The sequence below is a fragment of the Leiobunum rupestre genome, chromosome 7, assembly GCF_980474605.1.
Source record: "Leiobunum rupestre chromosome 7, qqLeiRupe1.1.hap1, whole genome shotgun sequence".
Taxonomy (NCBI): domain Eukaryota; kingdom Metazoa; phylum Arthropoda; class Arachnida; order Opiliones; family Sclerosomatidae; genus Leiobunum; species Leiobunum rupestre.
Window position 1 is genome coordinate 57640923 of NC_143390.1, and position 72089 is coordinate 57713011.

Consider the following 72089-nt stretch of genomic DNA (forward strand, 5'->3'; position numbering starts at 1 on the left):
TTCCAGTCTGAATAACCGTTTGTCAAAGAATTCTTAGTAGTAAAAATGAGACAGCAAAAGCAATACACCTTGTTGTTTTCAACCGAATATTCTAGCATTGTAAATTTATCATACCAATTTAAATTGAAACTTCTTTATTGCCCATTAAAATCGGTTTGTGGAGATGTTTAAAATTTAGGCTGAACTGGGTCATCGTCTTTACTAATGCTAATATCTTTAACAGGTTTTATTGTTGGTATCTGTGCTTTGTCTATATTTTCATCTTTTGCTGGTTTGTCGTTACTCAATAAAACAGTAAATGCTAATCGACTGTCAAGCATTGAATTCGCCAAGTTAATCTCACCAATAGCATTTGCCCTTTTATTAATTATTTCTTCGTGTTTTGGTTCGGAGTCGTTTGAAATACATTGATCTTCAAGAAATTCTCCTTGCCCACTTGGTTCTGTAGATTTTTCTTGGGCTTCAATAATTTCATTGGTTTTAATTTTGAAAAACTTTCGAAGTGTATCCTTTTCAGAATCAATTTGTTTTTGTTCTAATTTTCTCTTCTTTCGCTTTTCGGCTCCTGAAGAGTGAGTGTTATTAAATCTTTTCATATTTAATCTCCACACTAAAACTAACCATTCAAATGAACTTTATAAGGGCGGGCTGAGCGGCTTTAAAAAATAATTTTTTTCCCCAACCACGAAAAATGATTAACCAGAGCAAATAGTTGAAAAGCCCGTAGAGGCCCTAGGAGAAGTCAGAGCTTAAACCCTATAAAGGATCGTCTTAAAAGGTAACTTTTAATAGCCTTGAAATGAGCTTTTTTTTAAAAGTAACTTCTAATAGCCTTGAAAAGGCCGTTTGAAAAAGTAAAAATAGCCTAAAAAGGCTGTTTGAAAAAAGTGCAAATACCTTTAAAAAGGCTGTTTCAAAATGAAACTGATCGCTACTAATAGCCTTGAAAAAGGCTGTTCTAAAAAGTAGCTAGTCGCTACTAATACCCTTGAAAAAAGCTTAGGCTGTTTCAAAAAGTAGCTACTAATAGTCTTCAAAAAGACTTTAAAATAATAACTAATTAGCCTTTAAAAAGGCTTTTGGTTTGAGATATATTATCTAAGTGTTTAAATTTTAGACAAGCGCATTAAGGCTTCTTTAAACCTCGAGGAGGTAGAAGTCCGCTCTTGCCAAAATTTTAAAGTCGACTGGAGAGACAAAAAATAAGACTCGTTCTGTAACACAAAACGAAATGGAATGAAAGCAGTGCTGTTCCAGCCAAAAATGAAAAGGTATTTTCCCCCCTTTCCAAAGCGTACTTTTGAAGGGTGAAACGTACTTTACGTATTTTATGGTGCGTTGAGAGCGCCATCTACTGGGGTACGTTCAGCAGAGCTCAGCGAAAAAAATTCGCTATTTCCAAAAATATTAACCGCTGAGATTTGTCGTCATAATGACGTCGTACTTCATTGAACGGTTTTAAATAAGTCATTGGTGTTTCCGAAAATGGCGGCCAGATATTATTCCGGGCCAGAAAATCGAAAAAAACGAAAACTATTGTATTTAATTGCTAATGAATTAACTAGTGATGATTTTATTGAAGAAAATGTTGGAAACGTTTGTGGTGCTTCAAACTTTTCAAAAAAAAATTAAGGAGGGAGTAGTAATTTCATCATTAATAATAAATAACTCTAAGCCTCGGTCTACTCCCATACGAATTTCAGATTATGTTGAAAAAATAGTGCCTTTTTACACTGATCGGGATTTTAAATCTCATTTTAGAATGAGTAGGACTGCTGTTGCAGTAAGTGTACTACTTATTTTCATTCATTCTTTATTTACATTCGTAGAAGCTGCATCAAAAGTATATGGATTTATTTCATACACATTTGCTTCTATGATGAATAAAAGTAAACAAAACTAATTTCAATTTGTGCATTAGGAATTAATCAATATTTATGGAGGAGCTGTTGCTAATGAAAAAATGTGCGTTGCCATACCAATAGAGAAACGGGTGTTAGGTTCGTTGTGGCTTCTGTCAACACCTGAGTCATTCAGGAGCATTGGAGATCGTTTCGATCTATCAAAGGGAAACGCACATTATGTGTTCATTGAATTCGTTCGAATAGTGTCAAAATTAACACAACAATACATTACATGGCCTACTACAGAAAAAATGAACCAAACAATGACAGTCTGTGAAACAAAATATGGTTTCCCTATGACAGTTGGTGCAGTTGATGGCTGTCACATCGACATAAAGGAGCCAAATGAAGATAAAAATGCGTACTATAATCGTAAGAAGAGAACATCGATATTATTACAAGGTAATTTAATTTGGATGTGAACTTTTGTTAAAAATATTATAAATATTTATTTTTCATAGGCATTTGTAATGAAACATTAATATTCATTGATTGTTGCTGTGGATGGCCTGGTTCTGTCCACGATGCGAGAATGTGGCGTTTGAGTGCGATTTACCAGTTCCTCAAAAATGGCTTAAGGAGTGATGATAATGGGCACATTCTGGGTGACAGCGCGTACCCGCTAGACAAATTCGTAATGACTCCTTTCAAAGAAAATGGACATCGTACAATTCAGGAAAGAGCGTACAATACTTGCCATAGTTCAGCTCGCCAGATGATAGAAAGGGCATTTGCGTTGTTAAAGGGCCGTTTCCGCAGACTAAAATACTTAGACATGTCTTTAGTAGCTGAAATTTCAGAAGTGATTATGACTGCATGCATTTTGCATAATTTTATTTTGAGGCACGATGGAGATGATGATGTGGGTGATTATATAGATGAAAATTTTGAACATGTAACAGCTGAAATAATGGAAGAGGCTGATAATACTAATTCAGAAGCTGCAAAGATGAAAAGAAATGATATTGCAAGAAATATAAGGCTTCCCAGACAATTGCAAGACATTTAAAGCTGTCTTAACACCTATGTAAAATTTGGTTATGCATTTGCGAAATAAATTTTATTATTTCTTGAAGTTATTTGAGCTTTGTTAAAAATTACTTAATAAAGATAGTTATCATTTCTACATTTTCATTAACGAATCAACCATTTTAGACAAAACTTCATTTTTTTTATCTAATCTTTTCAAAAGTTCATTTTGAAAAGTTTGGGTTTGTTCAAAATTTTTTTTCTCCGTTTCTTCGTTTTTTTTTGACCAATCAAAAAACCAGTCTGGCACATCTTGGGAGCGCTTAACTTTTCTCTTCTTTTTTACTTGCACTACAATTGATTTATCTCCCACTTCAGATACAGATGGTGTTGACGATGATGAGGAAGTTACAATTGAGTTTAATGATGATGATGATGAGTTTAAAGATAGAGATGAACTTGACGGTGAAATAGAAATACTTGTTGATTCTATATTTAATAACCAATATGTTATTAAAAATTCCTTCACAAATATTGCAAAATAATTACCAGATTCTCCAATGGAGTTAAGCAAATTGTTTGGAGAAATGGCATGATCAGCGGTGAAAATAAGGTCCATTTCTTCAAAATAGGCCCAAGTTTGTCTTCCCTGGCCTGTTTTACTGGACTTATCTTTAATTTTTTTATAGCTATAACAAATAAATAAAATATTTTAATGTAGTAAGTCTTGTTGAGACAAACAAATACAGGTTGCATGCAAAGGCTGGAATACCATAGGATGGACCAGTCGTGGGTTCGAAATGTCGTACGCTGGAACCAGCTTAGGATGGAAATAGCGCGGGATGAATACAGCGAAAGATGGAATTTGTCTAAAACAGACTCGCCATGGCATTGAAGCGTCACAAGAAGCTTCGGTTGGGAATGGCGTAAGATGGAAAATACTCAGGGTGAAAACGTTGTACGCTAGAATCGACACGTTGGTACTAAACAACTCAGTAAGGGAATTTCTACTATTTAAATGTAGTTGAGTACCAAAGTGTTGGTTGCGGCGTAGGCTGTTTCCATCCTACACCGTTCCTCACCTAAGCTGCCTCCATCTTATGACGCTTGCATGACATGCCAAGTCCATTTTAGGCAATTTCCATCCTATGCCGTATCCATTTCAAACTATTTCTATCCCATGCAGGTCACAACGAATGATGTTCCCATTATATGCAGGTCCAGCCTGTGAAATGCCCCCACAAATACATAGTCAACGTACGTTCCTTTCAAATTTCTAAATTTGATATCAAGATCATCTGCTGTCCAATAATATCCCTTTTCTTCCATTTCTTCTGCTATTTTTCTCCACACATTTTTTTTTCCTCGAATTATCCATCTCGTCTTTGTATTTTGAATACAAATCAATAAGTAGAAGGATTTGTTTAGCTTCCCATCTTGAAGAACCTGTGATAAAATAATTCTTGTTTCATAATTGTTAGGTTAAAAATAAAAAACAAACCCTTATCATTTTCTTGATCTTTTTCTAGTTCGAGCACATTTTCACTGAACGTTGGCTGTGGGTCTAACTCCGTTGGTTGTGGGTCTAACTCCGTAGTTGAAATATTTTGGGGTTGTATACCAATTGTTTTTGCTTGTTCTAAGCAAAATCTTGCAAAACTTTCGTCTAAAAAATAAAACAAAAAATTAATTATAACGTAGTTCCTTTCTACATCCATGATAAAATTAACCACGTGAAAGCATGCCCTATGACAGTAAACAATAACAAACGCCAAGGCTTAAAGATATACGATGGATTACATTAAAAAGACAAGTGTTATAATTAATATATCAAACAATAGAATACCTCTTAATATCCTTGCGTGATCTCCGGGTCTCACGGCAATCATATAACAATTTTTATCATTGTCAAGGAGCGCTACTTCAATTAACTGCTCTTCAGAAGAAGTCGCCATTTTCTTAGATTGGCTACGCGTTTTACGTCACACTAACTAAAAAACCGACTCTTCGAGCCGATGACTTGATGGCTCATCGATGAGCCATCGTGACGTCAAACTGGAAACGCAAAAAAGCGTACAGTGAAAAATCGATGTCAGCGCTTACTCATCGGTGTCAGCGCTGAGCTCTGCTGAACGTACCCCTGATTTCAAATTAAAAAGCGCGCGAATTTTAAAAAATATAGTAGCGCGAAAATTCAAAACATAAAAATGACGGACAATTAATATAGAAACACGCTACAATTTATGTTTAAAGCAAGAAATTTTATTTTCAGGTACACAGTGGTTATTTTCAGGTACATATAAACAGTAGTGTTATTTTCAGGTACATACAAAAGTTATTTTCAGGTTATTTATATTTACAAACGAATTATTTACACTACATTAAACAAGAGATATTTACAGGTACAAACAGTTGTTATAGGCAAAAAACATATCAGTTAAAAAACGTATTGTTAGGTCAGTTTAGACATCAATTAAGATCAAGGATAATTTTTGATTTCACTAGTTTTTCGCTCGGCTGCCACTTAAAACAAACTCCGTCATTTTTCTCTTTACTAATTAACTCTTTAGTTAAAAGGAGAGAATTACACGTTTTTGTGCTTAGTGAATTTCTGTGGTCGTTTTTTATAAGATTTAATTGAGAAAAAACTCTTTCAACGTTAGCGCTTGAATGTCGTAATGAAATCAGGGCGTTAGCAAAGAGAGAGAAAGTAGGAAACATTTGATTTCCGAAATAATTTTTTGTTTTAGTTACTTCATACCAAAATTTTTCTAATGTTACGTCTGAATTTCCCAAATTTTTAATCGGATCTAAGTCTGGTAGCATTCGCCATTCTTCATTTAAGGTTTCTAATTTATTTAATTCTACTATATTTGGAAAATGTCTAGCTAAAAGAGCGAGACTGGCTACATCGCCAGATAAGGCAATATTAGGCTCCAAACAAGAAATTTTGATTAACACTTCATCATCGAATGAAAATCTATCTTGAATCTGCGAACACAGCTCTTCATAAAAATCTGCGACCCTAATATAAAACATATCCAAATCATTCGAACAAATTTTGCCCTCTGAAATCATGATTTCTGCTTTACTTCCTACGTAAATATTTTTAGACGGAAGCCTTTGAAAACGATTTTTTGGGTCAATTTTAGGGACAGGAGTTTGATCAACATATTTTTTTTTTATAAATAGTTTCTCAGCATAGAAAAATAATGAACTTTAAGTTCAGTGTGTAACTTAGTTATACGTGGCGACTCGCTCTGAAATATTAGATTTATTTCGTTTATATGCCCTAAGGCGTAATCCAGGAAAGCATAAGCTCGATGACTTAGGCCTAGGGTGGTGCCTTGGGTATTAACCTAGCAAAAAAAAAAAGATAATTTATAGATTGGATTTCTAAGTGCGTTTAATATTTTCGCGGCCGAATCAATTTTGTCTTCTAAGACCGCCGATTGAAAAAAGTATAAGGGCGTTCCACTGCCTAACATTCTGGAGACAACCGCTCCCAATGACAACCAACGCGTTTGGCATGGTCTTAACAACTTATGAGGCTTAACCCTAACGTATTCTTGAAACCCTTTAAAGTCTGTGATTCGCTTAGCACTATGACTGAAATACGAATAAACATCGCGAGCTAAATCTTCCATAGTTTTAGGCAATTTTAAACACGCATACGACGAGCACGTATTAAAGGAGTGGCTTATGCACCCCATAACAAATAAATTTGGGCACTGTTTTTTTAAAAGGGCTTTAACCCCACCCACGTTTCCCATCATAACTGGAGCATTATCGGCGGCATAGACAATCATATTTCCTATGGGAATTTCTAATTTACCCAAAAAAGCTAACAATTTGGCCACCAAAGTTTCCGCATCGGCATGCGGTACTTCAATCATTCCTAAAAACCTATCTTGTACTTTCCCAATTTCATTATCAAAAAACCTCACGACAATAGCCATGCATTTAATAGAGCCTACATCAGTTGTTTCGTCAAGAATTATAGAATAGTAATGATTTAGTAGTTTAACCCTTAAAATATCAAGGGCCTCATCCCCTATAACACCAACAAGTTTGGTTGTTTTTTTTCTAGCGCATTTTAGACCTTGTGCTATTTTTGAATCGGGAAAAGCGCTTTGTAGTAACTGGGGTAAATGGTCCATAACCGTAAATGGAAGGTTGTGTTCCGCTATAAAGCCTGCCAATTTCAATTCAGCCGATCTGATCTGACTTTCTAATGGGTTTTGTTTACTTTGACTACAAAAAGCATCAGCTATGCCATTCTGCCCTACTTGGGCGCCACGTGCTGAGTTAAGATTTTTCACGTGTAAAACCGTACTTTTGTCTGTTTATATGGTTAATATTAAATGAACAATTGTTTTTTTCTACTAGCCATTCTTCATTTCCCTTAAGCCATTCTCTTCTGAACTTAGCAGAATTCAACTCACTTTTCTTCTTTGAAGATTTTTGAAATGATGGTTTGTGGGTCTGGTTTTCTATATCAGAGCTGGATTCAGCTGATTTTTCCCCTGGTCCCGGTAGAATTTCCTCTTGAAAATCATCTTTAGAATTCGACTTTAGTTCTGAGATATTTGACATTTCTGGTCCACTGTCGTTAGCGTTTCTCGAATCGACAATGCAAATTTCGTCACCAGATTTAAATTTGCGTTTCGGCGCTGGGTGTCCATCCACATCGTTGTCCTCTTTTCTTTTGCTATAACCGCTACTGGTCCTGGATACTGGTTTGGGACCTAGCACTTTGTCGTTGGGCTTACTTTTCCTAATCAAAAACTTATCCATAACTATACTTCTTAGCAAATTAAAGTTTTATTAGCACCTAAGATCTTCTAACTCTTTTCGAAAAGATGACTGATGTCTGATGAATATAATGAAACATAGCAGGCTGCTTATATGCTTATATAGGGTTGTAGGACATTTTACTTGGCCCCCGTGGGGGGGGGGGAACTCAAGGCAGGAAATTACTTGCTGGGTATTTGCTAGAATTCACTAGAATTACGATGGAGCGCGGTAGAATAATGGCCGAGGGGGGCAGGTGAGCCAGTTAAACTTCAATAAGAGATAACACTTTCTTTTGTATGATTTTTTTTCTGGTTTCCCCATTCCACTACCGGATATTAACTGACCTCCGACTGATAAGCTTTAAGCCCACTGCAAATATTACAGGTGTTAGTTTTTGCAATGGTACCACTTAAACCACGGTAACCACCTGCTGTTAAACTTTTTGAAAAAAAGGGGATATATTTAGGGAATTTCAATGGTTTATTCCTCTTTCCGAGAGTTTCATATTTCAATATTTTATTATTTATATACGAAAATTTTCAAAATGTATTAAAAACCATATATTTTTTTCAAAATTGTATTTTGGCGCTGAAAAAATGAAAACGTACTAAATACGTTAAAAAAATTCCAAAACGTATTTTCATACTTCACATTTCAAAACGTACTAAAAAAGTACAATTGTACCGTCCGGAACAGCACTGAATGAAAGATGGCCCGTATCGTCGACTCGTCGAGATAAAGAGTCACGAAATATCGCAAAAGTGTTGAAAACCAGGTAAAACCCGAAAATTATAAAGACACAAACCGTTCCCCCCTCTCCAGTTGGACAGGTTGGGCCCGGGCAGTTGCGATAAGCGCTTCTACAAACCTTGGGGCAGTTGCACTATTGTATGCGGCGCTATGCGCCTTTTGATCCTTATCTCCCCTTCTTCTATTCTATATCGGGGGAAACATTTCCAAGAATATTTCTCTTTCTTGTGCAAGCCGACCAAAAATATTTGTCCCTTCCACGTACCTGGCAGCAAAAGCCAAAGGCGAGAAAGGGGGTTAACACAAATAGTCCCGGCGCGTCGCGTTACACTCTGCCCCGCCCCCTTCCCCAGACTTTACGTTAAAAAACGTTCCGATAAATTGAATTTGATGTTTTTTTATAAGCTAAAATTTTGATTTCCATTTTAAAAATTTTTCATAAAACACTTAACCGTATTGTAGATGGAAATGATTTTGGGCGGCGGGGCCCCCTAGAAAATTACGGGTAGGCTGTAGCCTACCTTGCCTACCCCTAGATCCGCCACTGTCAATGTCCAGTATGATTTTATGGAAATGGTTACACTAGTTCAGTTCTTATCTAAGTAATAGTTTTAAGTAAAGTATCTTTCTAAAACCGCTTTAGCTGATAACAAGCTTGCGGTAATTCTGTATTTTGAGCTCCAATTTCGCCACGTTAATCTTTAGTTATCTATTCATACCGACCAATTGCCTTTCCAAATCAATCGTGGTTTGATTGCGCCGGAAATGGTGGACATCATCCAGGCGCTTTAAGCTGGTTTCACACTTGACGGAAAATTAGCCGCGTAAAGTTGAACGTTAGCGGTATATCCAATAGGAATCAATTATCAGCTCGGCGTTTATTATCGTCTTTCCGGCGAGTGGGAAACCAGCTTAACGCCATATATACTGTTCTATCAATGTTCCTATGGGTAGCGTTATTTTTCAAATCTCAATCGATACTAAGTCACCTTGTAACTATAGCTGTAGTATTTGTACAGGATGACAGCGGCAAAAAATCAAAATATGGGAAATATGGAATTTCGAGTCGATTTGTAGGAGACCAGAGTGTAATTGTTCTTCGGTGAAAGTATCGGGTGCCGGAAGGGAAAGAGCTAATGCAGGCGACGCGGGCATACAGTTATAAGTTTCCGTACCGCCAGTAAGTTAGTGCTAGCGGTTTTTAAGCGCCATCAAACTAAAAATTTTTCGCCTCGTGATCCAATGCCCAAGAACCACGCCCTGTAGCTCTTTAGAGCTATCGGGTGCAGACACTGCGCGCCCCTCAACCACACGCTCTCTCTCCGGGTAGGCGGAGAATATCGCCGTTACAACATAAAAGCGGGGACTACAGTTGCGCCTACATGTTGTCAGTTAACATTAATTCGCTCTTGGTAAAACTGGTTTCCCCCTTTTTCGACGCTCTCGGGATGCTGAATATTGCACTCTTACGGTTTTTCTAGGGTACGTTCAATAACGATTATCACGAAGAAATCGGTTTTTCTCTGATGCCTATTTGATGAGGTCGTGTCGTCATAATGACGTGTTTTTCTGTTGAACGGTATTTATTCAGTCATCGATGTTTTCAAAGATGGCGGCAGTAAATATAACAGCAGGGCCGGGAAATTTAAGGAAGCGAAAACTTTTATTTTCAATTATTAATGAATTAGCTAGTGACGAAGTTATTGACAATAATGTTTTAAATTGCTGTAATAGTCGAAGTTTCTTTAAAAAAATAAACCAGCTATCGAAGGAATTGCATTCTCTCAATTGAATTCTAAGCATTTGCAGAAACCGGTTACAATAACTGACTATGTGGAGGGTATAGTACCCAATTATACACATTCTGACTTAAAAAGTCATTTTCGAATGAGTCGAGCATCAGTTGAAGTAAGGAACATATTTTTCTGTCAAATACGATGACCCTTATATATTTGTGCCTGTTTTTTAGAAATTGATTCTATTGTTCGGAGCCAAATTGTCAGTAGCAGTAGACAAAAGAGTTCTATTATCGCTGTCCCCAGAGTCCTTCCGAAGCGTTGGGGATCGGTTTGATTTATCAAAAGACAATGTTCATTACATTTTTCTTTGATTTGTCCGCCTAATATCCAAACAACGGAAAAATTATATTGCTTGGCCAACGGAATCAACAAAAGAGAATATGGCTTCCCAAAAGTAGTAGGTGCAGTAGACGGTTGTCATATTGACATCAAAGAACCTGAAGAAAACAAAGCTTCATATTACAACCGTAAAAAAAGGACGTCCATTCTATTACAAGGTATATGAAAAGTAAATAATTGTACTGTAACATTAGTTAACAAAATATTTCAAACCTTAGTAGTATAGAAGTGGGGGTATGGCTTCAAACCCCCCCTATGTTAAGTCTACGGGACCCTACCTATTCACCCTGTTATAAAAAGGAACTGTGCCTACCCCTCCTTTTTGGTGTTGAAGTGAAACATATCTTATAACGCCTACCCATCTTGTTTTGAGATTTGAGATAATTCCATACCGCTACTTAAGATGCGATAAATTCATATCTATTAGATTTGATCATATTGATGTTCGAAGTTTAATATGGAACGCGTATCGTTTTCCGATGTTGTAAGATACATATCGTTGCTCAAGACACTAATCTTGAGAATTCTCGTTTTGTGATTAGATACACCCCAAGAGCGACATTCAAAACACTTGTGTTTAATATAAAATGGGGTTCCTGAAAATGTCGTAGTCATTAAAGGTTAGTCTATTCACTCTTAGCGTATCCATATTTTTAGTATGCCTAAAGCGAATCATTCATGTCCTATTTGTGAAAAAAATTTCAATATAAAAAGAAGTCTAACTCGCCACATTCAAGAACAACATGGGGACAAAAAATTTAAGTGTGAGGTGTGTGATAGGAGCTTTACTAGACTAGAGCATATAACACGACATAAGCGTGTGCATGATCTAGACAAACCGGGTCCCTCAACTCCCAATCCAACACATAGTTCTTCGAGACCGTCCACTCCAGATCCAATACAATCCACATCCACACGTTCACCAGCCCCAGAGCCGACTTCACCTACTCTTGATGAGACACCTCCAGGGTCCCCTAGTTTTGCTCGGGCCTTAAACAATACGTTAGCGTCTGTCCGCTTCAATGCGGAAGAATACGATATTGATGTTGCTATGTTTATTAACAATCATAGGTGCGCTTTTCGAGATTTTTTGATGGAACAGCTTCAAAATAGACGCGGTGTTAAATGGTTTTTAATAGTTAGAGCCGTGTATTCGCGACCATTAACTGGCGATGAACAATCAGCGGAAGTACGCCCATATTTTCGCAGCACTATGTATACCACTCTGATGTCTGACGTCATAGAGGATCAGATGGACGATTGCGTGCAGGCAATTCAAACCGCCGCTGAAAACTTTGAGGGATCAGGTATTTTAATTTTTTAGTCTGTTTACCGTTGAAACTAAATATATTATTTTCAATATAGGATCAGGTTGGGTAATCGATCATCTGCTGTATGCTGAACTAAATATCACATCGTATCAGCCCTTACGCGGTGGTCATACCTCGTCATTTCTAGAAATACCCCCAAAATTAGCTAAACGTCATGCAATTCTCAACGTAAAAAATACGGATGATGAAAAATGTTTTTTGTGGTCAATACTGGCAAAGCTGTACCCTATTAATAAGAAAGACAATCCTAATCGTGTTTCTAAATATCGCCCATACGAGAACGAACTGGATACGAGTGGCGTGGTTTTTCCCTTTGAATTAAGCTCTCGAGTTCTTAAAAAATTTGAGTTAAATAATAATTTATCAATAAACGTGTTTGGATTTGCGGGGGATCTATATCCACTTTTTGTCAGTACAAACAAATGCAATAAAGATAGGGAAGTTGACCTTTTACTAATTTCCCGGGGGGAGTACAAACATTACTGCTTAATACGCAGCCTCAGCAAACTTTTACAACACTTAAATAAGCATCGAGGTACGTCATATTATTGCAGGTAATTAATGTTCTAGACTAATATCTGTACGAGGTGGACTACTTTATTACTTTTAATGTCTTATAAGGCTATGCTTACACCGGTTCAGTGGAAATGGAGCTGAATTACGACGCAACTCTCATATCGAAGAGTGTACACCTCATGGTGCGCAGAAAACATTTTTCCCGAAAGATAAGGTTCTATCCTATGAGAAGATTGCTTGGGAAATTAAGGTTAGTTATAATATCCGAATAATAAGAGTTATTATTTATTTTATAATCAAATGCGTAGGTGGGGTACACTTTGTACGCCGACTTCGAGTCCATCCTCCCCAAATTTCAAGGTTGTAATCCAGACCCTAACATGTCAAACACCACAAAATTAAACCAGCACATCAGCTGCGGGTATTCTTGGGTTCTTGTAGGACCAGATGGTAAGAAGTTACCGATTACAAGCCGTATATATGAATTTTAATGGTGATATATATTAGGTGCACCTGTTCGAAACGACTGTTACCTAGGTTTGGACGCGACTTCGAAATTTATTGAAGCGTTACTGGAATTGGAGAAAGAACTAACTGTCCTTCTAAAGACCAACGTACCGATAATTATGACTTCTGAGGAAGAACAACAATTTCGCACCGCTCGAGATTGCTACATTTGTCGAATGCCACTTAACCAATCGGATTCGTCGCCAGTGCGAGATCATTGCCATTTTACGGGGAAATACAGAGGACCGAGCCACGCTATCTGTAATCTAAAATTAAAGGTTCCAGATTTCATCCCCATTTTCATTCATAATCTAAGCCGGTAAGTTAAATAGTTGAACACTAAAAAAATTATAATAAAATTTAAAAACAACGTAGATATGATCTCCACTTAATATGTAAAGATATTGGACGATATAAGAATCAAAAACTTAGCTGCATCCCCTCTACAGACGAAACTTATATTTCTCTCTCTTTGGGTAATACTGTTTATATTTTATTAAAAACATGACTAAAATAAAATTGTGTTTATAGGGTCTTTCAGATTCCTAGACAGTTTTCGTTTCCTCCCTGATTCGCTAGAACATTTAGTTTCGAATCTAGCGAAGGAAGGACCAAGTAAATTTCCTATCATTGGGAAATATTTTGACAACGAAAAAATTCAGTTGTTATTGAGGAAGGGAGTTTTCCCTTATGAATATCTGGATACCGAAACTAAGTTTCAGGATAAAACCTTACCGCCTCGAAAGGCGTTCTACAGTTCCCTTAAAGGAGAGCATATTTTGGAAGCTGATTATTTACACGCTCAAAATGTTTGGGAAATCTTCAATATTCCCACTTTAGGTGAAATTACCTTTAAATAATATATTTCAAATGCATTATGTTTAATTTTTGTGTTAGGTGAATACACTAAACTCTATGTAAAATGCGATGCGTTGCTGTTAGCGGACGTGTTTGAAAACTTTCGAACCCTTTCCATGACCAATTTTAAATTGGATCCCGCTCACGCGTACACGGCACCAGGTGTGGCTTTATTATCTTCCTATAAATATTATTAAAATTAATACGCTTTTAATTAGGTTTAGCTTGGCAAGCGGCGTTGAAGATGACTGAAGTTCGTCTTGATCTTTTAGATGATATAGATCAACACTTATTTATTGAGAAAGGTATTTTAATTATTAAATTTAACTATACAATTAACTAATTTTATAAATATATAATTTTATAGGTATAAGAGGTGGTGTGTCTATGATATCCACTAGATATTCAGAGGCTAATAACAAATATATGCCCGAATCTTTTGATAAAACTATTGATAGTAGCTATATATGTTATTTAGGTAACATAATTTATTTTATTTTTATATTAATGATTTGTTTAATTTTTATGCTAATAATTTGTTCTATTATTTTATCGACGTAAGATTGTAATAATCTATATGGCACTGCTATGTGTGAGGCACTACCTCTAGGTGATTTTCAATGGGTACACGACGAAGACTTACAGTTGGTTGGAGATAATATTCAAAATATTCCAGACGATTCTGTAACCGGATACATTTTAGAGGTATGAACTATTCAATTGAACTTGATATTTACAATTTTTATTATTGTTATCACTTTCAGGTTGATTTAACTTATCCAACACAATTACATGAATTACACAATGACCTTCCCTTAGCCGCTGAATCTAAGGTCATAACGCGCGATATGTTATCCCCGTACTCTAAAGCTCTTTTAAAACATTTAAATATTAAGGAGAAGTCTAGTCTACCAAAGCTTCTCCCTAATTTAAACAATAAAGAGAAATACGTAGTGCACTATCGTAACTTAAAATATTATGTAGAGTTGGGGATGAAAATATCCAAAGTACATCGAGTTTTGTCATTCACTCAAGGAAAATGGCTCGAAAAATATGTTAGATTTAATACCGAGCAAAGGAAAATGGCTAAAAATACCTTTGAAAAGAACTTCTGGAAGTTGATGGTTAACTCCGTTTTCGGGTAAGTGATCTAAAATTTAATTAATTAAAGTAAAACTAACCGACGTTTGATCATTTCAAAATATTTAACGAGGATTTAGCCGGAGTTCATAAAAAAAGAATAAAACTGAAGCTCAACCGACCAATTTATACTGGTTTCAGCATCCTTGATTTATCCAAGTTGTTTATGTACCAGTTCCATTACGGTTTTATAAAACAAAAATACGACAGTAAAGCCACTCTACTCTTCACAGATACAGGTACCACATAAAAAACGTACAAATTTATTTCAGGCGCTTTAATATAATTTTCTATTATAGATAGTCTAACCTACAACATACAAACCGAGGATTTGTACAGAGACCTCGAAAAATATGAGGAATATTTCGATTTTTCTGATTTCCCCTCAACCCACTTCCTCTATTCCATCAAAAATAAAAAAGAATTGGGGAAATTTAAAAGTGAAACGAATGAAAAACTAATTCAGAGCTTTGTTGGACTCCGTCCAAAATTATATTCCTTGAAACTGTATGGTGAATCGAAAGCTAAAAGCGAAATAGAAAAGGAGATGTTTTTGGGGAAATCGCTGGAGTCAATACTAAATCATAAAAAAGTCTGCAAGGGAATAGCTAAAAATGTTATAAGAAACGTCATTCGCCATGAGGATTATGAAAGATGTCTGTTTGATCAACAACTCACATTAGTCGACATGAAACGTATTGCCAGTTTCAAACATAACCTCTTCACACTCAACATACGAAAATTGTGTCTATCACCTAATGACGATAAAAGGTATATCTTACCTTGTGGAATCCGCACCCTGGCTCATGGACATAAAGATATCAAATAATTCCTTAAAGTTATCTATTAAATTTGTATTACGTACACTCCCTAAGTGTATTATATTAATTATCAAAGAAAAAGAAAAATAATTTCGTACATTATAGTACCATAGTCAAAAATGCATTTAATAAAGCATAAAAAATTACATTTTATTTTTTATTTTTTTTGGTACGGTGTAAAGCGTTTTGTAGAGGAATGTTTTTGTGCACCATCTTCAGCAACGTCCCCCCTATTTCCGGAAACGGAAGGTGATCCAAAAAGACGAGCGAAGCGAATTGCACGATCGGTTTCGTCTTTAGACATATTCGGGTCCAGCCTTACCACCTTAATGATAATAATATCATAGGATTTGCAATTTTTAATTGAAAATTTAAATATTTACCTCTATGAAATTGGATGCTGTCCCCAACATCTTCCGAGCGTTTTCCGTGCTCTTGGGGTACGGTAGAACTAAATCTAACGAATTTTGTTCTTCGTTTTCTATCACGTTGTCTTTCCAATTAAAAACAAAACTTATGAATTCCTTCATTTCCCTAAATTTAAAATCAAAAATTTCACATTTTTCCGGAAAAAAAGTAAAACGTAAAGACGTTTTTTCAACATTCTTATTTTCTCCCATTTTAAGACGGCTTTGAGGGGAACATTAATTTTCTTCACTTTGGTCCTCGATTTATATACTAAATCTTCGTGTATTTTTTAATCAAAACTATTAAGCCAAACGGATTGTGAAAATACTTGAAATAAGTGGTTTTACCGATAATTTCTAAAGGAATTTAACTTTAAAGGGCATCTTAGATTATTGTTTGTAATTTTACTAAAGTTCAAAACGTACGAAGAGTCCTTCAAAGTACTATAAGGAATTTAACTTTAAAGGGCATCTTAGATTATTGTTTGTAATTTTACTAAAGTTCAAAACGTACGAAGAGTCCTTCAAAGTACTATAAAAGGATTTTATTTGTGAGCTAAATTCATATTTCCCTTAAACTTAGAAGTTAATTTGTATAAAATATTTACTAATACCGGGGAAATGGACTCTAGAAACAAACTTCAATTTGTTAAACTTTCGGCAAACGCTTTTACGCCAACACGGGCGTCGGTGGAGTCGGCGGGTCTAGATTTACGTAGCGCGTATTGTTATGAATTACCCGCCGGAGAGAGAATTTTAGTTGAAACGGATATATGTATTGAGGTACCTGAGGGTACATATGGACGTATAGGTAATTATTTATGGTTGCTAAAATTATTTACCTTTAATTCATTCTATGAATTAAAAAATTAGCGCCGCGTTCCAGTCTGGCAATACGCAGCGGCATCGATGTTATGGCAGGTGTAATCGATAGGGATTACACTGGTCCTGTTGGAGTAATTTTGATTAATCACAGCCAACATGTGTTCAAAATATCGAGGGGTGACAAAGTGGCGCAGTTGATTTGTGAGCGGGTTCTATATCCGGAAGCCGTAGAGTGTACTGTAAGTCTGTTTATAACGTAATAATGCTTTTTTAAAGTATTATTTTATACAGGGACTAGGTGAAACTGCTAGAGGAAATAAAGGTTTCGGTTCAAGTGGCTTAAATTGAAAACCCAAGTTTCTGTATTTTCTACCAGATTAAAAAAATATTTCAAATTTTGTCTAAGTATGAAAAGTTTATTTAGATCTTCAAACTACTCTAAATATATTCCCAAATAAATCTTAGGCCAAAGTATGAATAGATAGGAGCTCCTGAAATTATAATAAAAGGGTTTTGCAGGGTAAAGTAAAATTCATTCTTTCTTTTACGGAACAATAAACGGCGCAAAATCAAATTATTGTAAAATGGCGTCGGCTTCTGTACCAGTCTATGCTCTCAGATATTCGTTAACATTTGCGGAGTCTGAACGACAAAACGAGGAGCATTGGACTGAATTTCTTTTACCTGACGTGCATGGACTTATATGCATAGCTTTGACAAATCACCCCGATGCAGTCATAGTTCATTCGGAACTCAGGGATAGATCCGTTCTAGTAATATTTGATTACGAAGTAAACCTAGAAGAAATCCGCTGGAAAATGCATTCTTTACAAGAATACATATGGGTGAGATATTTAAATAACTAAGTATCCAGTACCAAGGTCGTAACCAACAGAAATTGCATCCTGAGCGAGTGCTAGTTTGGTGCCCCTAACATAATTTAAATTGTTTATAGAAAATTATGTTTTGGTGCTCCTAGAACATAACACACCAGTGGCCTCCAGAGATCCGTGCTCTGCTTAGCTACGACCTTGTTCAGTGTGCCTTAATTTAAACATTATTCTCTTTAGGTGGAACGAGCATTAGTACCCCGAAATCTGCAATTTTAGAAATGAATAAATATTGTTTTAAAAGCATTTGTAAACAGAATAATAAAATTATATTTCACTTTATTGAATACTTTTTGTACATAAAATCTTTTATCATTTTTTCATTTACATTCTTATCATTCTTAAACCTCGAAACAATTTCATACATTTCAATTCCATTACACCTGTTTATAGCGAAATAGACACAAAATCCGCCGCATGTATTACTAGTACTACTCTGTAATTGCTTTGAACTGAAAGTTACAGTCTTACTATTTCGTTCAACAAAATCATTAAATTTAAAGTAGTCTGGTGGATTCCCGAAAGAGTCCCAAATCTCTGTACTGTAACTTTTTGAAAAGTATATTGCAATCCAGTGTTGACCCGGACCATTACTAGTATCAGTATTCACAATAAACAAAGAAGGATATGATTTAACATATTTAGGTAATTTATCTGAGGCAAACACACCTCGGAATAAACTTCTAGTATTCTTATCTACTTCGAGAATTTTAGATATTTGAAGTGAGTCCATCAATTACTGTAGTCAAAAATTACTGAACGGTTCTTATCTATTTCAATTAAATTTTGGAATTCGGCGTAAATTATTACCGACACCGTCTCAGGTAATGGTTTCGCGAATTTTAATTCTAATCTCAGATTACTGTTTTTCACGAGATGAAAGTGGTTTGCACTGCTGTTCAGATCGGATGTAAGATTATACGCAAATAAAGAATTTCCATTAGCGTAGTCTTCGCGACTTATCTGGTTCCCTTCATCAACATTCCATTGATTAGTTTGAATGAATAGATTGCAATAAGCTTGAATATATTGATTTTCCTCAAAATTTAAAGCCAATGCTTTGTGCGGTACGCTACCGCCATCCACATATAAACCAATGCATGACAAATCAAAATGTTGGAAGTTATATGGCGACTTTTTTAAGTCTCCCAAGAAGGCCCTCTGATCCACAAAACCGATAACGATTTTTTTCGGTACTTGCCCCGTGAATAAATGATCTTGCACACTAGCCATAAGTCCCTTCGGTATAGAAAATGAAGTACACTCGGAACGAGTTATTGGATATTTAGCGGTTCCGTATTGCAGAGCTTTGGCGTGAGCAAGCGACAACTCCGGTATCACTTTTATTTTTCTCAGATAAAGTGAAGCTGATGAAATCTCGACTTTACATTTGGAATCGGAGTGAACGCAAAATGCAGTTCTATTTTTATCGAATTTAAATTTTAAATCCACCATATTTAAAAGAAAACGCGGCTGTTGGCATATGTCTGTATGTACAATACCCATCATATCAATCACACCCTTTTGTGCGAAACTCGCACGCTTCGCGAACCCATCATTATCAAAATAAGAGTCTATTTTTCCAGGCGTGTCTCGATAGAACAGTGAACTCGTTAAATAACTTTGTTTAGCAGAATCTCCGAACGTTAAAAGCGTCTGTATAAAACTCTTAAAAGAGTAATTTTGACTGGAGGGTGTTATTGACCTTTCGTTTAGAAAAACGTGTACATCACTAAAAAGCGAGTGTAAGAACAAGTTCTCAGGCGCGATGTTATCAGCTGGAGTTCCAGCCACTTGTCCTGCACCAGCGACCGCTGCTTGAGGAAGGTCCCCATTATCTTTAGTAATTTTAACTTGAACGTGTAGTAGAGTTTGAGAGAGGTCAATGTAGGTTTCAGAATTACCGCTAATACAAAATGTAATTGAAGCGTTATCAGCGATATTTGATATTGGACTATACTGTACCCATTCACCGCCGATGATCGACGACTGGGTCATGGGCACTTGAAATAAATCTAACTCTGAATTCATACATTCAGTAGAATGTGGATGTAGAAGAGACATAATTATGAAAATATATCGGAACGTTTATGAAACCGTCTTTTCTTCGACTTGGCTGCTACTAAACTGGCACTTTTAGGCCGAGTACGTTTCTTTTTATAACCCGAACCTGTCATTCTCTTAACTTCATCGGCAGCGGAAGCTATGGTTTCTTTTCCGGCACTTAAAGAATGTGTTTTAAACGCCGTTTTAATGGGAATTCCGCTGACAACATCTGTAGCTACCTTAGCTCCGGTACTTAAAAGTTTTTTCCCTAGATACGAGGCACCTTTTTTTAGTAACGGTACCGCGAATCTAAATGCAGAAGCTAATATATTGCCCAATCCGTAACCTTTCTGAGTTGCTAACCCTCTATAGACGGGTATACCACCGAAGCCAACTTGGTTTAAATAGTAACTTTCGTAATCGGTTCTCGAAGGGGAATACGCTGGCTTCATGATGTTAACTCTCTGCTCTCCCTAGCTAGAATGATAAGATAGCGTGAGCGATAGCGCGGTTTATAATGAGTTCCACATTTTTCGAGGTCTAAAATGTAAGACGACATGAGCTTTTCCTCGCTGGAACTGTATTGGCTCGCCTAAGTCGTCCATAATATTAATTTCAATCATCTTGATATTATTAGACACGACTGAAAGATAATGAGGTTGTGAAAATATTTTCGTAACTGTTTTTCCGCTCGATTCGTTTTTCCCGTCCACACTTATGATTCTCAGTAAAGGTACTAATAAATCTCCTACAATACTTCTTGCAACTAGATCAGAGTAAACGAACAATGAATGTAAACCAGCATCCATGTCGACTGGGTAAGGGGCTAACATTGATTTATCAATGATGCATTCTTTATCTCTACTATCACTAAATCCTAACATAATCGCGAGTTCCGGATCTAATTCTACGGTAATTTTAGGTTTTGTTTTAACCTTTACACGACTGGAATAATTTATATATGCAAATGTTGCTTTATCATGTTCTAAATCGCCCATGGCTTGTATTAATTCTTCTGGAGTCTTGAAGTAACCGGTAGGTTTATCTTGACGTTCGTTAGCATTCATAACTTCTAGTAATTCTTGAGGAGTTTTATAATAACCCGCAGGGATCTCAACCTCTCTATCGGGGCTAAGAGGGTCCCTAATAGTCATTTTATTCCGTTTTCGTATGTTGTACCATGTTCGAGGATAGCTAATTTCCGCTAACCCAACTTCGTACGACTCCTCGAATCTCAACGGTTCAGGTAAATACGTTCGAAATTTACTAACCGTATTATCGGCATAATACATGGATGACGAATCGGAAGGTAGTGTAATGTAGAAACTCATTTTAAATCAACTTCCTGTATCCAAGAATTAAACGACGTGTCGTAATCTCTCCACTTTACGTAGAGTTCAGTTGCACCGCCTGATTTCTTTCTCTTTTTCAACACTTTCTCGATTTCGAAATAACAATCTTTCAAGTCTTTGCCAACAATCTGAACCTCCTCGCGGTAGAAAACACCGGAAATGGGAATTGAATTTAAATCTACCAGTTTATATACCGGTGGGTCACGTGGTAATCTTTCAGTTATTTTAAACAGTTCTGTTGTAAAATTTGGTTTATATTTTTTCTCAAACGTATTTAAATTTTTGCTTATCCGGCAAATGTCACCGATTTCGAAAGCGTAACTAAACGGTGGTGAAAAATTAACAGATTTGTATAGAGTTTTCCATATTTCAGCGGTTCTGTCAGGAGTAACTTCCACGGGCTTACATTTAATTGACCTGTGGTAACTGTGGTTATAAGCGTTTATTATGCGATCTAAAATATCTATGTATTTTAAAGTATTATATTGAGTAAAATAACGGTACAGTCGAGATTTTAATGTTCTTATAAAACGTTCCACTACCGACGCTTTCAATTCTGAATGAGTGGCGAAGAATTGTATTTTTCTTCTTTTTAATTCCAATTGAACTTCTTTACACACAAACTCATTACCGTGATCACTTTGTATTCTTTTAGGTAGACGTCCTAAATCAAGGATCTTATGTAATGCTTCTGCAATTGTTTTACCCTTTTTATCTTTAACTGTTACTACCATAGCTTGTTTACTAAACACATCGATTATACATAGCACGTAGCGAGACCCCGAATTATATCTCGATAGCTTTTGAAAATCGGCTAAGTCGGCTTGCCATTGATCATCGATTCCATAAACAATAGTACGATTTCGGGGGAACCGTCTTCTTGCGGGTTTATGTAACGTATAAGTGTTCTGCTTTGTTAAAAATTCCTTTACTTTTTTCAATGAAACTTTTAAGCCCTTATCTCGAGCGGAATTATAAAGTGCTCGAACGCTGGCGAAAGATCCGGAGTCTGATGGATCGGTGTAAATGTTTTTGAGTTCATCCATATCGAGTGATATTTTGGTGTAATGGTACGTAAAACCAAAATAGAAAATTAAATAACTGAAATATCATGAAAACTATAATAACTAATATCGCTGTAAGAAACTTTGGTGATTTTAAGTATGATTGAGTTAAATAGCTTAAAACTCCAACAGAGACGGTTTCAACGCAACCTTCCATGATAAGCTTATACTACGAAATGAAAATAAGTCATGAAATTTAATCAATTTTATTTAATGCCCAGCCAAGATCTGGGAGTTCTAGATGATGTCGAAGTTGGGATAGGGCTGCTTGAATGTGTGTGAAATACAGTAAGTGATTTTAATAATGACAAATTTTTCGGGTTTTTAATTAAGCGTTTTGGAATATTTGATTTATATATAGCATCGTAGAACTCAGTAGCTCCAATGGGATCACCCGCTATATTAGGTGTTTTTCTTACAGCGTCGTAGAGGAGATCAACTATATGAGATCCGCGTATTGTCTGCCCTCCAATAAAAAGTTCCCCCGAATCGGTCACTTCAATATATTTTGAATCTTCTATCGCTCTGTATAACGCAATCGCATCGTTAACGTATGTAGCCGGTACTGAATAAGATATTTGCGAAAACCAAGTTTTGGAACGGCGGGGGTTTTCAAGTTCAGGTGTTATCTGTTCTTTACGGATGAAAGTTAAACGTCGTTGGAGAGTTTGGTTGTATAACGCTAATTTCTCGGATTCATTTAGGTTCGGATTATCTAGAATTGATTTCATTTCCCCATCTAAATTCCTTGCTTTATCGACTTGAACAATTACTGTTTCTTTAGGTTCAGCCGTTGTTTCGCTCTTCAGTCTCTTCAATACATCTTCAGGTACAAGAAGCATTTTACGAGCCATTATCTACTTATAGCTCGGCTTATGGCACTTCCAGCGACGGAACTGACGATTGATAACAATGGAGCGAGTAAAAATGGTAGAAAACCGCCCTTTTGAACTAGAATCTTTCGTCGTTTAGAAACTGAAGGCTCTCGTGATATTTTCCGTATAACCGTACTATGCTTCTTCAACCGTTTCCGATGTTCATCTGGTAGTTTAACGGTTCCGTGTAAAACATTTATACAACATTCAACCAGAGCTAATACAGCTTCTTTGTTCGCGTATTTAATAGCTGTTTTTCTTTGACTGGGATTACATGAAGCGAGAAAGCGGAGAAAGTCTATATTCCCCCTAACTCGTTTTGAGATATCCATTGAACTAATTTTTTAGCTTTACGTAGTACGCAATGTGCGCTATTAGAATGAAATTTACAGTTAAAATCAATGTCTTCTAGATTAGATAATTTGGGGCAACTAAAATCCTCGATGTTTACCACTTCAACTCCTAAAAGCTTTGATAGTACAGCAGCCTTTTCTAAGCCTTTGGTGAAAAACGTTTCCGCTTTTCTCGATATTTGATTACCGATGTCTTGTCTCGTGTCGTAAGGACGTTCTCCGTCATCCCAACGCAAATCACAAATGTTATACGATATCCAACGGCATTGTCTTTTATCCTCGTAAGAAAGGTCCCTAAATGGGCAAGGTGGCTTGAACGTGTACACTTCAGACTCGCCGGTTCCTACTAGAACATAAGCTAACTCTTTCACAATCCATTGTTTATTTACCCGGAAAAAATTTCCTTCTATTACACATCTCATTTTGGAATAAAGACTGCAGCCTCCTCGTCCGGTAAAAGTCCGGTTCGAAGTAAATACTGATCTGGGGTATGAGGTTTCAAATCAACCATTAAATACCCAAATTGTCGTGACGTTGCTTGCTGAAACGCGTCAACAACGTATTTGCTATTGGTTGGAGATATTTGTTTCGCCAAATGAAAAATCGACGACTTGTCGCGAGGTGATTTAAAGATAAAGAGATAGTGCGCATTCAAATTTAAAGTTCTTATTTCTTTTCCAGGATAATACAGATTTTGCATTAGAATTAACACAGAACTGTTTCTGTGATGAGATCCTCGAATAAATAAATTGGTTACGTCTTTGTTATTAGATATCTCACATAATAAATCATCTAAAATAACTAAATTTTTGATTTGAGGATTTAATATATCAACATTGAGTAACCCTTCATGAAACTCTACTGTAGGGGTATGCTCTAATACTGTTTGAAATAGTTTCGACTGGTATTCTGTATAACACCAAATTATTCTTTCCGGAGAAGGAGTTATACAGGTCAGATTATGTTTAATAAGATTTGCCACAAAAAAACTTTTCCCGCATTGTGTGGCTCCGGCAATAAGTCCGTTCATAGGATGTTGTAAGCTTAAATCCATAATGATTAATGTGGAAAAGAGTAGAGTAACAACCTTTTTATTGTGTTTTTAACAAATTTTTAGCATTACACATAATTTGAGACACAATGCTATTTAAATATTCCTTTGATAAACCACATCGGAGGGTAAACATGTCAACCAAATTTTCACAATCGATAGACATAATTATATCATAAAAATGTAAATCAACGCGCTGATCTGCATTCATAGTCATACACTCGTGTTTGTTTTGAGACAGGTCATCCGTTTCACAAGCAAAACATGTTTTGCTTAGAGTCTTACGTAATTGTTTTAATACAATGTTAGATATAGCTCCCCTCGTTTCCTTAACGTGTTTTATACAGTTTCGAATCTGCTTATACTGGTTCAGAAAATTTATCCAAGATGAACTAGCGAGTGTTACCCCCACTTTAGTTGGGAATACTTTCCCGTAATTTGATCCAACACCATTGAATACTACTCGAATATCTAGAAGCTTCTGGTCAAAAAATCTATGAAGTTCCACTCGTCTAATCTCAGATTCCGAGAAGAACCACGTTGTGTTTGGGCGGTTTTCACCTTCGAAATATGAGGAGATGGTTTCCCTCTTGTCCCATAGCTCCTCCAGTTCCGTTTCCGTTAATTTAATGCCCTTAGAGAGGTCGAGCAGGCCGCAGTAGATCGATTCATCTGCGGTCACGACAAATCCTTTGTCGCTGGATACTTGGAATATGCAATTCCTATAAAATATAAGAAAATTTAATTTTAAATTTAAGCATACAAAAATTTATACTTACATAGCTTAATTCTGTAGTTACAACTTCAAGGTGAAACTCCAAATACCAATTCGCTATTGGGCTTACGTCCTTTTATAGTTTAAATTTCAAATACTTGACCTTACAACTTTTTTCTTAACCTTTTCGAGAATTGCGATAAGTATTGGCCCTAATATTAATTCTAATCTACATATACGCATTTTAAAGTGTAACGCGTTATTTATATGGAAATTTACACGGTTCTCATACGGGGTGAAGTTTATGATTACAACATCAGAAAATGATACATGCTTCATATTTAAGTTCAAGTAGTGATATGAAATTATCTCATCTTAAGTAGCGATATGATATATCTTAAGTAGCGGTATGGAATTATCTCAAATCTCAAAACAAGATGGGTAGGCGTTATAAGATATATTTCACTTCAACGACAAAAAAGGAGGGGTAGGCACAGTTCCTTTTTATAACAGGGTGAATAGGTAGGGTCCCGTAGACTTAACATAGGGGGGGTTTGAAGCCATACCCCCACTTCTATACTACTAACCTTATACAGGGATATGTAACGAGCAGCTGATATTTATTGATTCTTTTGCTTGCTAACCAGGCTCTGTCCATGATGCTAGGATGTGGAAATCGAGTTTCATTTATGAATGTTTAAAAAATGGCTCAAGATATGTTGGCGAAGGGCATCTGCTTGGCGATAGTGCTTACCGTTTAGACATGTTTATAATGACACCTTACAAAGACCATGGACATTTAAGTAATCAAGAAACCAACTACAATACCACTTACAGTTATGCACGTCAGATGATTGAACGAACTTTTGCTTTGTACAAAGGCTCCAGCATTTGAACATGTCATTAATTCCCCAAATTTTCGAAGTTATTATGTGTGCTTGCATACTACATAACTTCATTTTAATAAATGATGGATATAGTGATATTGAAGATTACATAGGAAGTATGAATCTTGCTTATCCAACGGCAGATATTGCTCAAGAAGCGGCATATGATAATGCAGATGCTGCAAAGGTTAAACGGACGGATATTGCTCAACGGTTGAGACCATATAGGCCCAGAATAATTAGTAATTAGATCTTAAAAACTTTTTATAGTGACTACAATTATGAATTTTTAAAAATGTAAAAATCTTTCAATTCATGTTCATAAAAGCATCTACCATTTTTGATAACGTTTCATTTCTAGTATCTTATCTTTTCAAAATTTCTGTTTGAAATGATTTTTGGTGCTCTTGAGACTTGAATTCTAATTCTTCTGCTTTCTGCGTCCATTCTTGAAACCATTCAGGTATTTCATTATTTTTATACTTCTTCCTTCTCCTTTTTGTTGGATTATTTGTTCTCCTAATAAACTGGTTCCATCATTAATCTCTGGAGTTGCTGCTCTTGAAGGGGTTGAGGAAGATGCTCTTGATGAAGTATTTGAATTTGCTGACGGCAAAGATATAAGGATGAAGGTAATAAGTGTTAAAAAAGGGCGCGAAATTCTTTTAAAGGGCGGGATTTTAGAATTTCAATACTTTTGTTTGCCTTAATGGGGAGGGAAATTCGACAAGATCGAGTCAAATAAAAGCTAATTTGCATCCCCGTCTTTTGACGCGATAAATTGCACTTGAGAATTGTGGGTATAGCTTTTTCTATGTATAAAAATGATTTCATAAAAACAAACGTTTTTTTTTCGGCCTATGAGCGAGCAAAATTTCAAATTTGAGGTCAAAATGTAATTTCATAAGGAAACGCCTCCAATATGGGGAGTATAGCAGTCTGATAACTGTTACTTTTAAAGTGCTTGAAATAGACAGTGAATCAATACTTAATTGGCTCGATTTTGCATGGTCATGTTATTGTTAACTCATTACGCTGACCACAAAAAAAATTAAACACGGTTAAGCCGTGTCTGTAAGTTTCGGTTTTAATAAAACACGTGTCATCAGAAGTATATAATATACTCTTATTTTATTGGTTTTCAATCTACATGCTGAATAAGTAAAACACTTCGTAAGTAGGACACCATAGTGCGTATGCGTGATATAACTATACGACATTCACAAAATTATGTAGGTGGTCTTTTTGCTATCCTCACCTAAAGGGTAAGTGAGGTTTTACTATGACGAAGAGATTTGCTTCACCAAACTTACAGTTAATACTTACTAAAACTATATCCATTCCTTGACCATCAAGATGTACGAAAGGTTTCTTATGGTTAGTCTACTCCTCCTGCCACGGAAAAAGTGCGCTCCACGTCGGCGCTGGAGGCGGGAATCCCGAGGATTCATCTAGCCAACTTCGCTAGGGTTGGGTACTTTCCCCGATGTGATCTCCAGTATTATAGGGGTCACAATCCACTGGCTGGTTGTCTTCTTCTAGATATCGTGCCAACTCGTTGTCTTGGGCGTACGTCGGCTCCTCCCTGGCCCGAACTGCCCGTACTCTAGCCCATAGACCACCGGTAGACGGAATAGGCTCCTCCTGACGGATGGGCTCGTGAAATTGAGACAAATAATCGGAAAAATGTCTTTTGGCCGCTCTCGCGTCCAAAGACCGAAAAATTGGGTCTCCATTGACTGTGTTCCAATCATCGAGTGGAAATGATTCTGTGAAGTTTGACCGTTAATTACGTTTCTCAGAGAAAAAGTTGAAATGTTTGATAATATTTTCTTAGCAGGAAATAACTCCGTCGCGGACGACTAGAGCGGCCACGACATAGTCGGAATCGACGATTTGCTCCCAAAACCGTGTTTTTAGGAGACCCAGCGATTCTTTTTTAAGTACTCCGAAGAAGGGAGCGGTAACTGCCAGCATTTCGTCATATACTAGAAGAAGTTGTCCAATGACGAGATGGGCAACGGGCTCTTTCTTTTGGAACACATCAGTGGCCGTCTTGATAGGTTTAATAGCCGCAAGATCTCAGTCATTTGCCGTTGATGGTCTTCCGTCGGGAGGGCCATCTTTGGGCAATTTGGCTCACTTGAAGCTTCGACTAAGGTTTCGACGAGAGCCTGTCGTATTCCGGGCTATAGTTAAAGAAATAATAAAGGTGTAATTTACCAAAGTTAATCGCTGCATCGCCGTATATATGGAGTTCCGTCGAGTTATCACTGGAGCCTTTAAATAAAGCCCCTGTGGAGACTTTTCACGGAATACCTCGCTCCACTTTGGCGAGCGCCTCAAGAACGTCACCCAATCATTCACCAGCTTGACAATCGAAGTCCGCTCTTGGATCTTCTTTAATTGCGCCATTTACTACGAGCTGTAGCGAATTGGCAACGTTTTCGTATCCATGTATCGTGGAGTTTCGGCTCACCCCTTCCCCTAGAAGTAGGCCCAGGTGTTGTCTCGTCCTCGGCGGGTGGAAAGATTTGGAGCATTGTGTCCCAAGCTATAAAAGTTTCAAATACGTATTAGGATGATCTTTTTCACATTTACCAAGAAGATGAAAAAACTTGCCATCATCTAAAGCAAAATCATTCGAGTCCGCGCTTGAAAGCTCCGAATCCGAGAAATCGGAATCATCTACATCCCAGGGCTCTTCGACAATGTCCAACATGTTGATGGCCTTGGTGATATTGACAGCGTTATCAGCGCACACGCAAGAAAGCTGGAAATTAAAATAATTACTATATTTATACGTACACAGTAAAAATAATGGTCTTAGTTTAAACCCATAAGGGGTATGTAACTTTTGTCAGGAAAGCAAACCCCAAGGGGTGTATTTTAGCACCATCAATGGTTTATTTCAAAAAATAGAAAGACCATTTAAGGTGTGTTTTTAAACCATTTTTATTCCAATATGGGTACTACTGCACACCAATCTCAATCCATTTATGAGGGGTTTTATAACCCTTATTAAACCTCTCACAGTTTTAACAATGACAATTTATTAATTTATTCCTTGGTTTAAATGGAACTTCCTCTAACAGTTTTATTAGCAACCACTTTTAAACCATTTGCGGTTCGTATACACTACCGTTACTGATTGTTTTGTAAGCCGTTTTTACCACCTTAAAACTATTTGGGGTTGGTATACAACACCTTTACTGGTGGTTTTTCATACCGTTTTCTAACCACCTTAAAACCATTTGCGGTTCCTATACACTACCTTTACTGGTTGTTTTGCATACCATTTTCTTACCACCTTAAAACCATTTGCGGTTCCTATACACTACCTTTACTGGTTGTTTTGCATACCATTTTCTTACCACCTTAAAACCATACTGAGTTTAAGTAACAACTACTTCTAAACCAATACATATATATATGCTACACCCCTAAGGGTTATCAATAAAACCTTTTTTAAAACTTTTTCGAGTACGCCACATCAAAAATCCAATAAAGGGCAATAACCACGGATATCCGTAACTTTGGTTCCATCAACATAAAGTTCATAAATGTCGTCAGAAAAAAATTTATCTACTTCAAATATAATTATGGGAACTTTTGGGTGTCTCGAAGCATCTTTGATTTTTGGAAAAAAAAAACTTTTGGTGGTTTTCGTCAAATCTATGCGGTATCAGTAAGATGGATAAATACTTCTTTGCAACTAAAAGGTTTTAAATATTTTCATATATTAAACGTCTTAAATTATTTAAAGAACCAATTTCGTACCAAACATTATATCTGTAATCATCTCTTTTTTCACTTGGCCCAGAATTTCCCACATTTTTTTTATTACTTTCCAAAGTTTTTCTGTGTAGAGATTTGACGCGGCTTCAAACGTTGCTTCAAAATTAATTTTGCTAATTCGTTCAAATTCTAGAAAAATCTTTGAATAGAAAAAAAATTAGAAACGTCTCGAGTTATTGGTTATTTTTTTAATCCTTACTTGTCTAACACATGGACTAATTAACAACAGGGACGGTCTGTTTCTATAACATATTCCCTAAACTTCGCGAAAAAAGGTGTAACGTTTTTTTCAGCGTTTCCAGGCAAATATTTTCCACAGGGTGAATCAGACGACATCAACACGAAATGCTATTATCGAAATGTCGCCATATATGTCAAAATATTTTCACTTTTAAAGTGTCTCGATTTGAAATGATTTTCCGTTGGAAGCCTCTTTGTAATATCTAAATGTTTTCCTTATTACCTGGAAATAAGTATAATTGTAGTTTTTTTAAGTACTATAGTAAATAAAGTGACGTAGGACAGAAGCTATCAAAAATGAGAACTATAGTATGCGTTTATAAAAAATGCAACAGTGATTAACGCTATTTAGAGAAAGATCACACGCAGTAATTAAATTTTGGATATCGCTATGAAAAAGTTTCTTGTACTTTAAATACATTTTCTCTTCAGGACAGTTTTCAATAATTGGCCTGAAAATTTCTCTAGCTTCAATAAAACCGGTACTTGAAGTTTGAATTTCCGAGACCCATTTAATTCGTTGAATTTGTGGTTCTACGTCACCAATTTCAATTAATTTCAATAGGTTCCGCTTAGCTTCATCAAATATAACTGAAAATTGTTGATCGTAATTTAAATCCAATAACGATTGAGTACAATTTGTAGATGGGATGTGAAACACATTTGTTAGAGATTTTAAAGCTTTTGGTTTTTGAGTTGATTTCTTTTGTGGAGAATGTATGGGAGAAAGTGTGTTGTTTTCGAGAGGGTTTTCAACATCTGAATCTACGCCTTCTAGAGAATCTAGACCGTCTATATACAAAGATGAATTAGTTAAGCCTTGGTACAAACTTATTGTACGATTTTATAAGATAATACTTACCATAACAAACTTGGGTAGCTTTGTTTAATGATTCACCGAAAATTAATTGATAAGCGTGATTCGAAAAACTGATCATAATTCAACTATTATCTTATAACTTAATTAAGAAATAAGGAAAGCACGGTAGATTGACTGTAAAGGTGGGGGTTCAAGAACTTTATTCCCCCCTTTTGAATCAGTAGCAATTTCCTGTTACGCCAGAAACCGTCACTTGATCGATATTAGTTCTTTTCATATTTTTTAAGAACCAGACCGTCCCTGTTGTTAATTAGTCCATAATGTCTAACACAAGTAAGAGCTGGATATTCTTTTAGAACATCGCCGACATTCCTGTTCTTTATCAGCAACCTTCTGTCAGCGATGGTTTTATCCATTTTGGAATCGATCAATTCCGAATCCACATTTTTTTAAATTCCTCGTTCATCTGAGTTTTGTGCAAAGCAATACTTTCCTCGTCTTCATAAGAGTTGAATTCAGAAACCTAAAAATATATAATATAATAATTATATAATAAATGTATAATTCCATTGAATCTTAATTATCTATTGGTTTGTACCAATGTTTTCAGTGAAGAATACAAAAATGTATATTCACCTGTATTCTAACTGCGCTCAACATAGTGTTTGAATCCGAAGATTGAATTACAGGCTCTGCATTTTTGTAGCTTTCTTTTACATATTTTTTTGTGTTCTGCGACAGTCGAAAATGTTTGTAAATTTTGCCTGAAATTCTTGAACTTGGATCTTAACGTCAGATACCACCAATCCTGCGAGAAATTTTATAATTAGCTTGAGTCAAAATTAGAAAAAAAAATCTTACTCCAGGTTGTTTTTAAACGTGGCACACATATTGCAAAATCAATTTTTCTGATACAATTTTATGACATGGATATCTGAAATACGTTTTTTTTTAATGTTTTCGATTCACCTTCATTTTCTGTTGGTTTTTTACAGTGTTAGTGAAAAAGATGGTTAACTCCCTCTACTAACCCTGCTTATTTATAGAAGTTAACTAACAATCCAAATCGCTTAATTAAATCACTGAACAAGATGTTTCTTAATTCTTTGTTCATTGTGCGTTGTATTTTTCTGTGTTTGTAAAGATTTCAGGCAAATTAGGCAAAGTATATTTTAAGGCAAATGTTGTTCGGGAACAATTGCCAACATCTTTAGTACCAATAAGAAATTAAGCGTGGATCATACAGCTTCATTGCACAATATTTCTGTCCAATCACCGGTTGCATCTAATGATTGTCATTATATGATCTCTACACCCTTGAATTCGAAAGGTTATAATTATATCTCTACCAGTACCCCATTGTCTGTCAATAGTTTTCTATCAAGTGGCCCATTAACGTGTAAGTCCATTCATTCTGATATACCGATAATCACCAGTGATGAGCCAATGAATATTTGGGAGTCAGCTTTTCCCGATGACTGTAGTTGTATCTGTGTTATGTATAAAAATCTTACTAATGAGAAAGAAAAGTTGACAGAAAAAATTAGAATCTTAAAAGAAAAAAAATAGCACCCTTGACGAAAAGCTAAGAAACTAAAACCGTTGAAAAAAAGCTAGACAATGAATGCTGACCCAGCAAACACTAAATGTCCCTAGGATATGCATATGAGCTAAGCTTGGGAGTTTGTTACATCCATAGGATATCCTAAAAAACGTAAATGATCAAAATTGTATATTCCTGGGGTAACCAAATGTCACCACTTTCCTGATCTCCAGAATATCCACTAGAAATTTGTTAAGACATTTTGGGATATTCCATGGACGTTGGCTGGATATTCGTTAAGTCACCATTTCACACTAGGTATATTTTAAGAATATCAGTTATTATATTAAAACACCACCTCTTCGCCCCAGGTACATTCCAAGAATATCTTAAAATAAACAAAAATATACAAGATATCAGATGGATATTTGATAGGAGATATATCGGATATGCAAATTAACGTTTTTTTATGCAAATGAAGGAGTCAAGTTGGATTTTTAATGAAATACATTTTTAGAATTATTTTTATATGGTTTTTTGGGGGGGTTGACCTTTGGACTTGACACGGTCAGATGCATGATTAAACCATGGTTCTACTTCAGCGATAGTGGGTTCCTTTAATGACTTCGAACTACGTACAGTCTCTGTTAGAAAAAAGATTAGTGTTAACATTAATTTAATGTTGTTACACAATTTTAAATAACAAATCTTACCAATTACAGTTTTAATCAGTTGCAAATTATTCAAGGGCCTTTTCCCCTTCTCAACTAAAGTTCCGTGCAAAATCATCTACGAAAATGTGCACTAAAATCCTTTTAACAGTGGCATAAAGTGTAAGCCCACACGCGGTTTATTTCCCAAAAGGAACCTTTGGAATTTCCGAAGGTTTGCTGACCACGCCACCTAGTGTGCATATGAATTAGATATTAATAGTTCTTTATATTTAATGAATACAATTTTTTTTAAAAAATTGAAGAAACTTAAAATATTTTTATAATTATAAATTTTATTCACTGTGGTTGCCGTCGCCGCAACGTCTTATTTGGGCGCTGAAGTAAATTTGTTTATCTCAGGGATATTTTTGGTGAAGACCAATTTGGATGTACTTGGTATATGGGAATTTGATCATGGGTTTTAGATGTTCCAGATATATTTCTCGTATAACCATTCTGGGTGGGATTAAACTGGGAGTTTTTTTATCTTTTGGTACATCTATAGGGTCTTTTGTGTTTGCTGGGTAGTTGAAGTATGAAATTTCAAAGCTAAAAAGCGAAATAGGCGATTCAATAAAGTAGGAGGTGTCTAAGAAAAAAATGTTGCTCATACGTCACCCGTGACGTTTTATTGACATATCGTTGTCTAGGTTTTGCGCTTGAATAAAGCGCTGACTAAATTCTTAAGAAGCAAACTCTCCCTGACTAGCGAGCTTCCGCTGCAGTGCACAGATAAATCAGCGTTTTCAAATCTACTTTGTTTAATCACGAGAAGATATTTACGTCATGGTTTGGAAATATCATTAATATTTAATTGTTATTTTGTAATCTTTTCGGTATCTAAATATCACAACCAAATGATGAAACAAATAAGTTAAAGTGTAAAATTTAATTTTTTTCGTAAGCCTTGGCGTAGTGCTACCCAGGCCCCACTCAGCCCTAGGGTCACAGCTTGGATTAATAATAATAGTCATATTATTAATCCAAGGTCCCAGTGTCGGTTTCTCTGAAAGAGGAAATAAAGATAAAGATCTCGACTAGTAATTTTCAACTTCTATGGAAATATTAAATGCTATAAAATGGTGGTAAGATATTGTTGTGTGCCAGGATGCAAATCGTTTAGTGTTAGGAATCCAGGCGTGACTTTTAATCCATTCCCAAAAAATGATATTCAACGGAGTGAATGGATTCGCTTGATATTATTAAATGCAAGTGACAATGTCTCTAATGTGTCGAAAAGAAGACCGCGGTCAACACCTGTAATTAAGAAAGATATCGGTCACAAAAGCCACACAGTATGCGGTTTTCATTTTAACAAGTCTAGCAAACGATCAATATCGGATTGACTTGCTGGAAAAGAGGCTGACTAATTTAAGGATTTGGCCCTCTCGTATAGTGGTAGATGAATATATGCCTGAAGAATTCAAGATTCAATTTCCAAAAACTAGGTTGGTGATCGACGCATCACAGTTATTTATTCAGAAGCCGTCTGACTTTAAAACACAAAGTGACACCTGGTCCGCTTACAAAACTCATAACACTGCTAAACGATCTTTCATTGCTTTTTCATATTTAAAAACCCCAGTGTCTTCATTTTTATTTCCATATTGTACAGCGCGCACTTTACTCAAATCTGGGGAATTTATAAAATTATTAAGCGCTGATTACTCCATTCGCTTTTTCTCTATATAATTTTTCCAAATTAAGTGATGTTACTCAGTTTTTATGTAAAGAAAGCCACAATTGGCAGTTACTCTGAGTGCGTGAATTTTTTTCATAGAAGATGGCCATTTATTTCAAGCAGACAACACCTTGAAACATTTTATCTTGAGTTTCGGAAAACGGAAAGTAGGTTCCACTACAGTGGTAGGACAGATCTCGTTTAAAAATAGGGAAACTATTTCAGGAATATCACAATGTTTGTTAGTATTTTCTTTATCAAAGGTACGTAGTGAATGTATGACTTCATAGCTACTCTCTATGAAGTTTAATTGATATGATAAGTATCCGCGTTGTGAAGCTTCACCCATTTGCGTTTTAATCCAAGGTAGATCATCGTCTATCACCATTAATGGAAAATTACTTTCTTTCCTCTTCTTTCGTTCGATATCCAGAACGCCTAGCTTCATACAGTTTTGATTCCATTTTTTTGGATTCTTGACCTTCTATCGGTTAATTTTGGTAAGTCTTTACCTCTAGGCCGGTTCCATAATTGGGGTAATTCGGTGCAAGCCAAACCAGGAGGAGCTCTGCTGTACCCAGATTTCTACAGTAAAGACACTGATCTTAATTGGGCTATAGCGTGGTTGCAGCACCCCCCTTTTCCTGCTTTGCACTCGCAAACCGTTTCTCTTATGTTGCCATTAGCTGCCATTACGAGGTATGGTCTCCCAGTTTTTTCATGCTTCTGTAACATTTTCCAGTTATGAAACCTAAATTCTGCCTTCAAAATGTCAATAAAAAACACAGTGACGCCCTTAAATAATTAATTTATTGAAATACAAGCAGTCAGGTAGTCGCGACGGCGAAAAAGGGACAAAGGTTGATAGGTAAAAAACGTACACACGATAACAAGTTTTATCTTTTTTAATTTTACAATTTCAATGGATTCTCTTAGGTTTTAAATTAAACCGTTTGAAAAATATTACAGCCGCAGGGTAACAAAAGCGCGCTCGATATCCCGTTTCTCAATAAGTATCTAACCTAGCTACCACTGGACTTGTTCTCGTATTCCGTTATTCGTACAGTCCTGCTTCTATTTCGGGAAAATTCGGCGGCGGGTGCTGAGAGTCGTTCACCTCGAAACTGTTGATGCACGAGGACGTTGCTCTAGAAGCGATGGCTCGGATTAGAGACAGCAAAACGTTCGAACCGGATTCGGTCATTTTGATCTCCTTAGTGACCACGATAATATTGTCGTATATCGCGTGTAAAATTACGCGACCCATATTGCGTATGACCGGAGTGTTTGGATTCACCTCGTGAAATTTGATTTTTTCCACCACCACCACCGTCGCGAATTTGGCCACGTGCTCTTGTTCGATAACGTTCGAGCCGTCGTGGATCCCCATTTTCACAATATGGAGTCCAAACAAACGGCAATAGCCGTAGACTAAGTTACTAAAGCACTGTTGGACGTCAACCCTTCATTCGAAACATTCGGAAAACCGCGTTAGCCGATAACAAGCTCGCGGTATATTCTTTATTTTGAGCTTCAATTTCCGCCACCTTAATCTTAAGTTGGTTATTCAAATCGAGCAATCGTCTTGGCAAATCAATCACGGTGTGATGGCACAGAAAATGATGGACGTTACAAGCGTTCATTAACATCATCCAGGTGGGTTTCCCGTCAGCTGCAGTGCCATTACTTTTCCCGTTTAATGTCCAGGATGATGTTATGGTAATTGTCCTTGATCCATAACAAACATCGACCCGTTATTCTCGTTTTATGGTCAAACTCCGCGTATTTGGCAAGATTCGTTTTCAATTTAGGATCTTTGAGGAAATTCCAAGCGTAAGCCAAACATTGTTTGGCACGTAGCCTCCGATGATCGTCTTTGTGATTGAGCAGATCCTGAGTGCTCAATTCCCAATATAAAAAAGTCACGAGTTTGATTTCTCCGACTCCCAAGGGCACCGGGTAGTAAGGAATCTTACGTTTCTTAGATTATTTTTTAATGCAGTCTTCAACCGACTCGTTATAGGCTCGCTTGCAGCATTCAATTAAATGCGTGGTGGAGTCTTTATAACGCGAAGGAATCGCCCCAAAGACCAAGGGATATTGTACTAAATCAGTCTTCCCGTTGTTCGTTAGCGTATGTACGTGATGCACGTTTTGAATGTTCGTTTCCGAGTACCGGAAAAAGTTTGGTATTGGGCGGAAATTGCGTATTGAAGGCCGCATCAGTTGCGGAAACGGCTTGACGGATAAGCGCAGTGGAGGGTTTTGCTTGCGGATCCTTTTGGTCTTAGAAGGCCATGGTGGTGGCTGAGAAAGACGGACCTTTGGGCAAGCTTGTACACTGTGACCCGGGTCACCGCACCTTAAACTCACGAGCGGAGCGTTAACACGGAAAACGTACGGAAGGCCGTTCATTTCAACGTCGATGCTGGCGGGAAGGTTGGCGTAGTCATAGGGCGTAGCGAAGGACACGTACGCGACACGGCGGTTACTACGAATGGGCCCATACGGGGGTGTGAGTGGAGACCGAGGCCCCAAGAGTGTGAATTCTGCGTCAATCGTCCCGAACAAAGAGAGCGTAGCGGTAACGACTGAGTCCGGAGCAAAGGAAGGGACTTTGGATAAAGTGACGCGGCGTGGAGCAACTCTAACAGGAAGGACGTCAAGGCGTTGGCCCCGGAAAAGGAGACCATCCGCCATAAATTTAAGAGCCCAAGTACGGGTGTTAAAGTAAACATGCTTAGCCGGGCCGATGTAGTTTGCGGGAGCGCCGTAAGCGACGATGGCATCGAGATAGTCACGCACTGTGACATTTTTAGCGTGAGCCAAGATGGATATCCCACAGTCCATAGGCACGGGACATGCATCAGCAGGAACGGAGAAAGATAGCGAATATGTCTTCTTTCCATTAGCACCAGTTCCAATGCTTGGCGGACGGGTGGCCGTCGCTTGAGAACACGATCCAGCGGAGGAAGGAGACGGAACGGGAACAGGGTTTCCAGAAATTTTTTACCTACTGAATCGTCATCGTCGCAGTTAGAATCTTTGTCACTGAAGTCCACTTCAGCAGCGCTCGGTCGTTTTTTGGTCAAACGCTTATGTTTTCGGACACAGGAGCTGCTACTGCTTCCGGCACCGCTTCCGTTGTTCTGGGCGCTTTCACAGTAACTGAATTTGAAAAATAAAAACACATGATTTTAAGCACACGTGTCTTGCAGCGAGTCAGCTGCCAGTGAAAGACAGAGTTAACCGAATAACTATGTAGTCATCCTTTTAGTGACTCAGTGTCAAGTATAAACTACTTAGATTTTAAGTCTTTTGCAATTTGATACTGCGCCCAACGTGATCCTACGGTTTTACGTTTAACCGCGGTTTTATCTTTTTTTGGTCGCTGCGAGTTTTCTTTTTTAAGCGCTCAATGCGGTTATATGTCGTTCACGTCTTGCTATTAGTAGGGATTAATAATTCAATGGAGATAAAAGTTTGATTATCGCCACATCCGTTAAATCAAATAGGCGCCTGAATTTTTTTCGTGATCCTCTCAGCCAACAGCTCGCCATCAACGTTCAACGAGTTTAAATAATTAACACATCGCACGCGGGACACGACTAAAATCGTATTTTTTTTCACAAATACGGCCTCAGGTCGTTGTATTGAAGCGTAATACGCATTTCGTGCGGCTGATGCTAATCGAGTCTAGTTTATACCTGTCGGTCTCTGAGAACGTCGTAGTTATTTTGTGTTTTGAGTGAGAATGTTTGATGGGAATCTCGGTCGCCGACGTTATCAGCTCCCTCATTTCGGGATAGGGTCGCGCCAACTCGGGAAGGTTCTCGTCTTCCGAGTCGGTCACGCACACGTTGTCGCGTTCCAAGTCCAGAAAGTCAACGGCCACGTTACCGTATTCGTCGTAATGGTCGACGTCCTGGTCATCGTATAATGGCCAGGCGTCCGGATTATCGGCATTGGCGCAATGCTCGACTATGAAGCGGTTGATGTCGTCCGTCAGCATTTCGTTCCACGGTTTCGGCGGCGGGTGCTGAGAGTCGTTCACCTCGAAACTGTTGATGCACGAAGACGTTGCTCTAGAAATGATGGCTCGGATTAGAGACAGCAAAACGTTCGAACCGGATTCGGTCATTTTGATCTCCTTAGTGACCACGCTTATATTGTCGTATATCGCGTGTAAAATTACGTGACCCATATTGCGTATTAGCGGAATGTTTGGATTAAGCTAGTGAAATTTCATTTTTTCCAACACCACCGTCACGAAACCGGCTACGTGCTCTTGTTCGATAACGTTCGAGCCGACGTGGATACCCTTTTTCACAATATGCAGTCCGAAGAAACGGCAATAGGCGTAGACTAAGTTATTGACGCACTGTTGGAGGTCCCGCGTAACGGCGCTTTCGGAGGTCAGACAACCCTGTAGGGGTGCGGGAGATCAAGGTTTGATCACTGAGATTCGTTTGCCGAATTGAATTAAAACACGTTGTTAAGAGATTAAAAGTCTTTATTTCAACCAGCCGATCATATACAATAGAGTCGCGACCTTCCGTTAGCACGATGCCAGTCTGGACCCAAAGTAGAAGTGACCCCTGGCTTCCTGAAAACGCTCCTTATATTGTCTCAGAAAGCCCGCCGTTGTCGACCCTTGAGCTCGAGATAAGACGCCCGCCGTAGCAATGGTGGCGCCATCTCTCCATTCCTCCTGTGACAAAACAATAAACAAAACCCACCGAGGCTTCCCGTAATAGCTCCCCGTTACAACCCTTCACTCGAAACATTCGGAAAACCGCTTTAGCCGATAACAAGCTCCCGGTATATTCTTTATTTTGAGCTTCAATTTCCGCCACCCTAATCTTAAGTTGGTTATTCAAATCGACCAATCGACGGCACAGGAAATGATGGACGTTACAAGCGTTCATAAACATCATCCAGGCGCGTTTCCCGACAGCTGCCCTGCCATTGTTTTTATTTCAACGTTTTCCCGCTTTTAATGTCCAGGATGATGTTATGGTAATTGTCCTTGATCTATAACAAACATCGACACGTTGTTCTCGTATTATGGTGAAACTTCTCGTAATTGGCGAGAGTCGTTTTCAATTTAGGATCTTTGAGGAAATTCCAAGCGTAAGCCAAACATTGTTTGGCACGTAGCCTCGGATGATCGTCTTTGTGGTTGAGCAGATCCTGAGTGCTCAATTTCCAATATAAAAAGTCACGAGTTTAATTTCTCCGACGCCCAAGGGTACCGGGTCGTAAGGAATCTTACTTTTTTATCTTTGCATTTTAAATCTTCCCGTTTCTTTGCTTCTTTTTAATACAGTCTCCAACCGACTCGTTATAGGCTCGCTTGCAGCAATCAATTAAATGCGTGGCGGAGTTTTTATAACGCGAAGGAATCGCCCCAAAGACCAAGGGATATTGTACTAAATCAGTCTTCCCGTTGTTCGTTAGCGTATGTACGTGATGCACGTTTTGTATGTGCGTTTCCGAGTACCGGAACAAGTTGCACCCATGTATAACGACCGTTCGTCTTTAGGTAAAATTTGAGACTAATTTGTGCCGATTTCGGAAGAACTGGATTTATTTATTCAAGCTTTACCAACCCCGCGCAATAAATTGACGAGACCCTCAGCTCGTCGCCGTTATATCGAAATTTATTTGATTCGGGATTGCCCAACTGCTAGGTTGTGAGAGTGAGTTGGAAAAAAGGAGCGGAGAACAATTGCAATTTACTTTTTATTTATCCCAAAGTTCATTTAGTTAAATTGGACAGTGTTATGATATGGAGGAGAACTGTCACGTTTTTTCTTTCGGCGCGCTTTGGTTTTCGTCAACGTAATTTTGTCCAGCAAGGCTCACTCTTTCACGCGCCTTCAGACGGTGTCAACGTATTGAAGAGGTTCCTTATGTTACTGGCACTTTCGGAACGGCGAGGTGTACTACTCGAAAGAGAGTTAAACTGCCTACGGACTGCTTCGGAAATATTCGTCGTCAAATGGTCCGGGTTTGGCAGAAACGCCGGGACGAGTAGGTCGAAGACGGGGTCTAGGTTACGTGTGTAGGTAAACGGGAATCGGATCGGGAGAAATCAACGTAGTAATGGGTGAAACTTGGGACCCTCGATAAATATTTCTCGGAGAATTAGCTGGTGTAGTTACGGGTAGTAAAAACTGCGCCGCGCGCCGGTGCGAGAAGAGGAGCCAGCGTATTCGAAGGAAGAGGCAGTGGAGGTGGCTCTAAACGAAAGGCGGGACTCCTTCAAATTCTTTAATTTTAAAGTACCTTTGAAGCCTAGCTTAATATTCTCGTAACGTATCCTCCTCACTGCCGATTTTAATCGGTTTATTTATGATACTTTTTATTTGATTTTTAATAATGTCTATTAATTTGGCCATATCGCTATAATAGCTATAAGCGGGGACCAAAACGAATTTTTTCACCGATTAATAATTCGGTTAAGAGCAATAGGAATTAATGAACCGAGAAATTATCCCCAGAATCCTCGCTGATATATTAGAATATTCCGACGGTTTAAGTCGGTTAAATTTTTACGGGCCAGTTTTCTAATGCACGCTTTATAGCGCTGTAATATTTTTTCCTATTTGCACCTACAGGTAGCGCTCCGCGGACAATATTCAGACAAATATTAGAAATCGAGTTTAATTGTTCGTGGCTAGCGTTTTTAATTAAAAATTTGTGCTGACTGGGTGAAACGTTTTTAGCAGCGTTAACTAAGGTTTATGTGCCGGTATCGTTCGGGACCAAGTCATCTTTCAAAATGAAACAATTTTATAAATACAGTCATATTTATTCAAAAATACAAAACATTTCATACATTGAAAACAAACATTTTTTAAAATGAATTTAACTATTTAAGACCGTCAACATTACTCGAGAAAAGTTTTCTTCAAATAAGCAATTTGTACGCACTTGAAATGTTCGGGTGTTTCTTGATATAAGTCTTAAACAATATAAGAATAGGGTCGGGAAGCAGTTACATTGTTATACACAGCACTTGGAAATTTTGGATTATTAGGATATACTTTTCGACTGAGACATATAATCTGAAAAGCCCAAACTTTTTCCGCATCGACTCGGTCCACTGTCGGCGATTTAAACTTGAGCCGTGTTACTGACATTTTTGTAGCCGAAAGGGATACTGGTTCCGTCGCTTTTGAAGATCCGCTTGTTAGATGTTAATCCAACGAGTTTTTCAGTTGGTTTTTGAAGTAGTTTTCCCGTTTTTAAACGTTTTACGTTAAATGGGACTTCGACGTTATATTTCAAATGTTTATTACGCGTAGCTTGGTCCTTCAGGGCGTCAAAGTAATCCCTTTAAGTTTAGTAACAATCTTTCCAGAATCGAATAAAATTGAATAAGCTTTACATCCCAAGGAAACAAAGGCTTAAGGATACTGGTCAGCTAATGTACCTAAGGTAGTCCCTAGTGGAATATTTAAATCTTTACTCATATAGAGAAATGCAGAATCAGTATCTACGTAATTTAAATTAGAACCAATTTGTGCCATAAGTTTATACAATTTACTTATCGGTGACCCTTTCCGATAAGTTGGAACGTAGTCTTCCCGAAAACGGAAGGTTACTAAGGCTATATCATTGTCCAGTTGTTTAAAATCCGTTAATTCTTTGGTTTTATCAGCCAAAATTTCAACTAGTTCCTTATAAACATTTATAAAAACGTTCTGGCCTCAATTTAAATTTATGGAATTTTTGTCCCACAGACTGTTAAGACTAAGTTTGGCAATAGGGATTGCAATCCAGCAGGGTTTTCAATCCAGCTGGATTTTCGCTGGACCGACAGTTATCCAGCTGGATCCAACGCGGATCCAGCAATTTTTATATTTTTCAAAAAAACCAAACAATTTTATCAAAAATGACCAACAAGTTGGAAAGCCAAAATATACCTCTCCTCGGAAGTTTTGCATGGAGAACGAACAGGCGTTTTTTTTGAAAGGCTTTGCTAGCGTCACATGGCTGTCGTACTGTACTAAATAGCGTGACCAAATTAAACTTATCCTGTTATTCATCCATGGTATGTCTATGATATTATTTATATTCAATTAGAAGACGTGAGCTGTTTGAAATGTCACGTTGAGTTTTTCCCCAAATAAGCTAACTATTTCAGGGCATTGGCATTATGCCTTTTCCTATACCCCGCCCCAGAACGATCGCGATAGAGTTTGGTTGGACAAATCTATTAAGGAATAAATTTGTTTCAGCTCCCGGTAACGTTATGACATTTGAAACTAACAAATCAAAGTCGACGGTTTGTAAAAAATAAATTTCTAAAACTATCGAAACCTTTCTGCAAAGGTTTAAGGTCATCGATCTATTCGGTTAAAACTTTATTTTAATCCAAAACTGTATGCGTTGGTAATCATACCATTTATTAAATTCTACGATTTCTTCGTCCGTAAATTTATCGATACCAAATAATTCTTTCTCGGGAAGGGCGCCGATATAATATAAATTATCCTCCGTAGCAAACGAATAACAAAAATAACCTTGATTTTGGACAATATTAAACGTTTTTGAGAAATTTCGAAGGATTGTAGGTAAAAACATAAAACTATCGATAAAGGTCATTTTAAATTCAGCGAGAACAATACCCAGGGCTTTGAAACCGTTATAAATTATATGTGGTTTAATCTTTCGTTTTAATAGACCGTTTAAAATAAGGAGCGTATCGAAACCACTCCCGAAATGACTGATATCTCTTTTGCGACCAGTAATTGTAACCTCGCTAGCTAATATATAATCTAGAAAATTTTGAACACAATCAAATCCCTGAAATTGCCGATAATCATAATTGCTCGAAAATGGAACTTCTTACATCGCTGATATGATTAAAATTGGTCTAATTTCAGTGTCAGTCGTTATTGTCTCAAAATCGAAATAGCATAACCAATTCTCATTTGATTTTATTTCTAATGGGAGGACGTGACACTCGTTTTTAGGATGCTCGATAATGCAAAAAGCACATCTGTTATCGCAATCATGATCACCTACAAAGTCTTTCCCAAAATTCAAGCAGCGTTTTAAAAACTGATAGGTCCCTAGCTCTACATGTTTAGACAAACAAATTGTTCCTGCAAAATACCGATTACATTCATTACAACGACTAGCCTGCTCTATACTAGGGTGGAATTCAGCGCCGCGACACCTATCACATTTAAGCTCAGGTCCACAGTCGTGACTCTTTTTATCTTGGTTTTTATATAAAAGGACTAGACAAAATTTACAATAATATTTTGCCCCAAACATGGCTGAATAAGATCGTACGACGTGGGTGTGGTCTTTAATTTTTAAGAGCATTTTTTTCTTTGAATGGACCAATAACATTTTGTCGAAGTTATCGTCCGCCGAGATTAATATAATTTGGTAATCGGGTAAAATAGTTTGGAATCTGTTAATGTCTATTATTTCTACGGGGCCTTCGGGGACCTGAGCTAATGCGTGTAATATTTTAGCTTGTAGTTCTTGTTCGGGCTATTTCCCGTTTGCATTTGGCTTAGATGAGTGGGATATATCTTTTATTCACTATCAATCTTTGCACCACAAAACGCAACGTATCAAGTTGAGGCTTGGGCTTATCAGTAACATTGTACACAACTTAGTTTCCGTTCTTTGTATCTCTTTTTGGTATCTTTAAAAACTTGGTTTTCAACGTCGATTTGCAATTCCAACATACGTTTGTGGGGAAAGTCTTGCAAAGATAAACTAATGAAAAACGTTTTTAAGTTGTCAGCCAAACCTTCAAAACCTTGCACTTTTCCAAAAATGGTTTTCAATTTTTCACGAAAAACTTTATAACTGTGGTTAAAACTTCATTTAAAGAGAAGAAGAAATATACAGCATTAAATTTAACGTTTAAAGAAAATTTTCTTATTTGACTAATCCTACGTATTATAATAACTCTAGAAAATTAAAAACCACTATTACGTCGTAAATTTTAAATTTAATTTTCTAGAGTTAAATATACAGCATCCAAATACGAAAAGTCCTTCGAATTATTGCTCATGTGTTCTAGGGAGCAGTACAAGCATTTATGAAAGGTTTTTTTAAAACGATTAAGTGTTGTTTACCTGTTCTTTTGATATCCGACATACTTTACAATTATTTCACTACTTGAAAGAAATTAAGAATAAGATAACGTTGGAAAAACCTAGGCCCAAAGTCTTTTTTTAACCAAACTACCTAGTGCCGCGACCAATAATATCCAACTTTCCATTCCTGGGGGTTTATATTCTTTGGGTGAGGCGTGGCTAGCGGGTGGGTGGGTGGCGCATCGTGTTCCGGCTAAGACATCTACCTATAACAAGAATACGGTATGTTTTCTGGTCTCGCTTGACGAACGAATGAAATCATGTTTAGAAAAGACATCCTCAAATGCTATTTACTAAACTAGTACCAAAGAGAATAATAATGAGTACGTTTTAGCGTTTATAAATATGGCATGTATTTTATAAATCAAAAAGTAGAAAACTTTTATTAAGACGTTACTTAATATTTTTCAGCCACGTGTTAAGCTCTAATTGTTTTAGCTTAGGGTTGTCCGACTTTCTACGAGTAACATTGTTTAACAGCCGATTACGTTAAAATATTTTTAACAAAAAACTATTCTGAAATATTCATTAAACTACAGAACAATATTAAGGAAGTTTTCGAATCAAATTAAATTTAAAGCGAAATCATCAATTACAATTGAAAATTTAAAACTTCTTTTCGGCAACTCGAAAAAAAAACAATCATTTCTTTTTAAGTGTTCTTATTCTTGACTAGTTTTAAAGATTATACGATTTCAAAGATGTTAATACATTCATTTGTAATTGTTGAATGAACATGTTGTATTGTTTCCTTGTCGAAGTCGCTCAACAGATGGTATTCCGTTGGGGAATAGGTCTGCGTATTCTTCCCGGGAATTTCGATATTGAAGATAAAATTCGAAAATAGCCGTTTGAATACGAAATATAAAAGGAAAGCTTAATTATAATGATTATAAAAAACCGTTATACCCAAAACCATCGGTATTTGGTATCACGCAATCTTCGTGTGAGGAGAATACTCCTTCAGCATTTCTTGTAGAGCTAAATCACGATAGATATAATTAATGCAGCAACGTATAAAATGCGATATATCTTTACGAAAAATACTTTGGATTGGTGTTGATTTCTATCACATCAGCAGTGCCCAAATTTGTGGTCTCAAAGATCACCATTTTTAAGGCCGAGATCGCCATAATATCTTGTATTTTATGTTCAATATTTTCTAAACTAGTTTAAAAGATTATACGACAGGTCAAAGATAGAGGTGATACATGATTGGTGAGGAGTTCCGAGTGTTGTTCCCAGAAATTTCAACGATTTAAATAAAACTTGAAAATAGAAGTTTGAACACAAAATATAAAATTAAAACTTAATTAGTGTTGTTAATTAGTAATAATAATGATGAGAATAAAAAAACCATCCGCATTTGCAGGGCCATGCTTAGAGGTCTCGCGGCCCCGGGCGAAATGCATGGGCGAAACTGACACAATGTGGCTGTAGCGGCCCTCCGGTATATACATCCCTAAGGTAAAATTTTAGCGGCCCTGGGCATTTGGTGCGACGCAATCTTCGTGGGCTGGGGAGAATAATCCTTCGGCTAAATTACCGTGGTAGAAAGAGTGGGAGATATCATATAGCAACGTATTCAACGCGATCAATCTTAAGGAAACATACTTGGGATAGGTGTTGGCTGCGACGATATTTTAGAGTGTTTCCATTAAAAATGAACATTATCTTCCTCTGACTGAACCTTTGGTAACATAAAGGTTCGAATGGCTGAAATGATAACGAATCCGTTTATGTTGAAGAGTTTCGGTGGCACAACCTTGGATCTAGGTGTCTGGGTAGCCTCATCTCTAAATAAAAAAGAATCGCAAATACTATACTTATATATATATATACGAATTTTTAAAAGGAAAATCAAATACTCACGAGTCATCTTCCTCACTGTCTGAATGGAGCAGGTCATCGTTGTTGTTTTCCAATTCTTCTTCGTCAGAATAATGTGGATCTCATAAATAAACATTCTCTTCATTGTGTACAGGGATGCGTCCGACGACCATTTTAAATAAGTAAATATACAGTATAACCAAATATTAATTATAGAGATGAACAAGGAGGCAGATATGATTTTGCCCGGACGTTGTGGAAGACAAAATTTACGAGAAAGATTCTTTGATTTACGTACTATGTCGGCGCGAGATTGGCCATACGCCATTGCCACGGAATATAAGAGGCGGGGAGCGCTAGTGTATGAGCGGAATGACAAAATATATATATATATACTTTATTAATTTAATTAGTAATATCATAAGTCTACTCTTCCCATACGACGACAAAGTCCCTAATGCACTCTTGTCTCGCGCAGGATGGAAAATAATAATTTTTTTGAAAGTGGACAGGTGACTGATGAAACCCCCCCCCCCTCCTAGGCCTTGAAAAAATAAAGGGACCATGACCAGTGCACTTCGTCTGCTTCATTAGAATAGCGTGTTTTAACTGTTAACCGATTTAAATAGGGTGATTTCTAGACTAGAAATGAGACTAGAACCACTGCGCTATCCGGTTATCTCAAGAGAAAGCTAGAAAGCATCCATGAGAGTGCGCCATCTATAAATAATTTTAAATAATAGATGGCGTGCTCAAACAAAGAATACTGGTGATTCTACTCTCATGGCAGCCTTCTTACTCGAACTTCTCACCACAGTTTAGTCTTGCTTCAAGTGTCATTCCTTTTTCTATGGTGCGAGTACTCGAACATTATCGATGACTCGGCATTTTTTGCAATCGAGTTCTCAAATTGAATTGAACTGGACCTCGAATAATTAATTGGAAAACACTCATCAATTATCGAGTACCAAAAAATTGAATAGTCGGGTATCCGATTACTCGAATAAGCTGCTGTTAGTTCAAAGACGGGTTTTTGCCACTTTTAGGGTGGAAATAATAAACGGTACGTACAAACAACAAATGCTTTGAATGACCTTGGAGATGGATCACGGTTTCTAATAAGTTGCGCACCGGCGCGGTTTTTCTTCAAACAATATAATATATAATATAATTCGGATGTCGGCCGGCTTTAGAACTTTGGAGTCTTAACTTCGTAAGCAATATACGGAGACGGTACATACATAATTCAAAAAGTATATTGCATTGAAAGCTTGTTTATAATCATTTGAAATTTAATTTACTAATTACTCGAATAAGACCAGCTCCTAATCATGTATACTCGATAACCTTACTCGTTAAAAAAATTACTTGACTCGACTAAGAGAAAATTTCCTCTGAATCAAGTACTCGATAAACCACGACAAGTGCAGCCCTAGTGAATTCGAATTGGAGGGTACAAACATGCCACAGCCGCCGTTACACAGACCTTCAAGTCCAAAGACTATTAATATAACAATACTAAAAAACGAATATATTACTTATACTATCATTTGGATACCCTACTAGTGGTACCCTATTTCGTGATAGCAATTCATACCCGGTGATATCCGTATAGAACCTTTCTGCCGTTGGGATGACGCTGGGGAAACTAATAAAGCGCTGTCTTACGACGGATAAGAGAAAGTATACATTTTTATTTCTTTCGTTCAATTTCTTTTATATACGCTATATACAATTACACAAAATTTTTAATTATACGTGGAATGTACATTTTAAATCTTTTTTTACAACGAGAACGTTACATTTTGCCATGTATTTGAAAATGTAAATGAAATGACCTGAGTCAATGACGAGGTAGTTGTTTAGAAAAGGCCGCTCATCAATTTTAAAACAATAGCGGCTGTAATTTTCCGCTTGGACTAGGTGAATGGTTTTATTTATGATCAGTCTACAATGCGAGCAATTATTATTAGGTAAATTAATTTACAGTTCAAACACACACTGACTGCAATAGTAAAAAAATACAATTGCGTTAAACGGTCGCGAACGTATCTAGCGACAAAGACTTAATAATGGGACTATTTATCGAATCTAATTTACTTGAAGTAAATGAATAAATACGAGAGCGAGCGCCTTTTACATACCTGGTTATCAAATTCCGATAAAATACTACGTTTTTGATTTTCCACAATTTTTGTTAATTTCGAAGCTAAATAGTCGGAAGAATTAATGTTAATTGATTTTTTCTTTAAACATCGCGACGAAGTTGGTAACGACAGCGATTGAATCGAAGCATCTGATTCTTCACTCGACGACATTTCGGTAATTGTAACCCCGTTTAGTCACCCTCGATGACCTGACCAGTCCGGGCCTATACTTCGAATTACTTGTATACCTCACTTTCAGCTTAGCGTTAATGACGCATAACTCACTAGAAAAAAATTTCACTCTTGGAATGTGGATTTAGCCCCATTTTTTTTAGAGAGGAAGTTTATAAGAAATTTTATTGAACAAGAAAAGAAAGCTTACACCTTTTGCGTCCTGCTTTTGTATCGAAAGGAGATTTATAGCAAGGACCATTTAAGTTACGCAAAAACAAGAAAACAATAACAGGAATGACGATGTTATGGCGATGGGCACGCGTTGAAGCCTCTATGAATTTTGTACATAGGCATGACCAACTGCCTTTTCTTTAATCTGCCGGATTTCCTGACAACAAACGCTTTCAGCGGCTGTAGGCATTGCTACCCAGTTATTGCACCTGCACCTATTTTTATACTTAAAGGGAGTACGTACTTAAAATTTTATGGTGGACCATCAAAATTCGCCTTTTAGACACTTGTGGCGCTTCGGTAGAATTTTAGAAGGAAACGTTATAAACAGGGTATAGGCTCGAAAAAGCCTATTCTTTCTTACAATAGTATTTTAGGCAAGATAATGGCAAGATAATGGTTAGCACTCGCTTCTATTTTACCAGTTACACCAGACTACTTCAAAAAATTAAATTCAACATTGTAAGTTACAGAAGCTAGTTCACGTAACCTTGCTTTTTTTCTACGAAAATTTCAGAGCCACCGCTGGAAGTTCTACACCCCTTCCAGTTATATCATCACCTCAAGAGACTCTAGATTCAAATTCAGAGAAAACAATTGTTCCAGGGCATGAAAAGTTATTTTTAATTTTTCTTACTGACATGGAATATTTACAGGGAATCCAAAGGAGTTCATTGTAAAGTAGGAGTGTGTAGTGGAACTGTAAATATTTCCAGCACCAAAAGAGGCTCATTTTCATCCTTGCATTGGAGATGAACCAGATAACAACTATCAGAAATTTTTTTCGTGATCTTCTACTTGGTTGATGTTACTCTTAGCTATATCAATTAAAATTAAAATTTATTAGATATTGTACGCATTTATTAATTACAAATAATTTGTCATTATAACCTGTTCCAAGTGAATTGTCTTCCAATTGTATATCAAGAAATGTAGGCCTTGCGACTGACTCTTTTAAATATATATACGTATCGTCTTTATTAAAACATTATATCAAAAACGTACCGCAGGTAAAATTTTCGCCACATGTAAATCCACTGGCTTTGCAAACGCAAACAGTTATCTTAGATAAATTAGAACAATTGTTCTTACAACTGCACTTCGCCATTTTTATTACAACAAAGACTGTACTATCACGTGGTTAAAGCGCTGCTAAATTTTCTAACGGAAGGAACAGTGGAAAATAGTAGATACGCGAAAATCTCTCCCATAAAAAGAATACTATAGTTCTACTGTCGGAATCCGTCGAACCAGCAGGGAGAAGATAAGAAATAAAAAAAATTCCCCAAAATTTGAATTTGTTCGTACTCCCTTTAAGTTAGTTAATAATTCAAGCTTTTTGAAAGAGTTACAGAAATAACAAGTTTACTTACCAATTTGTATTCCCAATACTTTCATTGTTGACATCCACGTTAACTTCGTTTTCCGCCTGACGTTTCCTGACGATAGTGTTATGGGTAAAACGAGAGCCCATCTTGGCGACTCAGTGTCCGGTTTTCGGAGATGGGATAATAACTACAGTTGAATTGAAACGCAAACTTGTTTTTTTTTTCGATATTTTATTATTCGTTCATCGAAAAATATTTTATTTCACAACATTTATTTGCCTGATTTTTTGGGATCATTTTAAATTTCCTTACTTTTGGGGACCATATTCAATTGCCTTGGACTTTTCTCAGACATTCTGGAATGATTTACAAATTAACTGACCTTTCGGAAATCGTTTAAAATAACCTGACCTTTGGAAAACATTTTCGAATTTCCTGACTTTGGCAGGTTTTTCAGGTCGTGTACGAACCCTGTATATTGAGTTTGGCAATAACGAACTCATTAATATTGTACGGAAAGGTACGGTAAAATTTGCTTTGTTCTTTCAACATTGTTTAATATTAAAATAAATTGGTTAACAATCATAAATAATTAAAAAAGAGACAATTTCAAAATAACCGTACATGGAATCTCTGAATTGGTTCAAGAATCATTTGTCATAATTTTTAATAATGAAAATAAATTTCAGTGTCCTAAAGTTCAAACCACAGTAAAATTGGTATTAATTAACCAAATAAATAATAGCTTTATTAGGATCACCTTTACAGTTGGGTCCTCTACTCTCAGTTAATAATAAAATAAGTAGTGTAACTCTTCAACGTCTTAAGGCATTTCGGCTGAGAATCCTAGGCCTAGGCCTAGGCTTAGTGGGAGCAAATTTCCACACTTTTATTTTTTATTAATTCAAATTGGGTGTCACTTGCTATTAACTTACAAAAAATTAAAATTGTCTACTTACAATCCCCAAACTCCACATGCGGTCGTTTTCTCTTCCACGCTAAAAGCCTCTCCGTCGCTCTGGCTAGTCCATAAAGATCGACTCAACTGGCAACCCCCCCCCACCGCAGCCAATGAATATTTCTAATTGTAAATTCCAATGTTTCGCGCGTAAAATGTGAGCGAAAATATATTTCAGCAACACTGCCAAGAGACGAGTTCTAGCGCCATCTAGTATATTTTTCTCGAAACACAAAACCTCTTACTTCCACCTTAATCGAAAACATAAGAGCTTTGATATTAATTACAAATAATTTTGTACTTAAAGAACTTTAAAAAATATTTAATCTTCGTTTTCTTCATCAAATAATAACGCACCTGTATTTACACAAGCTTTTACAGTTTTACTTCTTTTTGGCCGTCTTTTGGCTTCTAAAAGCCATAAAGAAATTGCAGGAAAGGCATCAAAATCTTCTACGCTTATGTTCCTTAAACATATTCTTAAAGATTCATCTAGGTGTTCGGCATTTAGCAATGAACGATGTTGCATTTTAAGAGATTTTGTTGGCTGAAACCTCTCTCAGCTTCAGCAGAAGACGGGGCAATGAGATAAGTTACTCCTAAAATCTTTGAGAGCACTGGGTATCTACTTCTATATTTATTTATTGTTAGTGCATAAAGATCTTTGGGACAAGTTTTTACTTTACTTTAAATTTAAGTCGAAACCATTCTTTTATATGACAACCACTCTGAGTTAACAGCAATAGCCTCATCTTCTTTTAACAATGGTTTGAAAAACAAACCAATATCCTCAATTTCAGTTTTCCCAAACGGGCTCAAGTCTTCTTCGCTTAATGGCCAGGTTCTGGTATCCAGGATTTGACCATGGGCGATCTTTTCTGTTGCTACATTCATTGTTTCTAGATATGATGCTACTCTCTCACACAAATTTGAACTTTCTGTTAAGAACGCTGTTGCATCGCCTAGATGAAACTCAATATTTTCATTTCGAAATTGCCCAGGCGATTCCAAAAGCTATTTGGTAATTGACCTAACTTTAGCACAGCCATCCATTTGTACCATCTAATGATTTTAATGGTGTTTTCAAGTTCATCTTGTGCCTCGTATAGTAGAAGATCTCTTGATTGTAATTTCTGTGAAAATATACTGAGTTGCGAGTATATGTCAAACATAATGGCCATTGTAGAAATAAATGAAGACTTTGAAATCTTCTCAAGTATTTTCTTCGCTTTCTCTTGAACTCTAGTGTCTCCTTTTTTCAAATTGCTTTAAATGTCTAACTAGCGGCTTCCAATTTTTTTCAACTGCCACTACAGATTTAAAACTGAATGATATCCAACGAGTTTTAGGTAATGATCCAAACTTCAAAATTATTTGTTTAAGTTGCATTGAAATTTCTTTCAATTCATCACACTTTTTAGGAGACTTATGGTAAAAATTAAATATTTCCCTAATAGTGTCAACAAATCCTTCTAGCTTCTCATTTTTAAGAAATGCTGCATTAATTTGAAGCTTTATTTTGTGTGCCAAACAATGGTGCCCAATGAGAAACTTGTTGTTCTTGGAGTTACGAATCATCTCTATTAAACCATTTTTATGTCCATGGTAAACAGATGCACCGTCGGTTGTAAGGCTTGTAATTTAATCCTTCCAATTTAAAATACCAATTTTTTTAAAATTGGAATTTAAACAGTTCAGAATGCTTTCTGCTGAGCCTGTTTCAGGTGACAAGTTAGCCAAATATTTAGTGGTAGGTTTACCCTCAATCATTGTAGACAATTTCACAGGAGCTAGAACTTCGATCAGTTGAACCATCAAGTATTAGTGAAAAATAGTCACATTGCTTTAACATTTCTATAATTTCCTTGAGATGTGAGGTATATGTATTTCCTAAGGAAACCCCATTATTTTATTATTTTCCAAAGTTGCTGCTATGTGACTTTTACTTTTTTCGTGGGCCAAAATGGAAGACAGTCTAAAATTGTCCGTTCTTCGAACAAAAAAGTTTGCACTTTCTTCACACTTGGATCCTTCCCATTTTCGACAAATTTTACAGAACATCAAACCTTTAATATCTTCATAGTCTATAAATGGAAAAGTTTTGATCCATTCTTGTCTAAATTTAGTTTTCATACATTTTTTGTTTGCCATTTCTGCCTCAGTAGATTCAGTACTAATTTTATGATCTGAAGATTCTAGGCTTTCTAGCCCATCATCCGAATTTGATGGTTTATTAGTATTTGTAGCCTTGGTTGGCGAAAGCACATACTGAGAATTCGCGGAAGAGGAATCGCCACCACGCCCCCACAATATATCGAGTGTTTTAAATTGACCGGCGTCTTTAATTACTTTCTTCGGTCTACCAGCTCTGAACATTTTGCTGCATAAAAAGATTTTGTTAATGATATATATAGAAGAAATTATAGGGTTTATCAGTCTTACCTTTAAATATTTATAGAATTACTGAATAACTGTTGCAGAACAATGTCTAATTGTCTGCCAGATTGTAGGAAATACACTTCAATTTCGGAGCCTGGGAAATAAGTCAGTTTGTAGCTCCATTGGCTGGAGTGTGGTATGTGGAGAGACTGAGAGAACAACCTTTTTATCGTTTTCTCATTTCGGTTCACTACTTTAACTAAAAATTAACTGGTCATTATGACCAGTGGACCCCCCCCCCGATTTGATTTTATTTACTGGTCATCGCCCAAAATAAACTGGTCTTTGACCGAGCCACCGCCTTATTTCCAACACTGCCCCTAAACTAACGAAATAATTATATTTAATGGAAACACATATTTCACTGATTCCAATATCAATTCTGATATAACAATTCAGGGGCCCTATTCTGAGACAGTCGTTAGGGGTGTTAACCACGGAAATTCGTCGTTAGAGAAATATTCAGCAATTCTCAGGCGATCGGTACGGAAAATGGTCGCTAGTAGTGACTGAAAATAGTGGCTAACGTTACGACTGGTTTAGAGCAGTCTTTAGCGACGCTACTCACCGATTTTCATCATTTTCAAAATGGCAGCGGATAATTTGAGGCTTGAGATTTTAGCTTTAGCGGCAGAAGATGACGAAAATGAATTATTTCGACGTGATTTTCAACGTCAAAGAGTATTTAGAGATAAAGCTCAAGCCTTTGAACTTTGTGATTATCGATTTAAACGGCTATTTCGAGTCAAGAATGATTTAGTGTATGGTCTTTCTGAGAGATTGGCGGATCGTTTGTCCGGGAATAATACCCTGGCATTACTACAAACCATTTTGTGTTGATAATGAATTTAAATAAGCTTACCAATTACAGACGAGGCTGTACGAGAACCTACTTCAGTTTCAATGTTTTTTTCATATACTGAAAAAAATGACTGGCCAATTGACCCTATAATGCCTTCGGCTGTAGAGGTGCTAGGCAGTGACTCGTAGATATATCTTTGTGGCTTCTTGTTCACTGAAGTTTGGTTTGGATTGTCATTAATTAAGGGTGAACTATGTTGATGAGGTGACCCTAAATTATTAAGAAAGTAAACAAATTCATTCGTAAATATGTCCAATCTTTCTGTGGCTGAAGATTCCGGAGTCTGAATTTCTGATGGTGCTGCCAGTGATGATACTGTTCTACCATTTCCACAATGCTGTAATTGATTTGGCATTAATAACTTTTGAAATGAAAATATTTCATTACAAATTGCTTCTGTATTTTAGCATAAAGTTGATTCAAATACTTACGAATGTCTCATTATCATCGGCAATTTCATTATCTCCTTCCACACAAATTGGTCCAAATAGAGTCATTAACCTACACTCAATATCTTTGGGTCGTGGACCACCACCCGTTGGCTTTCTTTTCGCCTGCCCAGCTTTAGATTTGGTATCCGATTTCCATTCGATCTATTTCTGAAAATAAAATATACTTGAACATTCATTTCGTTTATTATTTAATGAAAATCTGTACATACTCGTTTCCAACTGGCAGCGTCACTATTTAACTTATTAAAGTTATTTCTCCACACAATTTCTGAGACATTGGTTTTGTGAAGCTGGGGCTAAATTTCCCGAATACTAATTCTTTGTGAATTTCCATGAATTCTAACAGAATAACCAATTGCCTTTCCGTAACTTTAGGCGCACGTTTCGGTCCCATTTTTGTAAATTAAAATCTTATTTGAAGAAGAAAATCCGAAATACCTAGGCTAAACAATAAACTAAAAAAGAAAGCACACGGCCGTCGTCTGTTGAATCACGTGGTTCATTTTAACGAAATTATATCCGATAAAATGCAGCTCTTTGATTGGCTCGTCTATCTCACGTGATGCAAAAAATTTTTGAGGAAAAAACCCCTAAAACTCCGGTGGTAAATTTGTCGTAAAACATTTTATTTGTCCTAAAATGTATCTTTTATCGTCGCACGGGTTGAGACAGAGTTTGTTTTGGCGTATTGTCGTAACGAAGTGTTTGTTGCTGACGATTCTTTTCATTTCCGCAACAGTCACTTTGCGGTTTAATAGACAGTCGCGATATTCGGCATGCCGAACGCATTTTTTCACCACGCGCTTGCAGACTCCTTTGCAAGTTTTCTTTTCACCCTTTGACGATAAGATGGAACACATTTTCGGCCGAAGCCCACAAAACTCTTGAATTGGAGTTCCGTCAAGTTCATCTTTAAACTTTCCTAGTTACTTTTTGTTTGTTTCATCATACAAAGAGTGTTCTTTGGGGTACCCAGAAAATTCATATCTGTCACTCTTTTCAGCGAAGTCCTTGTACAAATCCTGTGTTCCGATGTGATATGTCAGACTGTCTGTAATGTGGAAACACGTTAGAAAAAAAACATAGGATATGGATAAAGGTATACTAACCAGTGAATAAAGGTTTAACTTTTTCTCCATACTGACGCCTTATCACATCGTAATGGAATTTGTACATTAGCAATTTTGAGAGGTCTAAAATGGTGAATCCGGTATATATGGGTCGGTTTAAAACCAACTTCTTTTTCACGGAATGGATTCCAACCAAATCATTTTGGAAGAACGTAAACTAGCTTTTTTGAGAGCCTTTTCAGCTGTCGTAACCAGTTTGAAATCAAAACGATTTCTTAGGTTTCCATAGTTTTTCCTAAAAAAATAGTTACATTTTAATTTCAATTAATTAATTTAATTACCAAAGACGGCATTGTTCATTAATTTGAAATAATCTTTTTCAAAGTCATTGGTGGCCATCTTTCTTTTTTCGGTATTAAATACTATGTATCTTTTCAGCCAAGCGCCTTGTTGAAACGTCAAAATTCTATGAATTTTAGTGATTCTTAGCCCTTTCGACAAGTAGTACTTAAGATTACGATAGTGTACTACGTATCGTTCTTTGTTGTTTAGGTTTGGGACTAGTTTCGGCAGGCTTTCTTTAATTGAGATATTTAGTTCCGTCATTTGGTCCTTTGAATATCGCGAAAGTTCCTTCGGTTTTATGGTAGTTGACTCTGGTGCTAGTGGGTAGCAGTTATGAGCGTCGTGTAGGTCACTAGGGTACGTCAAAACGACTTCGACAATAAATTCTTCGGGGTCATTGTCCGGACTGTTCAGGATTTTGTTTTGACTATTTACCCCAGGTTCGACCCATCTAAACCCTTTCATTGGCAGTACATCGCACATAACGGTACCATATAGGTTGTTACAGTCTATTAACATTAAACTTAATATCTAGTTTGGTCGGGGCGTACGTCTCTAGGTACTTAGTGTTTGCTTCGGCGAAGCGATGACTAATCATGGACACTCCCCCACGGATTCCCTTCTCGATAAAAAAGGCGCATGTTTTCATCGAGAAGAAGATTCAGGTGTACCTTGGTCATACAAAGGGCCGCTTGCCATGCAAAACCTTTGGTAGTACCTCGAGTATTAGCCTAGTTGATATTACTATTATTATTTCTAATTTATTTTTACCTGGACCGGTGTATGCGTGAGCAGGGTCTAGTCGGTAGTAATTCATACAAATGTTTCTACAATTCTGGAAAACATCGGCCAAAAGAAGCGTGTCTGACAAGACATATAAGTCGTGATATTCTTCTTTTAAAAAGGAAAATAAAATTAAAGTTTCTCCTTGAAATAGTTAATAATAAACTCTTACCGAGATTTCTAATATTGAAAAATTGCCAAACGTGTGCGTCATCGTAATCCACTTGGCTTAAAGGTTCTTCACTGAGAGAGTTGTAAAAACACCCAATAGGTGTCAGCTGCGTTTCATCAAAACGTTCTTCACTGTCCATATAGTCATATGGGTACACTCCCTACCTTAAAAGTAACTCGACTTCTTCGGGTTTAAACACCGAGTTCATGATGGTAATTTTTTCCGGACCCCCTTTAGTTAAATTTCCGACAAGCGTTTCCAATGATGCTGGTAGAAATCGTAATTTTCCCAGGGTGAATGAAATATACGTTTCACTGTTAGTCGGAATACAATCAATGTTATTATTTTTAATTTTCTACGGGTGTATAATATGATAAATATATCGTTTGCATATTAATAAACTAAAAAAAACTAACCTTGAAAGATTATGTAGTATAACAGATATGAAGCTTGGGGCTTTTAACTGGATATTGCATCTTTAACAAGCACTACCCGTGTAGTGATCGTGGTCTCTAGTTTTTATCGATAAGTCAGTAAACTTCTCCTCGCATACGTAACATTGAGTGGCCGAGTGGAACGCGGCTTCCTCGGCATCCGTCAGAGCCATAGGGGTGTTACTCTTAAGCTTTTCGGAAATAGCATCCGCTTCATTCAAAAGAAGCTTTAAAAGGTTTCCTATAGACAAAAATAATTAAGTAACATATTATACGTAAAAAAGGATATGATATCACCCAGTGGCGTAGTTAGGAAAATTCGGCCCCAATGCCAGATAAGAAAATGGGCCCCTGTGACATGTCAATTTTTTGTGAGTTCCCATGTACGCGATTGGGTGCGTTGGCCTATTTACGTCACTTGCTTTCAATATCGTGATAATGACATCACGGTAATAATCTCTTTAAAAATATACATGTATACGCCGTTGTTTCGTGAGAAAGCCGATCGGACAGTCGACGAAGTAAAAGTTATGGGCCCTATTACTGGGGTGGGCCCCAATGCACCGCATTGGCTGCATTGGCGCCACGGATCTCACCGTCCGTTCCTATTATTGCGTACGAAAACCCACACGTTACGTGTAAGGCTAACGTAGTGATGAATGTGGCAGACATGTAGAAAAATGAGATTGCAATGACTCAAAGTCCGCAATGATGACATACGGAAGCTATATTTAAAATTTAAATACTATTTCATTCACGATTAAATTCAAACCAATATAAATATACCATTTGATGCCAACTGAAATATTTATTTATTTCTTCAAATTTTTTAAGTTTGAATGCGTCCAGTTCAAAGGGAAATGTAATACCAGATAAGTTCAGTTCATTTTCATACCGCTTGTAGTGATATAAAAACTGAGGATTGTTAGGAGCGGGGTGTAGTTTCGCTAAAATCGCCCATATAAATCACTTGTTGTCATCTGATTTGACATTTACTAGCGCGCGTTTCGTTTTTAATACAGGTGGTAAATCAAAATACGTTCCACCAACAAGTGGTAAATATTGCCTCGAATTGTTGCATGCTTTCATAGACTCATTTATCCCCACGTCACCTTGCGAGAAGAATAAGTCGTCATCGTTTTTTGGTTGACTAGGTTGAATATTATCAAATGGTCTGATGACCGGTGGATATTCAACAGCTGGTTCGGGAAATTCCATTGAGAAATCCATAATAGAATCATCCCCGGCATTTTGACCCTCGTTGACCGCGGCGTCAATAATTTCGTTTAAAGAAATTTCTCCGGCGAGGACCCGTACGAGGTGCGGGGAAACGGGTGTCAGTGGTTGCGACGAAGCTGGCATGGAAAACGATATAGCGGCCGGTTCTGGCTGCGATACGACAGCGGCTTCGAGTCTAGGAACCACGACTGGTTTTGGGTTTGAAACCACGTCTAAACATATACAAATTTAATAAAGTAATATTTACCATTTTCAACTCTTATATTTTTTCGAGAATGAGTATCCGGTGAGGCAGCCCTTTTTACAGGGGGGTTTGGCGAGGATACTCTGTGTGACGGCCCGGGTTGCGGGAAGACTGACCGAATCGCGGGTTCCGAGTGTTCGATACAAACGGTATGACTGTTCCGTTGATGGCGGACTAAATTATCGTTCCGGGAAAAAGATTTTCCACAAACGGGGCAAGATAAATTTATATTACCGTGTTTAGTATTTATGTGGCGGACAAGGCTTTCTTTGTGGGTGTAGACAGCAAATCTGACCATAAAATTCAATCCCACCCTTCTTAAACTTAATGTTTGGGAACATATTTCGTACTAATTAATTAATAATAGACAATATCAAAACTCACTAGTTATCTCTCATATATTAAAGATTTTCAAATGAATAATCTCAAGAATGCACTTGACCAATAATTCCACTCTTTGGTTTTACCATAAAATCATGAATAATACAAGAATAAATACCACTTAAGATTTTATTAAACTTTCTTCTTTCAAAGAATAATTTACAGTGTTTCAAGTTCATTTTTATATTTAAATTTGCTTTTAATACATTTTCTAATTGTGAATTTGCGTAATAAATTTTTTTATGCATCCACTCAGAGAACTGTATAGATTTTTCTAATGAACCTGAATAATTTTTATTTACACAATTAGTTCTATGTTCATATGTTCAAGAAAACATTGTCCCTTCGCCACCCAGTTCTGACACCCCACACGGCTTAAATCAATGACTTCACGGGGGATTATTTTCAACAGAAATAAACATTTTTCAAGTCCTTTGCAAGAGACACGATCGTGACCTTGCAACTTGCTGTATGGTGTGAAACCATAGTCCCAGGGTAGTCCGGGAATACGTCGGATAACCCACCCGTTTTGCTGTCGACTACGTAATGGAATTTCAAATTTGTCATACGGAGGTAGAAACACCCACGAAGCCGTAGCCGATGTGGCGGATAGTTCCTTTACTATTTTCACAGAACCCATCTTCCCATCGAGGAATTCGAAATCTATAACTATGGATTTTTTATTCTTTACATTGTAAGACGATTCATCTGACATTGTTGCCATGGCCTTTTGTATAAGAAAAGTGATAGCGATTATTATTATTTTTTTAATTTATTGATGCACACTTTGGTTACAAAAATTTAATTTTTTTATATACAGGGTCTTTTTTTTTGCTCGGAAAAGTGTTTTTTTTCAAAAACTATTTACAGTACCGATTTCAAATTTGGAAGGTCAATTCTCTATACCGGGGGACATCAGTTTGAGAAATTTGAGCGTTTTCGGTAATGTTTTTCACCAATTTTGAAAAATTATTTTTCGACCACTAGGTGCGAGATAAAAGATTTCTATTATAAAGTTGTAGGCCGTCATCGAAAACCCTTAAAAATTGTTCACTCGACGAAAAACAACTTATTTATCAGTGAAAATTCGAGCTTGAAAAATTTACAAGTTGGTGAAGCCAAATTACGATTGTTTGAAACGATAATTGAAAAGGGTACAAGTCTAATACAAACGTAGTAGAGTTTTCACACTTGAAAAAATGTACACGTTTGGTTTTTAAATGCAGATATTTTATTCACATAAATTTTTACAAAACATTTTCAATAATATCACCATTGGCTGCAACACAGGTTTGTGCGCGGACAATTAAGTTCTCAAACGCTTTCTCTACCATTTCTGGTGTGACGTCTCGGCAAGCACTGATTATTCGTCTAATGAGTTCCTCCCTAGTTTCAATGGGCGTGGCGTATACCTTTGCTTTAACGAATCCCCAGAGAAAATAATCCAGCGGTGTTAGGTCAGGTGACCTTGCTGGCCAATGCACTTTACCATTTCTCCCTATCCACCTTTCAGGAAACTCGTTGTTGAGGTGCTCAGTTACTTGCCGGGAAAAATGCGGAGGGGCGCCATCTTGCTGAAACCACAACTGACGTCTTTCAGCCAATGGAAGGTCGTCGATTGCGTCACTCAGTTCGTTCTGTAGAAAATGTAAATACCTTTGGCCGTTGAGGTTCGTCGGCAGGAAAAAGGGACCAATCAAACGGTTTCCAACAAGTCCAACCCAAACATTGACCCGTTCAAATTGAACCTGGTGATGATATTCAAAACCCCAATGTGGGTTGATGTCAGACCAAAGATGGCTGTTTTGATGATTAAAGGGCCCATCTCTAGAAAATGACGCTTCGTCGGAGAACAAAACATGGCGCAAAAATTGTCTATCTTCTTGGACAGCATTTAGTAACCAGTTGCTAAATTCATAACGTCTTTGATGGTCTCCGTCAATTAGTCCTTGGTGGAGCGTAGCTCTGTATGGGTGATAGCGATTCTTATGAAGAATTTTCCACACACGATTTGCAGAACAACCCAAATCAGCAGCGGCGTTAGCGCAACTGTGACGAGGATATGCCACAAAGTACGCGAGTACATTGTTCTCGAAGTCTAAATCCGGTTGACCCAATCCGCGAAACCTAGGTTGCAAGTTACCAAATTGATTGAAATCGTGAATTGCTCGTCTTACTGTATTTACAGATGGTGCTCCATTTGGATGTCTTTCTGCGAAGATTTCAGTCACTCTTCTAAGGTTTTGCGCTGCTTCTCCATAGTAAATGGCAACTATCTCGGTACGCTCAGCTACTGAATAACGAGGCATAGTTCGAAATATTATCAAACACTGATAATAATCTCCCAAAGTTTTCCTTTAAATACCCAATGCATGTTTAGGATTGACCTATAGCCTCGTGTTTTTTAAATCCGGTCGTTTTTTTAACCAAAGTTTCAACTGGATTAGGTAATTCGGTTTCAATTATCGTTTCAAACAATCGTAATTTGGCTTCACCAACTTGTAAATTTTTCAAGCTCGAATTTTCACTGATAAATAAATTGTTTTTCGTCGAGTGAACAATTTTTAAGGGTTTTCGATGACGGCCTACAACTTTATAATAGAAATTTTTTATCTCGCACCTAGTGGTCGAAAAATAATTTTTCAAAATTGGTGAAAAACATTACCGAAAACGCTCAAATTTCTCAAACTGATGTCCCCCGGTATAGAGAATTGACCTTCCAAATTTGAAATCGGTACTATAAATAGTTTTTGAAAAAAAAACACTTTTCCGAGCAAAAAAAAAGACCCTGTATATTGCATCATCTCAAGTCCACATGAACAATATTGTTCGTGCGTGGCTGAGATCTTACATTTTATTCTTAGGTTATATAATTAACACAAAGTTACCTCAACATTAAATTATATCTGAGGATTTACATTTAACTTAGGTATCTAGCAAAATGTACAAATTATCTATGACTATATCAATTATCCATTGAATGATTTTTGATTTAAAAATTGTTAACGAGTTACATATTTTGAAGCTATTATTTAGTACGTTAAATAGTTTCGGGCCCAGATAGGTTAAACATTTCTGACATTGTTTTATTTAGTCTTTCGTAAGTTACATTTCCTTTTTCAACATTCCTAGTATTAAATGGGTTTGTATACAAAATCGAGTTCCTATTTTTATACACATAAATTAATATTTCCTTAGCGTAAAGTTGTCTGACAGAAAAATCTTTAAATTTAGTATATAATACCCAACGATTTTCTAGAGGGTTAGTTTTTAGGCAGATACGTATAATCTTTCTTTGTATAATTTCTAAGGGTTCTACAATTGAAATATACGTGCCTCCCCAACTTGAAATCCCATACTATAATACAGATTGAATTAAAGCGTAATATACTATTTTTAACCAGTGTATCGTTAGAAAATTACTTGTAATTAGAAAATTCATATGACATTTCCACTTTAAGTAACAATCAATAGTTATACCTAAGTATCTTATTTCGTATACTCTATTTTCAAGCAATTATTCCAAAAAGTAATACAGTCGTTGGTATCATGAATTATAATCTCGCAATTAATATTATTTACAGTGTTGCTTGAGAAACAAACGTATTTCGATTTGTTTATATTTAATGTCAACAAGTTAATGTTCAATATTTTGTGTATGAGTGATATACTATTTTGAGCTTTGGTAAATACTTCAGTCCAGGAATTACCTTCGCACAATATGGTCGTATCGTCAGCAAAAGATATTAACAAGAGGATATCTTCAAAAAGCCGTATACTTACATTGCGTTTGATGGTTTCTTATTTTTACTTGTTGATCCATTGAGATGAATTAATTTTTACCCTGGTGTCCGTCTATATATACTAACAAATAGAATTCTACGTCATTATAATTTTCACTATACAAAACCTCTATTTTATGAACCTGCCTCTTCGCTTTCCCCTGCCTTTGGCTCTGCATTTCCTCCTCCCATGCCTTTGGCTCTGCATTTCCTTCCCCTGGCCTCCCATGCCTTTGGCTCTGCATTTCCCTCCCAGCGGGGCGTCCTCGCTAAAAGTGTTATGGAAAAAAAAGAGTCGAATGTGTGCAAATTATAAGGTTTTATTTATATATTTTTCGAGTACAGGTTGTATAATACGATTAACATTGAAAATACGTCTTTGGAAATGTATTTTATTTATATCATGAAAATTACGTCGATCTTCGTAGGGTATATAACGAAGTTCACTCAAAGGGGCGAAACGAACCATCTGAAGTTAGCGTTTTCACGAGCATTTTCATTAAATGTTCTACCTTGAGGCGTTTAACGGTAAGAGTTACGAGTTCGTCGCCGCCAGGTCCCTCGGGGCTGGTTGTGGGTCCGCCGGAGATGTATTTTTCGGTTGGCGGGATATCTTGGCCCTCCAAAGCGGCGGGTGACGGACAGTTGGGATAAAATTTGTCGTGTTCCGCTTGGGGTACGTCGCCGGCTTCCCAACTGCCTAATTGTCCGTGGCATAGATAGCATTCGACTATGCCTTCCGAGTCTACGGCGAAAAGTCCGGCGTGCGCCAATTCTTCTTTTTTCATGTGTACGTTGTCCTATTGCTTGAACGTTTCTAACCGGCTGGTTACGGTGTTGAGATCCTCGTGACTAGCCATCCCGATTCTCTTTGAGCTGCTGAATAATATTTCGGTCCTAGGGCTAAAACAAAAATGACGTAATCTACAAAATGACGTAATTAAAAAAAATGACTCAATAAAGATGACGTTATCTACAAAATGAAGCGTAAAGATTACGTAGATGCGTCGTTGTTTTCATAAGCCAGCCGCTAGGAGAAAGAGGAAGATGTCTCCGCTTAGGGTACCAAAGAAATGCTGGATATGCGCTGAAATATACCGGTCCGTGAGAGGTTTCAAACAACATTTAATGACTCATTTATCGTGTAATACAATGAAAGAAGATTCTGATCTGGCGTGTGATTGTGATGCGAGTGAATCTCTCCATTACACGGAGGACGAAGAAATGTCAGATGATAAAATTATCGATTATCTTAACGAACTTATTGTGGCATGTAAAAAGCGTGGTGCCACAATGGAATCAACCGAGTCAACTACATCTAACCTGCCAGCCGAATTAAAAATGCCGACTGAAAAGGAATTGGCTGCTCTGATTTATTTTCAAGAATATTGTAAAACTAATCAAATTCATAATATTAAAACCGCTGTAAAGAAAATGTGAATAAACGTTTTTATATTGAATACATTGTTATTTTTAAAGGTGACCGTATAAAGTAATTTTTACATTGGTAAATTGACACTTAATATTTTTACACTTTTAAAATTCTAAAATATGTTTATAATATTTTTCCAACTTAGGCGAATGAATGGACACAATGAACTATTAATTACGTAATCTAAAAAATGACGCGAGCAAAGAGAAATAACGAGTCGGGATTTATAAGATAACAAAAATATTTATTTTTACACAAAAATTTATAAGATGATATATTACAAAAATTATTTTTCTTTTTTAAGCCCCAAAAATATTATAGGGTGATACAAAAAAAATTAAAATGGGCATCGTATTTGACTGTCTATTTCAGCGCGGTTCTGGGTAATCCAATCGGCGAAAAGTAGACTTCGTTCCAAAGAACACGGTTGTCGCGTGTTTAGAGTCTGATGCCGGAATAGGCATTTTACGGGCGGGAGCGTATCAAAAGTCGCAGCTCGGGGACAGTCAAAAGTTTCCAAATCGTATATGGCGGTCTCCGTATAATCGGATAAAAATTCTGGCTTTGTCACCTGTCCGGGTTTGGGGACGCTGGCGTAGGGCACTATGATGATAGGCCTCCGGTGGTATGGTCTTTGTTACTAGGTACACCGGGCTATAAATTGTGACACACACTTTACGTCTCCTTTTGTAAAAATCATATCAGCACTCGAAACAGCTGAAATAAGGCAGGCGGGTAGTTTATAATAGGGGAGATACCCCGCGGTCCAGCAAATACCGTGAAGGTTCCTAGACACCCAGCCGTTTTGTCTTTTAATGGCGTTCGGAAGTTGTTGTACTGGATAGGGTTGTTCGAAAGTCCAAGCTTGAACGGCGGGAGGGGTCGATACTGTTGATATAGCTAGCTCCTTCACGACAATGTCGGGCCCTTCTCCGCCGGAGCGAGCCGCGGATTTTCCAAGTAGAAAGTCAAATTCGACAACGGTCATTCTCGCCATGCCACCGACGCGGAACGGGGGTTAGTTAGGAATAAAACGCGGTATAGTCGCGCGACGGGAATTTATACTCCGTTTATGATGACGTAACAGGTTGTTAAATTTTCTCGTGGCCATTATATCATTTTTGACGTCTTTTCGGGAAAAACCCTTAAAGAAGCTTTGGTGGCTTCTACGTTTCGATCGGTGACGTATATAAATCACGCAATAATGTCCGCAAATGACGCTCGTTGTCGATTAAAGTCGCCGCTTGTTGGGCGTGATTTTTCTCGAATTTTGTTTAAAAAAAAGTTTAATGGGGGGCAAAATGGGTCGTAGCGCCAACGAATCAAAATACCAAGCCCGTTTTAATTTATCAAAGTAAATCGCGACCCAATGGCTGCCCGGTTCATCGTGGGGTCGAGATTTACAACTAGTGACGCTGGAAAACTATTAATCTTAGCGGGTAGACAATCCGAGGCGAATACACCCATAAAATTGCGCGTATGTCTCAAAATGTCTAAAATCTCGGATCCGCGCATAATTACACGTTTTCAATAGAAACGTTTCGATCTTTGTCTACGCTAAAGCTGGCTTGAAATTTCGGCAAAAACTACGCAGCTTAACGTTGCGGGACTGGTTAAGCGAACGAAAGTTCCAAACGCATCTGCCCCTGTCGGGATGGGTTCCAATAATGACTTTCGCCCGCGCTATGATCGTTTGAAATGTCGAAGACGTAAAACGCGTACGCTTGGGCAAAATCTTCCCTGGAAATATCGATCCCAGTGTTTCTATAATGAATTCCGTTACCAGTAAATAGAGTATGATAGGCTTAAATATATTGGCCAGCGTCGTAGTTTGGCGTAATAGGTTTCGAATCCACACTATCAGAATCCACAAAAAGAGCTAAACTCGATAAATCTTGATGTTCGAAAGCGTACGTTTTTTTTGCCAAGGTTCCATTGTAGGCTTCGTGATCCACCAGCGCGACAATCACGCGAACCGGGAGGGTGCCCAAAGACGTTGGGAATAACGGTGTTTCTGATATTCGAGTTGATTGTGAATATTTTTGTTTCGGTTCGAGTAAACGCGTACTTTGCTGCTGCTCGTTACAAGGCGTTTTCGTGAGCGATAAGTATTTTGGGTGCAATCTAGACTCGACGCACCAACAAGCTCGCGTCCGTAATGATAATTTTATAATCAACCGCTGGCTTCGGCGTACCCATTAACGCAAAACTCGCTTTACTTCGCGATAGTTTAATACGTAAATCTACTCCATTAATTAAATATTTTTCGACATTAAGCGCGTCAAGAAACAGTGGACCAATTAAATCTATTTCTTTCGACTGCTCCGTGAATCCTTTCCGTTGTTTAAAACCTTCGCTGGCCGTGACCGAATTCATTTCGCCGGGCGTATCTTTGTACCACAGCGCGCCCGTTAAATGGGGCGATTTGGCTCCCTTGTCAAAATTTAACAACGTTTCAATGTAAGCCCGATAAGCGTACGAACAAGCTGATGGTGACAGTAGGGTACCGTTTATGGAACGCCAAAAGTGTCACAAGCAACACTTTTGGACATGTCAAAAGTTTTTGACTAGTGCTTTTCCTTCACCATTCATTGGCTTTTAATTTACCGAATCCCATCGAAGTTACAACGTTTCCACCAATAAAACAGTGACAATTTAAGCTCATTATTAATTCAACCATTAGAAATTGACTGTTTCATTTGGGCGTACCTGGGGAGGAGTCACGTTTTTACTTGACTCGACACAATTTATACATGTCAAAATCAATTTTAGACATGTCAAAACTTCATTTCGACCAGTGCTTTTCGTTTTGACTAGACAAATTCTTCACGCATCGTGATTGGACTAGAGGTTTTTAACGGTAACTGGACAGAAATATTATTAACATAATTATTGAAAAACGCCATTCTATTGGTTTATCAAAATTTATACAAAGCCTTTATTGGCCTATACGTGTCACGTGAAATAATTTAGTTACCTCCTTAAAAAATTTCATGCCTTTATCCCCTCCTCCGACAAATTGAACATGTCAAAAACTGTAGTCGAGTACGCCAAAAGTGTCTCAATTCCCGTATAGAAATCTAACGCGAGCCGAAAGTGTCACAATACAACAGTTTTCGACTAGTCGAAACTTTTATACACGTCCAAAATACGAGTCACGTCAAGAATTCGGCACTAGTTCGGAAATGTGTCGCTTAAAAACGTTTTTGACTAGTATCGAAATGTCGCGACTAAATCTGCGATGCCTTTCTACCAATCACGATATTGGAAATTCAAACTACCCAATCGCGAGTGATGTAAGTTTTTCGCTAGTGATGTAAATTTCTGTCGCTTAGCTTGCCAAAAGTTTCTCAATACAACGGAACAAGACATGTTAAAAACGTTTTCACTAGGCTCGATCTCAACGATTAAATCTGCGATGGATGTATTGTTTCTTTATTTTCCGATAAATCTGCGACTACGTCTTCTGCTGCTACGTCAGTATATCGTTTTTGGTAACAGAAGAATCCTTTAATTTAAAGAAAGAATAACATAAATAATAGTGATAGGATTGGCAACTTCATAAACAAGAAGGGTTTAAGACGTAGGCTTCGAATGATATTGCAAAGTAAACTTGGCAGAACGAGAAGGTTAAGTCAGAATTGAGATTCATTATTTTTTTATTAGACGGTTTCGAAACTGGAAATAGCATAGAAATCTCATAGGTAACTAGAATGCTACTGCCTACGGCCGAGCTTGTCGCCAGTTCGTTTTGAACCTTCAGCCGTAGAGTGGTTCCGCCAAGGAGGATAATAATCCTCTTTGGTTCCGCTACTATCGCGGGAGCTAGGTGAGGTCATTCTCTCTGGTGACATTAAATTCCTCGCAGAACCACTCTTTGAGCTCTGATTGGCTGACATCTGGCGATCGTCTGCCACGGCGTTTGGTGCATTTGCCAGTTACACGGCAGCATTCTAGTTACCTATGAGACTTCTATGAGGAATAGAAAGGGTGCGTCAGATCTCAATGTGTTGTTTTTAATGACTAACGATATTTTAGCAAAGGATCCTTTCAACTTATTAGATTTTAGAAAGCAAGCTTTATAAACAACATTTTTAAATTATTTCAACTGTGTTTTTAAGACTGGCAAAATAAATGCTGCTTTCCAATTTCCGTAAAACCAAATGAGTAGAAATCTTCAAGCGATGTTGTGTACTCAGGCAATATAAGCAAAGAGTGCGTGAACTAGAGATCACAGTTGGGATCGGCCAATGAATTCATCCCCACAGAGGATGGCACTCCGAGGAGCTCGGGATACGGGTCTGTACTTTGGTAATACGATTTCTTAAGTCGTAATCTTTGAATATCGAGATAGTCAAACTAATTTTAACTTGCATGGAGTACTGAGGAGAATAGTGTCTTCGGTACGGAAGTATTAGATTGTTAGGTAAAGTTCTACGAGCTGCCGAAAAATAACACGCCACAAAAAGTCAGAATTGCTAGCAGACGAATTTTATTCAATTATCTTGTCAATGGTTTTAAATTGCCTTGAACACTTCTGAAAACTCTGCCCACGCAAGTGGCATGTAGTGTTGGATATACGGATATTTGTTTAGTAGTCCGCCTTACTGGTGAGCCTACTTTCTTAATTTATTTTAGTAGTCACTGAATAGTGGGGTAAAATGGGGTAGCCAACATTTTGGTTTACCCGTCAGAATTAAAATAGGAGTTCATTATCAGTTGAGTTACATGATGTATTTTTTTTTAATAAAATGTGATTGATGGATTTATGATACACCATATTTGCCATTAGTTATGAATATTAAGATAAATTTTTCAATAGTCAAATTGACTAGTAAGCCCCCCCAGATTTCGATTAATGTTAGTAGTCAGAGCATTTATTTTAGTGCCTTATGTCTAACCCTGGTGGCATAATGGTAACGAAATTAGTCTTCCCGACAGCCTTGGAAATAACGGTGGTCAGGTGGTCAAAGACCAGTTTATTAATTGCACAGACCAGTTTATTTATTCAAAATTTGGGGGTCACTGGTCACCGTGTCCAGTTTATTAATTCGAAATAATATCAAATAATAGGAGATGACCAGTTTATTAATTCAAAGTTTCTATCAATTTTGATTTCCCTATTCACCAGATTTCTATGTACCGCGTACTACCGTCGCACGTCGAGGCATTGCAGAGTACCTCGCTAGCATCCCTCGAATGAGTCAAACTGTCGAAGCCCCCTCTGACCTCAAAGCCTCAAACTTGCAATCCTCTAGTCTCACTTTCCCGAGGGTCTTCTAGGCTATGGCAGTAGTCTTATATGAGATAGTACTATATAGTACTATTCTTGTGATACTCATAAAATAAAGTTAACTATTTTGAATACGTTTAAAATTAATGTTACTAACATAATCTAACTTCTAAACATGTATAGGTTTTTTTAGGCTTATAAACAGTGGTGTAGTCCTTAAATAAAAAGAATCAGGGTGCTACCTGGGTACAGCCAACTTCGATTGCGTGCGAAATCGAAGTTGGCTGTACCGGCCCCTATAAATGTACATCCAACTTCGATTTTTAGCGTGATCGAAGCTCGCTGTACCTAGGTAACTATTTGAAATTGTTATGGTATTTTTCTGCGGGCAAAATTTATCATAGATTCACACGACCTTTATTCCAGAAAAATGATATACGAAATAGAAGCAAGGTGCGCCCTGGCAAGTTGAAAAAAAGAGGCAGGGCCCGCCCTGGCAAAATGGAAAAACCAAGGCGGGGCGGGGCCCTGCCTTTGAAAAAGCACCGGGGCGACGCCCTGCTCCGCCCTGGCCCGACTACACCACTGCTTATAAAATGACATTAGAACATTTTATATGAGACCAGTTCAATAATTCATAAGCTAGGGGGACACTGGTCATAATGACCAGTTTAATAATTCATAATCTAAGGGGTCACTGGTCATAAGGACCATTTAAATAAAATACCTTATTTCCAAGGCTGCTTCCCGAGCAAAAAGAACAAGAGAAACGAACTAGCAGATGATAAAGCACATTCGTCTGAGCAGTGTTCTGCTTGCTCTAAGGTTGAATACAGTGTAATTACTAACAACGTTTTATTAGTTGTAAGCCTAAGCAGGGATAAATATTAAGATAGTTTGTGTTAATTTAAGTACTTTATGTTCGAAAACTAATAACGAAACTTTGAAATTTCCCCACTTTAGAAAAGGTAATTTAAAACCATTGACAAAACGTAAACAACGGTTTAGTTTCGTCCAATAACACATAACAAGTTTTCCGACGCGTCTCGTTCCCAACTGTACTCTGCGTGGCCAAACATAGAGGAGTTTCATCGCAGATTTATCCGCTCGTGTTGAAATAAACTATAAATACTAGCAAAAACAACTTAAACTTCCCCAAAATATGCTCATTTTAGCAACAATACATAATTATTTCCAACTATGCTCCCGCCACTATAAATACTGGAAGGTAATTTGCATTATCAGTAAGTTTTTTACGCCTGACATTCCTCCTTAGAGAGCATGTTGTAGAATGGCGATAAATATAAGATTTTCAAAACCAAAGCGACACCACTACCATTTTCTTACAATTAGTCCCATCAAATGTGTTCATCGTAATTTAATAAAAATAATTTTAAGAAATTTTCATGTACAATTCGTCTGCTAG

At 37.1% G+C, this 72089-nt stretch overlaps 4 protein-coding genes across 5 annotated transcripts; 2 read left to right on the plus strand and 2 right to left on the minus strand.

Moving 5' to 3' along the window:
- Window positions 1-2328: 2328 nt before the first annotated feature.
- On the minus strand, window positions 2329-4981 carry LOC149937567 (uncharacterized). Of its 2 annotated transcripts, XR_016472302.1 has the most exons (5): window positions 4720-4981; window positions 4135-4539; window positions 3423-3562; window positions 2602-3362; window positions 2329-2526 (listed from the first exon to the last, which is right to left on the minus strand). XR_016472302.1 is itself a non-coding variant. In XM_090154252.1 (4 exons), exons 2-4 carry the CDS (start codon window positions 4200-4202, stop codon window positions 3028-3030), a joined length of 543 nt encoding a protein of 180 aa, XP_090010378.1. In that variant the 5' UTR covers window positions 4203-4539; window positions 4720-4981; the 3' UTR covers window positions 2329-3027. The 2 variants fall into 2 exon arrangements, 1 of the variants encoding a protein (XP_090010378.1); XM_090154252.1 differs by having other exon boundaries at window positions 2329-3362.
- Window positions 4982-11216: 6235 nt separating this feature from the next.
- On the plus strand, window positions 11217-14915 carry LOC149937568 (uncharacterized). The gene is made up of 12 exons (XM_090153839.1): window positions 11217-11865; window positions 11924-12443; window positions 12511-12655; window positions 12714-12855; window positions 12913-13231; window positions 13288-13388; window positions 13444-13752; window positions 13810-13932; window positions 13989-14075; window positions 14138-14248; window positions 14333-14475; window positions 14535-14915. Exons 1-12 carry the CDS (start codon window positions 11217-11219, stop codon window positions 14913-14915), a joined length of 3030 nt encoding a protein of 1009 aa, XP_090009965.1.
- On the plus strand, window positions 14880-16069 carry LOC149937569 (uncharacterized). The gene is made up of 3 exons (XM_090154318.1): window positions 14880-14911; window positions 14991-15149; window positions 15210-16069. The coding sequence occupies exons 2-3, from the start codon at window positions 15077-15079 to the stop codon at window positions 15737-15739; spliced, it is 603 nt and encodes a 200-aa protein (XP_090010444.1). The 5' UTR covers window positions 14880-14911; window positions 14991-15076; the 3' UTR covers window positions 15740-16069.
- Window positions 16070-18585: 2516 nt separating this feature from the next.
- Window positions 18586-20351, minus strand: LOC149937570 (uncharacterized). Its single transcript, XM_090153840.1, has 3 exons — window positions 20024-20351; window positions 19559-19874; window positions 18586-19273 (listed from the first exon to the last, which is right to left on the minus strand). Exons 1-3 carry the CDS (start codon window positions 20349-20351, stop codon window positions 18586-18588), a joined length of 1332 nt encoding a protein of 443 aa, XP_090009966.1.
- Between the last annotated feature and the right edge of the window lie 51738 nt (window positions 20352-72089).

Excerpts from the sequence above, each read along its gene's own strand:
- LOC149937567 (XM_090154252.1), bottom strand. The coding sequence starts at position 4,202 with ATGGAAGAAAAGGGATATTATTGGACAGCAGATGATCTTGATATCAAA. Across the intron at positions 3,563-4,134 it reads TTTAGAAATTTGAAAGGAAC|CTATAAAAAAATTAAAGATA; the intron begins GTACGTTGACTA and ends TATTTGTTATAG. Across the intron at positions 3,363-3,422 it reads TAACTCCATTGGAGAATCTG|AATCAACAAGTATTTCTATT; the intron begins GTAATTATTTTG and ends TATTAAATATAG.
- LOC149937568 (XM_090153839.1), top strand. The coding sequence starts at position 11,217 with ATGCCTAAAGCGAATCATTCATGTCCTATTTGTGAAAAAAATTTCAAT. Across the intron at positions 13,232-13,287 it reads TTCATTCATAATCTAAGCCG|ATATGATCTCCACTTAATAT; the intron begins GTAAGTTAAATA and ends AAAACAACGTAG. Across the intron at positions 14,249-14,332 it reads TAGCTATATATGTTATTTAG|ATTGTAATAATCTATATGGC; the intron begins GTAACATAATTT and ends TATCGACGTAAG.
- LOC149937569 (XM_090154318.1), top strand. The coding sequence starts at position 15,077 with ATGTACCAGTTCCATTACGGTTTTATAAAACAAAAATACGACAGTAAA. Across the intron at positions 15,150-15,209 it reads TCTACTCTTCACAGATACAG|ATAGTCTAACCTACAACATA; the intron begins GTACCACATAAA and ends TTTCTATTATAG.
- LOC149937570 (XM_090153840.1), bottom strand. The coding sequence starts at position 20,351 with ATGAAGCCAGCGTATTCCCCTTCGAGAACCGATTACGAAAGTTACTAT. Across the intron at positions 19,875-20,023 it reads TGAAGTTAAGAGAATGACAG|AGTTAGATTTATTTCAAGTG; the intron begins GTTCGGGTTATA and ends GTATGAATTCAG. Across the intron at positions 19,274-19,558 it reads CACGTTTTTCTAAACGAAAG|AACTGCATTTTGCGTTCACT; the intron begins GTCAATAACACC and ends CGATAAAAATAG.